This window comes from Drosophila willistoni, assembly GCF_018902025.1.
Source record: "Drosophila willistoni isolate 14030-0811.24 chromosome 2R unlocalized genomic scaffold, UCI_dwil_1.1 Seg200, whole genome shotgun sequence".
NCBI classification, from domain to species: domain Eukaryota; kingdom Metazoa; phylum Arthropoda; class Insecta; order Diptera; family Drosophilidae; genus Drosophila; species Drosophila willistoni.
In genome coordinates, this window is record NW_025814051.1 from 6,274,827 (window position 1) to 6,346,915 (window position 72,089).

The 72,089-nt window shown below is 33.0% G+C and overlaps 3 protein-coding genes and 2 long non-coding RNA genes across 9 annotated transcripts; 3 read left to right on the forward strand and 2 right to left on the reverse strand.

The window, feature by feature from the left end:
* The first annotated feature begins 8,395 nt into the window (after positions 1-8,395).
* LOC124460373 lies at positions 8,396-11,908 on the forward strand. 4 transcript variants are annotated; one of them, XR_006954298.1, is made up of 4 exons: positions 8,396-8,673; positions 8,738-8,870; positions 11,131-11,391; positions 11,453-11,908. XR_006954298.1 is itself a non-coding variant. In XM_047010998.1 (4 exons), exons 2-4 carry the CDS (start codon positions 8,581-8,583, stop codon positions 9,671-9,673), a joined length of 669 nt encoding a protein of 222 aa, XP_046866954.1. In that variant the 5' UTR covers positions 8,396-8,453; positions 8,540-8,580; the 3' UTR covers positions 9,674-9,813. The 4 variants fall into 4 exon arrangements, 3 of the variants coding, with proteins under 3 accessions (XP_046866954.1, XP_046866955.1, XP_046866953.1); XM_047010998.1 differs by lacking the exons at positions 11,131-11,391; positions 11,453-11,908 and adding an exon at positions 9,231-9,813 and having other exon boundaries at positions 8,396-8,453; positions 8,540-8,673; XM_047010999.1 differs by lacking the exon at positions 11,131-11,391 and having other exon boundaries at positions 11,453-11,905.
* Positions 11,909-22,678: 10,770 nt separating this feature from the next.
* On the reverse strand, positions 22,679-24,549 carry LOC6643623 (protein escargot). The gene has a single exon (XM_002066333.3). It carries the CDS (start codon positions 24,390-24,392, stop codon positions 22,908-22,910), a length of 1,485 nt encoding a protein of 494 aa, XP_002066369.1. The 5' UTR covers positions 24,393-24,549; the 3' UTR covers positions 22,679-22,907.
* Positions 24,550-27,629: 3,080 nt separating this feature from the next.
* LOC124460372 lies at positions 27,630-40,121 on the reverse strand. The gene is made up of 4 exons (XR_006954297.1): positions 40,020-40,121; positions 39,521-39,653; positions 33,354-33,673; positions 27,630-28,186 (listed from the first exon to the last, which is right to left on the reverse strand). It is a non-coding gene; the product is annotated as an uncharacterized LOC124460372 (long non-coding RNA).
* Positions 39,066-40,152, forward strand: LOC124460371. Of its 2 annotated transcripts, none has more exons than XR_006954295.1 (3): positions 39,066-39,254; positions 39,330-40,026; positions 40,093-40,152. It is a non-coding gene; the product is annotated as an uncharacterized LOC124460371 (long non-coding RNA). The 2 variants fall into 2 exon arrangements; XR_006954296.1 differs by having other exon boundaries at positions 39,772-40,026.
* A 6,748-nt stretch (positions 40,153-46,900) lies between these two features.
* On the forward strand, positions 46,901-47,950 carry LOC6643624. Its single transcript, XM_047011004.1, has 2 exons — positions 46,901-47,101; positions 47,160-47,950. The coding sequence occupies exon 2, from the start codon at positions 47,163-47,165 to the stop codon at positions 47,901-47,903; it is 741 nt and encodes a 246-aa protein (XP_046866960.1). The 5' UTR covers positions 46,901-47,101; positions 47,160-47,162; the 3' UTR covers positions 47,904-47,950.
* Positions 47,951-72,089: the final 24,139 nt, after the last annotated feature.

A 72,089-nucleotide genomic window follows, 5' to 3' on the forward strand; every position in this document is an offset into this window, starting at 1 on the left:
TCCGATTTTCTGCAACTAAAGAGAATTTTGAAAAGAAAAAATGCGAAATACAATAGAAAACGATTAAAGTCGTTTGTCAAAATTCTACAGAACCTTTCCTAAACATAAAATCAAAGATGGTTTTTACATACTTAAAATAAAATTGAAAACTGTTGACATTAGTAATAAAGACTAGGTCAAAAATTTGGTCAACCAACTCAGATATAGAATTCAAAATCGGTACAAAACGTTAAAAAAAACATAAAAGCTTAAAGGAAGACCAAACTTTGAAAAAACCTAAAATCAAATTGCACCCACTCTATAAAATTAAAACTTTTTTAAAGAGGTTTAGAGCAACCTTTAAATACACTAGTCTTAGAATAATTTAAACAGTCGATTCTTTCCATCCCTTTTTAATTTTAAGTCACTGTTTGGTCAATTTTTTGCCATAGTCCTTTTAACTGAAACACACAACGGTAACATGGCGTGTTTGTTTATTGCGCATGCCCAACCGACAATCGTCGCACTGGCATCGAAGCCAACTCCTCCATCACCATCTGCTTCAGCTTCTGCCCGTCTCCCCCCCGATCTTCTTTTTCTTTGACTTTACCATATTTGCTGCTTCACTTTAGCCCACTTAGAGGCGGCGGCAGCTTCAGTAATATGGCAGTCAGATCGCCAAGTCAGGATCTAACGTTAGGCCCTCTGTTGGCCCTGCGCGCTTCTTGGCTCTCTCACGCGATAGTTATCCTAATGGTTTGACTTTCGTTTGAGGTTTACTTCTGAGCTTTGTTGTGTATGTGAGTGTGTGTGTATGTGGTTGTTTTTACTGGCCACATCTATCAGAGAGGTTGTGCATTTTTTTTTTCTATCTGTTTTCTTTCTTTTTTTTTTGTTTTAAGTGAGATGTTGGTAATAAAGCTGCAATTTGTTAACTTTCCAGCTAGGCCGAACAGGCTGGGGTAGGCCAGAGCAGACCTGGCAGGCAGTCAGCTCATTTAGCTACCTCATTGGCGGCTCTTGTTCACTCGTTGGCGGTTGTTGATCGTGATTGTTGTGGGAAAGATTCCAATTCATTTCCTTTACCCAACCCCCAGCGCCCCTTTACAGCTCTATCTCTTTCTAGTTTAGCTCATCATTAAATGCATTCTATGTACTCCATTTAGTAGCCATTGTTCTAGTCTTTTCCCACTCCCCACCCACACACACACACACTCCCATGTGGGAAAAGTCTGCAAACATTAACACCCAAAAATGAACATTTTGAATTCTAAAATGTTTTCTCTGTCTCTCCCGATTATGACATAAACTGCACGTTTTGCTTAGCTGATCTTTCCTTGCTTCCTTTTTTTTTTTTTGTTTTTGTGATATATCTTTTGGGGCAAGCAATTGACACTTTACACAACATCTTACAAGCCCATATAAACGTGACCTAGACAAGAGAACTAAAAAAAGCGAATCCCATTTGCCATTTGCATAAGCAAGTGTTACAAAAGAAACGAAGCAAAATATACACTAGCAAATAGATACATAATTCACTTAGTGTGTACTTAGTTACTAAATTTCTTTCTATCCTTACCTATTTTTCAATTTTTTATTATTTTAACTCCTCTGTAAAAGTCTCCTCCTTTTGCTCTCTTTTGTTCTGGCTGTCAAACCTCTTTACATATTCATGTATCCCAACGAAAACCTTACGAAACAAAACCTTATCATAAAATTCAGTCTAAAGATGCGTTATGCAAGTTAAAATCTCCCCCCTCCCACTAGAGAGGAGCAAGCGAGCCAGCAAGTTTAAGGACACAGACACGATCTGCAACAAAAAAAAAAAAAAAAAAACAAAAATTCTTTATTCGCAATGCGCAACAACAATAAAAATATGAAGCGCTACCAAAAAGTCGTGTAAAGTCAATGTTAATGTTAATGCCTATGCCTGGAATATGCTATGGAGTTGCTGCTGCCCCTGCTGTTGATGTTGATGCCAATGTGCCTATTGTTCCTACTTCCCGTCGTCTTTGCCATCTCATCGTTGTTGTTGTTTTAGCTGTATTCATGGCCAAACTAAAGACTCCTACGGACTCACTCACACACACACACACACTATAAAACCGATGAAACCCAAACCCCAAACGCAAAGTCAAAGAAAAACTCCAAAACCAAGACCAAGACCACAAAGATTCCAGAAAATTATTGGCTCTGCGTGCGGAGAAAGTGCACGTTTTGCTTGTTAAAAAGCACGAATTGTAAATGAAAACAACCTGTTAATCTAAATATCTCACTCGATTGTTGTAGTTGCCGGTAGTTTTTGGAGGAGTGCAACGGCAGCAACAACAACTATTATTATATATAGTCTAGTCGTGTGCATATAACTATTCGTACATACAAGCTAACTAGCTGTGTTGCCAACAAACAAATGGCACAAATGTCGAATCTTATTAAAATATCATAACCAGGTCACAGAAACTACAAGAGATTTGGGATCGATCACAATTTGGGAAGGGGGTGAAGGTGTAAAACAAAGGGCGGACAATATTGTGGTAGAGTCATTTGTCTCTTTATAATCTATGGTTTATGTACTCTAAATGAGCTTAATTGGTAAGTCAAGCTATTCAGTCATCTGAAATGTATGCTACACGCAACAAAAGGGCTGAAATTTTTGTTGGGGGCATTCAATATCGAATATTTTATAAATGGATAACGGTGTCAGAAATATCAAATAATAAAAGGAGACCGGGTTTCTATGGGGAAACTCCGAGTGATTCTGTCTAAGTTAACGGCAAAGTAGAACAAAAAACAGGATAACAGATTTTCTACAAATTTTCATACATTTTCCACAAACTAAAAGGTTGAGTTTATTCCAAGTGATATGAAAAGCATAATTGATTTTATCAACAGAAAATTCAAAACAATCACGTGATATTTACGAGCTCTGATATTTTCCATTAACCCCCTGTTAACCTGTAAATATATTAATAAAGGTTTTAAGTTTTAATTATAAACATAAAATACAATATTTTAATAACTAATTTTGGCTATAGCCAAAACAGAAGACCCCTTAACCGATTCATACATCAAGATTGTCTGATAGTAAGTAAGATTGCTTTAATCCAAAGAGAATAAGACTGTTATTTCTAATCGAAAGACTGTAGCTTCCGAATAAAATATTAAAAAATAAGAAATATCAGCACTACATTATCTTCTGAATTAGAATATTCACATAGACCAAGCTCACAGAGTCTTATTGAACCTGTTGTAAATGAAATATAAAAACCAAAATTTATCATAAAATTGAAGACTCATTCCAATAAACTTATTCATTCTTTAAAACAGTAAAGTCATGAAATGCTTCTTTCGAGCTAATTTATTAAGAATTGAGAGCAAGACAGATGAAACTGATATTTTTCTTTCAGCTATCAAATGACTCACTTGAATAACAAAACTTGCTCTACATATTTTCCATATGAAAGCGACAAATACTCAATATGTGGTTGTTGGCTGCTACCGCAGCACCAGCACCAGCGACTCGGTCAAATCTGCTCCAACTCCTCATCGTTCATAACTCCCCCCCAAACTCCTCTTCAGCCCCATCACCTCCTTTTGGGAGCTGCTGTTCCACAATTATTACTGCCATGTCATAGTTGGAAAGTGAAGTGCCAAGACGGCTCGTTCGGTCAGTGGATTGTCCAATTATGTTTAACTCTTTACGGTGGCAATTCAACACACACACTCACACACATAGACACACACACACCTATCCTCTATCCAACTATATCCACATACACACAATATCGAAATCTCTCTAATGAAGTTTGAAGATCGTCGTCGAAGCGCTACTGTCCAGGGCGCGTAATTTACCTTCTAAAGATTGCGGGTGATTGCCAAGATCTATGGCTCGAGACAAAGAGATTGAGAGGCAAAAAAACAACTACACACTACACTAGTAGAGGAGAAAATTCCGAAAAAACAAAACGAGAAAAAAATAATATCCATTTGCCGGCAGAGCCCTCTCAAGTGCCTGAAGCAATTTCATATATACATATCGAGTGCACTTCACACAATTCAACAATTTCGTTTTTATTTTGTTTTGAAATTGAAAGAGAATCTCTCAATAAGCAGGGCAACAGCAGGTTGAATTTGGAGCAAGCCAAGAAATATAAATATCGCAAGAAAATAACGTAAAGACAGACAAGACAATTAATCATAGAAAATTGCAGAATAATTGTAGAATATTTTGTCTTACTTTCAAATATTTAAATGAACATTACTTGTGGACTACAGCTAGTGAAAAAAACATAATTGAGAACTTGTGATATTAATTAGTATTAATATTTGAAAGAAAGATTAAAGAAATGAATACTAGACCCTTGGTTAACAAACAAAGTTCCGGTTAATGACCAACAAAAAAGGTAGAAACCTTTATTGCACGTAAAATTTCTGTCTGTTTTAATCAACGAAACCGGAAAAATGCCGAATATACCTTATAGAAATGTCTAGTGTTCGTTAACCGAGGGTCCACTGTACTCAGGATTAAATATTATGTTTTTAATGTTAATGAGAATAATTCCATTCATTAATTCATTTCATTACATGCTTTTTTCCTTCGAATATACATTCTATTTAGTAAAATTTTCTTATGTTCCATTGTCGTTGATGGAAATACTAAAAGTAAAAATATTATTAACTGAAAATAAGTGTTAGGTGTATCGGCTTAACTATTAATAATAGAAATTGCAATAAACTTTATAAAAAAAGAGGTACATAACTACAAAGTCATTTGTTGCATTCATTTTATGATGGACATTATGAAGGTCAAATTTGCATAGGCCAATAAATTATCAACGATTACTTAAATTTTTTGTTGTTGTTTTTGGGACTCTTTTCTGCTGGTACTTTCAAAAATGTCCAAGAAAATTATACTCAATCGTATGCAAAAAGATTTATGGCTTGATTATTTGCTTATGATTTGGGAGGAAAAAAAAAAAAAAAAAAAAAAACCTCCAGCTTGAAACAAACTTAAGAAAATAAAAAACGTAACTTTAATTGGAACTTATCAAGGAGGCAAAAGGAATTGAAACCAATAGCAGCATTTGTCCAAGCTTTCTTTTATGGCCGCCTTTTGTCTCGAGCTTTGTTTTATCTCTATTTATTTTTATTTATTTTGTTTTTTTCGCTCTCTCGTTTTGCTGAATTTATCACCCACTCAAAACGGCCCAAGAAAAACTGTTGAGTTGGAGGAGTCCATGTACCTGCCATAGACAAAGCAATAATTCAATAAATCTATTGCCAATGCATTTTATTGGCAATATGATGATGAGGCCTACGGATCGAAGGTTTCGTATGATGATGTGAGTGGATGCAGACCATGCAAGAGGCGGATGAAGAGCGGCAAGAACCAGCCCAACTTGACTTGAACTTCAACTTCAAACTTGAACAACTTCAACTTCACTTTGGACTTCAAGAAGTCCATCAAGAGGAGTCAGTCGTCGATGCTCTGTGGTTAGTTTAATAATTCTTTCTGCTCTTTTTTCCTCTATATACCCTGTAACCTCATTGATACCAGGGGGTGTATTAGGTGTAGGAAAAGTCTCTATGATCAACACCAACAGAAAAGTCATTCGAAGTGATTTGTAAGAAAGAAATTAAACTTAATAACCAAAAAGGATATTAGGGTCTTATTTCTTTCTAGCCAAGGACAAATCGGATGTGTTATAGAGTATCTCAAAGTCGATAATGTTTATGTTGATAGATTCATACTGATTTTTATTTCGATCGAAAGAAGAAGGCGAAGGTGGAGGTGGAGAATGCAAATTTGTTGCCCACTCGACTACCCCTTTTTTTTTTGTTCCTCCTCCTGATGAAATATTATTCATGGCTTTGGCAACTTGTTTCTAAAAAAAAAAAAAAGAAAAAACTAAAAAAAAAAATCTGCATATGAAAAATTATTATTGTAATCCATTTGAAGAGGAGAATGCTTCTTCTTCGCCTTCATTCTTCTCCTTCACTTCGGCATTACGGCACGTCAGAAAATTATGCAGCATTTTGTTTTTACTAGTCGAGGCCCCCAAAAGAAAGGCGTCAAGAGATTTATGTTTCAAGTTTCTTTCTTTTGGAAGGTTTGCCTCCAAAGTCCTAGCCTGATTTTTTTTTTCGTTTTGTATGTTGTCCGTTGGCGTTTCCCATAACTTACTATTCCATCTCTCGTTCACTCTCTATCCCCGTCTCTGTCGCTCTATCTTTATGTCTGTCTATCTGTCTGGTGCGGCGTCGGCGGTCTTTTGGGTGTTGAAATCATTTGTAGTGCAAATTTCTGTAGCCCATTCTCTCAATTCTTGTGATATATGTGGCAAGTGAGAAAATATATTTTGATCAAATAGCCAAAGTTTTCAAAAAGAAAGAACAAGAGATGAGATGAGAGCGAGAGAGAGAGAGAAAGAAAGATTGAGATTAATGGGTTTACAGCTCACTAGAAAGGTTCTTTCACAAATCGGTTAGCACAAAATGCCTAAAATATTAATAAATTGGTTAAATATATGAGTCTAAGAGATTGAAGAGATGAATTATATTTACAGGTTATGTCGTTTTGGGAGACAAAGTGGAGACTTTTGTTAAGCTTGTAAAGATCGGACAGATATCGTGAAATTTTTTTTTTTTTGACTGTTTGGTAAATCGTTAATTTTTTCGAATATTTTGAAACAATAAAATAAAAAAGTTTTGAAACATGCAAAACATTGACAAAATAATTATCAAATAATATAATTTTCACGTTTGTTTAATTTTTTAAACTTTATTTTAACAAAATAAGGCGGCAAGTTTTCAATATATATTTCTGAACATATCCAAAGTTTTCTCTCCAGAAAACAAAATTAAATAATTGAAATTACCAAATTTTTTTGTACAAAAACTTAACGATATCCAATTCAGTGTGATGACATTTGAAAACACTAAACTACCAAATGCCGAAACTTTCATTTATCCAGAGACATACAGCAAACTCTCCACACTTCTTGTAATATAAACATACTTAGCCCCGAATTGAAAATTTAACCCACTGTCATAACTCAATAAATCATTTAGCCATCAACAGCTTTAGCCATCCAACTCTAACACCTACCCAACCCAAAAAAAAAAAAAAAAAAAAAAAAAAACAACAAAAACAAGAAACAAAGGGGTGAACAAAAAATAAAGTTATATAACATTGACTTCAGGTGAAATTTTTTTTATTATTCGCAAACCATTGCAGAGACATTCAACTATATGAGAGGAGGCAGAAGCACAGCCCGCATCCTCTAGCCTAAGCCGGCGCCACAAACCGCAAGTAGAGAGATGAAGAAGAAGAAGAAAAATAGGCACTTGAAGGTCTTCCAAAAACTCTACAACTTTTTTCTCTTCTTTTTTGCTTGGCCTGAGCTAATGATGCGACACATTTGCTAATTTCTATTTGAAGCCCACTTGCTGGTTGAGATGGCTTAAATGATCATCATTATAATGCTGATGATGATGATGATAGAGACGATCATGATGACGGAGTCAAAGTCGAAGTAGATTAACCACAGAAGAAAAGAAAAATAGGTAGGAGGCAAAAAAAAAGAAAACAGGTCTCGAAATACCACCCGAAGCTTTCTTTTGAAATTAAACCATGTTGAAATTAATTAAATGAGGAGAAAAGTGTAGAAATAACTTTAAGCCTTCATTTCTATATATGTATGTATATCGTTTTCTGAACTGTCCATCAAGTCAATCAGTGCGAATGCTTCGAGTCATTTGCCATAAAGAAACAAACCTCTAGTTTGTATACCCTTATATAAGGGGTATTTTTGCATAATCTCACAATTTTTAATACACAAAATAATAGTAAAAACAATGATTTGAAATAAAACAAGAAGTTTTCTGATCCTTCATGATAAAAAGTTTAATTAAGGTTTAGCTTAGTGCAATTTAAAGTACATGCCTGCTAGAATAATATTCAGTGTTAAACTGAAGACTAGTTGGAGATTAATCAATAATTATTTTATATACGATTAAGCACAAAATGTATTATCAGTTTAATGTACAAGACTTAGGTCCAAACCAATCTTAATTTTTAAACTTTAAAGTAAGTTTTACTATATGCGACATAATAATTTTTGTTAAAAAAAAAACATTATCTAATATTACCCCGAATAATAATACTAATCAGAAATAAGTAAAGATTTTGAAACAAAATAAATACCTTTTTAGTAAGAGTATTTGGAAAAAGAAAAAAAACTAAACAATTCAAATACAAACACCGATCACTTTATTTTCTATGTCTGATTTATGATTTGCATAAAAAATTCGTTTGCCAATTCTGCGTTTATTTTCTTTTGTATATAACTTTTACCTTTTGTTTGACTTTCAAGTCTCTTTTTTTTTGACACTTTGAACTTTTCACCCCATCGAATGAAATGTGTTGTCGACATTTCTCTAGTGGGCTTTAATAAAGTTGTCTTTTTTTTTTGGTGAGCAGTTTGTATTCTGTTTAAAATGCTTTTCGATACTTTTCTATATCGTTTCGAATTACGCACTGGCTGCATTATCCTGGCAGTTTTGCATTTGCTCTCAAGTCTTGGTGCTTTGGAAAATGTCATGCATTTGACAGCAATATATTTCGTTGTGGTTCTTACTGAAAGAGTATGCGAAATTGGTATGAGCATACTTTTGATTTCTGCCGCCATTAGAGTAAGTTAAATAGATATATAATGAATATTGTTTTTGTTAGTTAACTCTTCTGTTTTCTATTTAGAGCAATCGATATCTTTTAAAAATTTGGATGCTTTGCCTTTCGCCAGTTTATCTATTTAATGTGTCTTATGGATGTTACGAAAGTCTAATCAAATATGATACACTTTTAGGTTTTATCCTACTTATTGCAATATGTAAGTAAAAGAGCTTGTTATCAAGAAATTTAATTATTAGATATGTGGTGACATATTTTTTTTGCGTACAAACTTTAATGGTAGTTTATAATTTTTGAAAGTTTGTATAAATTTTCATCTTAGTTGAATATTGTACCATAATGGTAATAGAAGATTTATGATTTGGTAGAGTATTTTAATATATTTTTATTGAAAAGATTATTAAATTGGTAGCAGAAAATTTTCTGATCTTAAATCTTAAAAATTTCATAAAATTTTAATTGGTTGCCAAAAGACGAAGAAATTCACAAGCAAGGTTAAACTGTGATTTAAAAAATTAGTTTCACATTTATTTATTGCATTGTATTTTCTCCTAAAAAGATGTGCAAACAATTTCCTTAATGGTTGCCTATTCGTTTTATACTGAATTGGGTTTCATTGAGAACCATCTAAGAGAACTTGCCGATTTGAGAGCACTAAGATCAGCTCCTGATCCAGAACGCCGTGAAAAAAGCTTTGAGGATATGGAATTGAGTGCCTTGGAATCATTTGACAAGAAAGCGGTACGAACAACTTTACCACCTAGTTTATCATTCCTAGGATACCAACGAGATACTGAGCTTATAAAAACCAATACAGCGGAATTTGAAACAGTATCAAGTCGACCGAATATTGGCCGTAGAGCACATTTTGATTCAACTAGTTTAATATACGCAGATGATGAAGAAACTGATTTTAGTCTAAATAATATTCAATTGGATTCGTCTGTTATTATAACAGATCCAACAGATCAACAGCGAGAGACCGATGATAGTGAAATGTAAATTCCACTAGAACATTCCTTCTTAAAATCATCCAAATCGAAACGTGATTTTATTAAATGAAAATGGGAATATTTGTTGTAATTTTAAAATACACTCTTCCTCCCTCTACTACTTAACTCTTTAACCGGTAGCTTATAAACTAAAGAAACCTGAGATCAAAAGTCTCGATTGTCTGTGTGCTCTTTTTTCTCTATCTATCTACAAAACCATAAGGTAGGTAATCGGATAGGCGAAAGTCAAGACAAGTCAAGTCTCTCTTCATTTTCATATTTGTTATAATTTCTTTTCAATCTAACCGCATAAAATCCACTTGGGAGTCAGTTTGATTATGACAAGTTTTACTACGAACGAAGTGTATGGAAAGCCGCCTAGCGGGGTATCTTCTAGTGCTCCAATTGACTTTGGCTCGCGCTCAACTGTCGTTTCTTACTTATGATGATCGAGTGGTGCAAATAGAATTCTTTTTTTTTTTTTCTTTATGCTTAACAAAATGCATAAACAAAACCCAAACTCAATTTCAAGTCAAGCGAGAAAAGAAATTATGTTGAAATCTTTGCCCCCGAAAAGAGTAAAGTAAAAGAAAAAAAAATCCATTTCATTATTATCATTGTTTATTGTTCTGAATTGATGGCAATGTAAATATTGAAATTTTAAACATAAAGAACAGTGGTATAAAAGTAAACAAAATGTTAGAAATCGCAAAATTCTGGATTTTGCTACTTTTAGCTTTTAAAAGACTTAAAAATCGTAAATTTGTTTCATAAAAGTTTTATTTTCTAAAAATGGAGAAAATTTATTTACCATATCTGAATTAAATGATATCTGAATTTATACTGTTTTGGGTTATGGTTAATTTTACCCCGAAATAGTGAATCATTCAAAGGGGTAAGCAATTTTTATAAATCTTTAAACTGACAAATGCTTAAAATGCCATCCTTGAAATCTTATTTAAGCTGGCAAAGTATATTTTTTGATTGGACACCCGAATATATATTTCAGATCCGTCTATCAGTTTTATCATAAAAGAAGCACAATTAAAGCAACATCATTCAGATTTAAATTATATCTTTAAGATCTCTTGACAATAATAAAGCAAATTGCAATTACAAACGTCAAGGATTGCATTTATGATCTACCTAAAGCATTTTTTATTGACCGATTTAAAGTAAACAGAATAAAACTTTTCGTACTCGTAAAATCAAAAAGAAAATAATAGAAAATATTTTGTAAAATCAAGAAGAAAATCAAAAAAAAAATATTTAAAAAATTTTAACTGTAGGTTTGGAATTTATAAAGATAAATCATATTTTTAAACTAAATAAATTGTCCATAAAATGTCAAAACAACTGACCAAAGTTAGTTTAAGACAAACGCAAAAAAAAGATAGCTTTACAGTAAACAAAACCTTAACTATGATCGATCTGGAAACCAATTTGTTTTTTGTTTTGTTTTTTTAGGGACTAGGACCAGGGACAGTTTTGGATCAGAAGTTTATTAAATAATTAAAGCCAAGCCCAATCACTAATTATTGGTATAAAACTTTCACAAATTTATGAAACATAGCCACTGTAATACGTGAACGCCCTCTTTTCCTCTAACAACAAAAACAACAAGAATAGGTAACATATTTTCATAGCATTTGAATAACAGTAGACACCCGCAAACCCCCTTCCTTCTAGCATCTCACACACAAAACAAAACAAATCCAAACGATTGAGGTAAATGAGTTAAAAATTGAAGCCAGAGACAATTAAGCTTAAGGAGCATTTCATATTTCAGATGGCAAAGAAAGTTCAACGGGAATGCCGCCGAAGCCGCCGCCTCCACCGCCAACATTCGTAAGCCAGATATGCTGCGGCCCAGGGGCTGACTTACGGCCAACAAGCGATATTGAAGACCAAGACGATGATGAAGATGAAGGCAAAGACTTGTGGTCTGAAGGCACTTAGACTATTGGACCTTGAAGAGACCACAGCAACAAAAACAACAAAAAGTATAAAAAAAGAAGTAGTAGTAGAAACCAACAACTACAACAACAGCAATATCAGAGCCAACAACTTCCAGTGATTCATAGACGGCGGCAGACACAGAGTATTTGAATTGCAAAAGACCAAAATCGGTTTGATTTTGTTGTTGCTGGATTTTTTTGTATCATTTTTTTCATTTTTTGACATTTACGGATCATAACAATATACGCAACCATTTTTGGCTGGCCAAAATGCCTCTAGGGTATCAATTTGGACATGTAAAAATATTTTAAGTGGCTTCTTAAAATTCTCACATTCTCCTATACCCCCCACCACCATCGACATCCAGCCACTATTACTCCCCCACTTCCAAAAACCAAGGTGCGTTCTATTAATCATAAAAATGAAGGGGACACCAAAATCCTGTTATGAAAATTAACATAAAAATAAACATCTGAAACTGTGTTGGGAGAGATTTTCCTCTCTTTTGCATATCCTGTATTCAGCTGCTATCTCCCATACCAGAAACAAAAAAAAAACGGTTTCACTTCCGATTTCTCATGACCTTACTCCTCGTCAAATAACAAGAGTTCATTCCTTCAATCTCCAGATATTGATGATGTCTGCTTGTCAGCATCCTACTAGGTGATTTTATGCAAGGGCACAATGGAAAACAGGTTCTTTTTCCTGCTTCTTGTTTTTTTCTTCTAAGGGTTGGGGGAGTAATTCGATCTGTCGTTTGCCAGCTTTGCCCTCCACATTAGGTAAGAAAATAGAGCGCATTTGAATGAAAATTGTTTCTTTTATATGATGAGTTCAGTGCACCTTTTGGTCTTCCTGGGAATGTGTGGCAGCAAATGCGGGGGAGCGCTGCAATCTGGGAATTTTGTTTTTTTACATATCTTGACGAAACGCCCTGTCAAGAGGGGTCAAGATTTGTAGAGAGGTGATAAAAAATGAAGGAAATTGATCGGATGTTAAAATAAAAACTAAGCAACAAAGTATTGGGGTTTCACTTAATTTTTACTCAAACATTTACAACTAATTCCTGCTTAGTTCCTGTCTAGCTCCCCCGCTTAGTTTTAATGATAATGCAAAGGGAAATAAATTTGTTAGAACAAAGTTTAGTTAGAGTTTTAGTACATTGGTGTTTAATCAAATAGTTTTAAGTAAAATAGTTAAATATATTATTTGATGTACAGCTGTGTTCACGAAAATAGCAGTGCGGTAGATGCTAACAAAGATTCAAAAATTTTTCATATATTCCTTTTTATACATTAATTTTTTTGACTTTGGTTTTGTATGTAGGCATAGGAAAACCGAAAAAATTTCCTTAATTTTACTAATTTCTAAGTTGTTTTTCACATTTTTGAGCCTAACCTTACAAATTTGGCTGTTCACAAAAATAGCAGTGTTTCGTTTAGTTGCGGAAAAAAACAAATTAAAAGTTTACAAATCTGTCAATAGTAAGTGTAATTAATTAGATAATTATGGTGTAGTATTATTTGCGTCAACTAACGCTAACAATTTCATGGTAGTCGAAAAAGGAACGCATTGCTATGCTGATAACACGGAATGGATCCAAAACCTTTAAAATCAAGGTAAAACTTTTAAAAAATTTCAAAATTTTAGTTGGATGTTCTGCAAAGATGTTCTCTGCTGCCCTAGACTACCAAAAATAACCAAAAAACTTTGCGTAAAACGTGCAAAAACGGCTTCAGATGACTGACACTTTGTTATATAAAGCAGATTCAATCAGTTTGCATCGTCTAATTTCGTCAAACATGATCTAAACATGCCGGTAAGGAGTGTTACTTGTCGGTGTACACTCCTAGAACAAGAGCTAATATCGCGAAGTCGAAGGAATGTCCCACTCTTGACTTTGAAGCCTGTAAATCACGTTTGTATTTTGAAAAAACTCCATATGAATCTTCATATTGCAAAGTACCGCAATATTTTCGGGCCAGGCGTCCTTAAAGTAGTCCTGTTTGGTGGTGCAGGGTCTAAACAGTATGTACGTCGCCCAGTATATACGGAATACCACCCAAACGACACGCTAAAACGGTTAAGCAATCCGGCATGATTTGGACTTGTTTCTCATATAAAGGACTTGGTCCAATACATAAGATTCATGAAAATATGAATCGAAATATCTACGTGGACATCATAAGGAAGGTTAAGCTCTCCTATATCATATGGAATCTGCCCATAAAATGGACATATCACCGGTCTAACGACCCAAAACCTAGGATCAAAGTCAAAAAATTTGTTTTCAATTCGAAGGAATCGATGTTATGCCAGGGCCAGCTCAGTCGTCGGATTGGTAAATAAATATGTATGGGGTAACATTCAGAGAAGCGTCACAAAGAAAAAACCGACCAATAAAGCTTAGCATTGGGAAGTTATCCATGAAAAATGGCTACAGATCCCAGTTCAGCATTGCTGGAGTCGGGGCGGCGTAGGTGACAACCGGCTATTGCCAATAATTGGTTCAGGACTAAGTATTAAGTCCTAAGAACCAAAAGTAACCTGAATTTAAAGTTTCAAATAATTTAGAAGCGGTAGATTTTAATTCTTAGTTGTCACTGCTATTTTAATGAACAGCTCAAAATGCCCTTCCTTCAGTATCTTGCTCGTTTCTAAAAGTGGGGGACTCTTTTTTCATTCCAAAATAGTACTAATATTATTATATATAAATATAGATTATGAATTTATAAAAGATTGGTGCATTTATGGTCTTTTTAATATGATTTATCAACTTTAAAGTCAAAGCTTAGGGGCACTGCTGTTTTCGTGAACACAGCTGTATATAAATTTTGAAATAAATCAAATAAAAATCAATTTTAATTTACAAGAAAAAGTAAAATAATATTTGTTTTTTAAGCCTTATTCGAAAGCAGCTTTTGAAAAACGTTTTCTTTTAAAAAAAATTCCAGAAATCTTTGCAAATATTTTCCCAAACTAGTTAACTAATCGTTAATTCTTTGCAGCACCCAAGAGACGAAAGGGTAAAACTCCGTTTTTACGATTTTCGAATCTGTGGCATTCTGTTGCATTTTAATTGTTCTTTGAAATAACTAACCAAGTTTAGGCATAATCTCAACAAATTGATCGGAAAGCAAACAAATACAGCTAGGTAGGTAGGCAACGCACCCAGCATCCAAAAAGAAAAGAGAGAGCTACTGGACTTGGAGCTCCAAGTCGTCGTCGTCGTCGTCGGTGTATCTTGGAGACCAAACCAAGTGCATTTCACACAAAACGTGCAAATAATAACACCATCTACGCTAATGATCTCTACCATGAATGTTTGTGGTGACTCGCCTCCTTCACGCACACCCCCACACACACACACACACACACTCAGTTAGAGACGCGAAAACAATAAAACGCGTTAACTGCTGTTTGCCGCTGTTGTTTGCGTTGCGCACACAATTGTTTTTGGCCAAAACCTCTGTGTGGCACCTACAGACGAACGAACGAACGAACGGACGAACGACGACGACGACAAAACGCTACTTTGACTAAACTCAAACAGAGCTACTAACTAATTGGCCGACCAACTCTACTACTACTGCTTTACTACCACTTGTCTCTCTTTCTTATTTCTTTCTCTCTCTCTCTCTCTCTCTCTCCATGTGAAGATGATGATGATGACGATGATATCGCTTTGTCTTTTCCAACTCACGCACTCAACTAGCCAACTGACCAACCAACCAACCAAAACTAACCAAAACGAGCACTTGCAAGTTTTTTTTGCATCATTACGACTACAAAAATTGTCATGAAAATCATTAAGGAAATAAAAGTTAATCAAAAATTTTAATAATTCCGTGCATTGTTCATTTGTTCATTTGGTTATATCTATGACAAAGGATAAATATTTGGAAAATGCAACCCATTTAACTATGTAATTTTGAAGAGTTTCCGTTATTAGTTACATGGAGTAAATCAAGTTAAGAAACCCTGCATTACAAAATATTTATAATAACCTGTCTCTTAAGAGAAATAAAAGGGTAAACATTTCAAAATTAGCAAACAAGTTATAAATTTATATCGATTTAAAGCTTTTTGTTTCATTAAGCGAATTTAATTCGTTTTCTTCAGTTCAAAATATAACAATTCTTTAACTACCTTAATAAAGATGAACTATACTCACGAAAAAAAGCATTGTAAATAGGATTTTAAAGTTAACCAATCATAATTAACACTTCAAGGCACATCTTTATTTTGTTTATAAAACCAATATTTATGGTTAGCTAAATTAACAATACTTTAAATATAAAAATTTTAGCTTTTCGTAAGTACAGATAAAAAACAAATATATAAAATTGATCTACAAATAGTAGTATTTATTTCCATTGGATTGGATAAGTGCATAAAAAAAAGCACACAAATACAGTCGAGTCTCGATAATTCGTAACCCAATTGTATCTGAATATTTCGTAAGAAACTGCTGGTCCCTTCAAAAAACTTTGTCCGAATCGAAAACCTTTGTAATTTTAAAAAAATTCTGTTCTCTTCGACTGTAGTAATCAAAGGTAGATTTAATTATAAATATAACAAATTTTATGTTAAGTATCTTGGAAACCTTAAGTAGTAAGTACTGAAAGGTACTGATAGCGGATAAATAGATGTGAAAAAGAATTTTAAGAGACCACTCAGATTCATTACAATGAGGATTGACTTTATTTATGTTTATGTTTATGTAAAGAGAAACTACAGTAGTTAAAGTTTCTTTGTAGATTTTGTTGATTAAACAAGTGTCAAAAAACGTTTAACAGGGACTTTACATGGTCGAATAGATCTTTAATTTTTTAACAATAAGCACTGAAATCGATTACATTTGGTTGGTCCTTTTATTTTCTTAAAATTTGTTTTTTAGTTTATCAGTCAAAAGATAAAAGAGACTAGGCCAAAGAGATAGACAACTGTCGAAATATATTAAACAAAATGTATTCACTTTATGAAATTTTCTATTCAAAAGTGAATGCCTAACGCCTCTAGAAACAAGGAAGTCTAACAGGTTTCAATTGCGTTGACCATGTGATAAGTAAACCATTTTCGATTGGCAACCATTATTTTGAATTAAATGCGTAGGCATTTGTCTACTACTGCGTATTAAATAGTTGCACCTTCTCCCCATTTGAATACTAAAAACCCTATATCTCTATATATATACATATAGACGAGTATATACATATACACTCGTATGCCTGTATACCGATCGTTTTAGTACGTCGCCGGCGATCGCGCAAAAAAGCACACTTCGTCGTGACAAACAAAATGCTCACGTTTATCAGCAGACAAAAGATCTCCATTTTTACGCTAAATTTCATTCGTCGTCGCTCGTCTTTTTTTTTACCTTTGGTCGCTCTTTTAGCCAAAAGCTTGTATACTCTATATTGTGGGTACATTTACACAAATCAGCTGATTGCCGAGACCCAAAATCAAGGATCGTTGATTATGTTTTAGACTAAAAGTTAAATAAAAATTGTATCTATTTGGCATATTATTAACATATTTTAAGTATTCCAAAGACTAAAAATATCAGTTTAGTTTGAAGTAATTAGAATGACTCCTTTTTAATTCTTAAGGGTATATAATTATCGTTCTTTCCCAATTTAAGCTAAACCCTATAGACTCTTTTACTTTGGCTTCTACTCTGGATCCAATGATCAGTTTTTCTGGGGTGCCCCTTTTCGGTGTGTTGGAAAGTTTTTCATTTTGGCTCGTTAAATTTCAAATTCAAAAAAAAGAGGCAGGTAAATTTTTTTTCTTTTTTCGAAACAAAAGGTTGAGGGTAGCGCTGCCAAGAGAGGGAGGCAAAGTTGTTGTTGTTGTTTTTTTTATTTTACTTTGCTGCTTATCTTTTTGCATATTCATAAAGCTTTGGAAACTACTTACCATTTTGTTGCGTTGTCGTCTGACTTTTTGTTAACTGCTGCTTTTTTATATTGGCCAGGATTTAGTTTTTCCTTTTAGTTTTCGTCAGGTTTTTTATTTGTTTTCTTTTATGTAGTTTATCAGCCAAAAGGTGGAAGAGACCAGACCAGACAGATAGCAGACACAGACAGACCTCCAGACCTGCCAGCTGCAGTTGCGCAAAAAACGTCAACTCAAAAGCAAAAGCAACAACAATAAGAAGAAATATTGTGATATTTGTTTATTGTTAACGAATTGAACTGGGATAGGTCGTAATGGAATTGGGGTACATAGGTTTTACCATCAAATTGATTAACAATAACATTTACTTCAGGTATTTATTAAATCAAGTGTATATTAAGAAAAATTCTTATATTTAATTGACTACTCTGAGCTTGTGTTTCACTTGTCGTACTCAATCAATATTTCTGTACGTCGACAATGATTCTAGGATATTAGAAATTAGAATATTAAAAACTCTTTTAATAGACTTACATTTAAATTTACAACATTTATGTAAAAACTGTGAAAATTATATAGTTTGAGAATGAAAGGATTCGCATAGTTTTAAATAAGTATTACAAACAGAAATGAAACTTCGTTTACAGACATGTTCTGGGAATTATTATAAAACCGAAACGGAAAATTCCAAAACGGATTCTTTACAATCCCTGAACTTCCAACCAATATACTCTAGATGGAGTGTCAAAAGTGATATTGATGAAGCAACTAAGAAATTGAAGTTTTCTGACCGGATCTTATCGTTTTCAGAAGTCATAACTTTTACCTCTTGGCCATTGCCCTTAAAAGAAAAAAAAAATACAAAAACAAAAAGAAACACAACGATCAAGCGCGAAATTTGGCACACAAAAAAAGTAGACGCCAAAGGGGGGAAAAGCAAAAGGGGGTCAAGCCACCAAAACTTTTTTTTTTGGTTTTTCGTTGTCCAATTTTTTCTTGCTGTTGTTGTTTTCTTTTTCGAATGTTCAACCGACCACAAAAGGCCCTAAATGCTCGTCTATATTGTTACAATTTAAGACGCTTATTAGAAATCGTTTGCAAATTGTTTAGCAAGAAAGCAGCGAGCACGATTGCTAGTAAAGGCTAAGAAGGAGGGCTAAGTGGGTGCTACGGGGTGATAGAGTAAGTAACTTGAGCTCTAAAGCCCAGCCACGAACTGCGTGCATATTAATTTTTTATTTTTTTTTTTTTTTATATCTGTATGTATATATTTTTGTTGATCGCTCGACTGGGATCTCTGTGTTGTATTATAAAGAGCAGAGCGCACACGTGAGCCCAAAAAGACTTGACTTGACTCTAGAGTTGAGACGAGACTTGTTGCTGCTGCTGCTGTAGCTAGTTTTGGGTGACTGTGCCTGCTGCTCGCCTGTCTGATGCCTGCCTGATGATCTAATTTGGCAACAATTGTCGTAGTCGTCGATCGTTGATCGCCGCCGTTTGTCGTCGTACAGAGGCTTAGTGTGTTAAAAAAAAAAGGGGAACAGGAAGTCCCCATGTATGGAAATTGATATTTAAGTTAGTTTGACTTCTTTACTAGATAATCTGACAAAGTTCGTCTTAAAATTTTATGATGAAAATTTATAATTTGTTTTACTCCTGAATAAAATATTTATTCCTTCATTGGTGGAATCCTGTTGCTCTTGGATTCAAACCCCGACTTAGGTGGCGATTTCTCCAATGAAGTAAAACGTGAAAAGTAGTGCCGTTGAGGATCAATGAAGCAATGCCTTAAAGGTAGTTCCATCGAGGATAATGGAAAGGATTATGGATTAACAAATCATTTATTGTAAAAAAGATATCGTAAAAGAAAATTTAGAAGATATTTTTATGTTTTACAAGTTTTATCTCAGAGAAAAAGAATGTTTAACTTCTAACAATGTTAATTTAGCTTTAATTTAAAATTTGTAGGTAAATTTGATTAAAAGCATTAGTTATCTAGTAATGTCTACGTAAAGAAATTAAAAAAGGATTTAAATTTATTTTCAATAGTTTCAGAAAAATAAGTGCATTTTTTTTCTCAAAGTGTTTCCCGGAAAATAACTTAACATAGTTCGGGAAAAAGTTTTAGCACATGGAAGCGATAGGCTGAACCAACTTTATTTATTACTAATCCCTGAATATCCTATGGAAACTACAAGACTTTTGAATTAAATATGAATCCCTTATATCGCGTATTCAAACTAAGCCCTTGTTCTTCTGCACACATGTGCTTTCTGGTTATGCAAATACATACATATATACACAAGCATTTTCGCCCAAGACTTTTTGCCCATAGTTACATACATACATGTGTTTTGGAGAAGGTAGAAAAAGTAGGAGGAGGATTTCTCTCAATAGACGACAACAACGACTACGCCTGGCGCGACGATCAATTGATCTCGATAATGAGTTTCATTTCGTTTCGTTCGAAGGCAGAACGCACCCATATTTCTATGTGAGATATGTATGCAAACTTAACCATTTTTTTGATGATGATTTTCCACTCTTTTTCCGCATCAGTAAGTCGATCACCTATAACTTTTCTTTAGCTGGTGATCGATCCGCTTTTTGTTCATTAAAAAATAGGTTTAATGTTTAAGAAGACTACACTCTTAGGCGGGGATCTCTATTGAAGCGTGTGTGTGTGTTAGCTGTTTTGCTTTGCTTTTGGGTTCAGTTTGGTTTTTGATTTAGTGACTGCCATTTTGTGGGCCCCACATTGTACGCTTGAGTACGTTGTACGTGCTTAGAAATTTCAATATAATTTATGATCAGAAAAACGACGATTTCTTTCTCTGTCTCCCTCTCTCTCTCAATCTCAATATCTAACGTTTGAGGCAAAAAAATGTCGCGATTGGCTGATTGACTTTGTTGGTGCTTTGATTTTTGGGGGGCTTTTGACTTGAAGTTTTTCCTCTTCTGTTGGTCGTTCAAAACGATTTGTTTATTTATTTCATCGGGCAAAACAAAAACACTAAAAAAAAAGTGGAGCCTGACCCAAAAATCATATGTGAAGTGCTCCTACTCTCGTTTGTATGTATGTATGTATGTAGAAGACGATCGAATTCCATTGAAGAACTTGTTGTGTAAATTGGCAATGCCAAGAGGGGCAAGGGAGGAGATGTCTAATAGCAATCACTTTAAATTTGAGAAAAATAAACAATTGAAAATCCATTATAAATTATTACCAAACTAAGTCAACAAAACCTTAACACCAAAAACACAAATGTTATACAATGAATTGTAAACACCCTTTAAAAATATGTTTTAAAAGAACAAAGAACCAAGTTCCTTTCAAATTTATTTGCAATTAGAAATTGTTCCAAAATCACATAAGACATAAATTACTGTGTCCAATTAGACTAGGCACATGAAAATCTTATCAGTCTTAATTCATTGTAATTTTTTGGTCATGGCATCTGACATAAGTCAACTTTAACTTTAATTATTGAAAAATTAAACATATCCAGCTCCAAGAAATCACATGAACATACTAAATTTTTCGTCAGTTTCTAACAGTGGATTAACATTAACATTTACATTAAACATTTACATAACATTAAAACTTAATCTAATATTCTAATAACAAATGTATTTGTTCTAAAGCTTTAAGATTATACGCCTTCGCATAAAGTTTCATAAATTTACTTAATATTTAATATAACCAAGTTGACAAATTTTAAACAAAATGATTGGACACGTTCAACAGATTCATGGTTAATGATAGATAAGTACATATATGATTTTAGTGTATGTAGAATAAACGTAAAATGATTTTATTTCCGAATCTTTTTGCATCAGGAAATGAAGTTGAAATGTGTTATGACAAAAAAACATTTGCAACGATTAAATTGGACAAAATTATTTTGGAAAGAAAATCGAGTGAAAATATTAATTTCTAGAAATTTATTTGGAATCAGAAAAAACGAAACAGCTCGTAATTAAAAAGAAAAAAGCAATATGTTTACAGACATTTTGTTTATATTAATTTAAAAAACTTTTTAAGCAAACCGAAATTTATGAACTAAAATTTGTATTATCTCAATACATTTTTAATAAAAATAATTTGCAAAAAAGTTTACACATCTTTTTATTTTTTAGTTTTATCTGTATCTGCTATCTTTTTATCAAAGTCAAAATTTGTCTCATTAAACGACTATATACAAGTATAGTATATTATTTTTTGATCCAGAAAAGTCCCTTTGTATCTAGTTTCTCTATGTACTTTCTACTTAGAAACTTTAGATCCTTTGTCTTTGAGCCTTACAAGAAAATCGAACAGGCATTTCCAGTCTTTTTAATAAATTTCTTGATCCACACAAATCCTTTAGTAACCAGTTTATCGTCCTTCCACTTAGATTTGTTCCATAAAGTTTTACAGTCTACTCTTTGAATTTAAAGATATTTTTTATTTTTCCCAAATTCATTTTACATTCCCAACTGAAACTCAAAAAAAAAAAACCAAACCCAAAAATAATTCAAAGTTGTTGATTTTTTTATATAAAATAAAATGTATTTCTTTCATTGTTCTCTCTTGTTGTTTTTTCTGTTGTTTTTTCATTTTCTTTTTGTAATAAATAGCTTAAAATTATAAAACATTTTCTCATATAAAAATATATATATTTTATATGCTTTTTGTTTCTGATTCTTTTGAATACATTTTTAATGTATGCAAAATGATTAAAGTTAAGGTTTTTTTTTTGTTTGTTTTTTGTTTCTATGTTTAGCTTTATGTACTAAGTATATAGTCTATAAACTAAAAAATACTATTGTAAATATATATTTTGATATATATGTAGTTTTTTGTATAAAAGAGATAAAAGTTTTCATTTGTTCATTTAAGGATTGTCTTAATTCCGTGTATAGATATTTATAGTTATGTACAGGAAAATGAGAAAAATACTTTAAAAAGTTTCAACTTAGGATGCGATTTCATTCAAACTAAAGTTGTTGGCTCTTGTTTGTTTTGTTTTTTTTTCAAAGGGGATTCAAAATAATTAATATGAAAAAAGTTAAACTCATAAGATGAAATGATGAATCAAATTCAAGATGAAAATAATGACTAGAAAATAATAATAGAGAAAAAAGGAAATTAAAATAAAAATTCAAAATTTTTAAAATATAAAAAATAAATTGTTTCCCCTTTGTGTTTTTCTATAGAATTAAGTTTAGTTTTTGTTTGTTCTTTGTGGCACTGGGCTCTTGTGGGAGGAGTCGAGACGAGATGTAGTCTTAAACGAGCTAGGAACTAATTTTTGGTGGAACATGGCTTTCATTTTTTTTGTTTTTTTCTTTTTTATAACAATAGTTTTTTTTCTGGTATTTTTTTTTTCTTTTTGTTGAACTTAAGGCTCGTTGTAGCTCGTTGTGGAAGTGCCTCCGGGACATCCACCCTCCGAGTGTTTGGTGAGCAAAGACATACGTGAAAATGTCTTGGCACAATTGTTGCAGGAATATTTCTTGATATCCGAATGTGTCTGTAGATGAGCTCGCAGATTCGAACGATCGGCAAAGGCACGATGACAATGCTGACAACTGAAGGGCTTCTCACCCGTATGGGTTCTAATGTGACCCTGCAGTAGCCAGGGACGCGAGAAAGCCTTGCCACACATTTGACATTTGCACGGCAATGTGTGTGTCCGTATATGCATTTTGAGGGCACCGAGGGATACATAAGTTTTCTCACAATCCTTGCAACTGAAGGACTTTTTCACCTGATTCCCTTCAGCAGCTGGACAATGGAATTGCTGATGTTTTGTCAGACCCGAGAATGTTGAATATGATTTCTGGCAATCCGGGCATTGATAGCGAGGCGGCTGTTGTTGTGTCTTATCCTTTTTCGATGAAGGACTTGTCGTCAAAGTGGATGCTGGAGCTGGCGATGATGATGATGAAGCCTCTTTGGGTGAAGAAATCAATGCACTTGCGGCTCCTGTTGGTTTCGTCAGAGATTTCAATGACAAATCTTCGGGCACTGATGAGCAATTCGATTCCGGAGTCATAGAACGCATTGAGTAATATGAATTTTCCGAATAAGCAGGTGAGATAGGTGCATGATGATGATGATGATGCGAATGCGGATGATAGGCGGCATATCCTGTAGATGTTTGCGCCACAGTTTGTGGTGCTGGTGGTGGAAATGATGTACTATAAGGCACGTAACGATGTTGCTGCTGCTGGCGCACTCCAATGGGTCTGTGTATGATTTCTGAACGCATGGGCGGTGATACCGAGCTGGCGCGACCATGCAAATAATGATGGGGCGGCGGTGATAATGAACCCATCGAGTCTGATGGAGAACTTGGCGAAATTAATTGTTCAGCATGATGTTGATGATGATGATGGGCTACTGCAGCGGCTGCTGCCAAATGTGGCTGATTGATGGTACGATAGAATTCCGCCGTATATGGAGACATATGAAAATTCCATGGATACGTGGGTGTTGGATGCACTACGGAAACGGCTGCTGCTGCAGCGGCTACAGCGGCCGCTGCTGCCAAGGCAGCTGCTTGCGTTTGATTTGTTTCCACAACATCGACATCATCCACTTGCACATCATCTTCACTGTCGGCATCGTCGTCGGTTGTGTGATCAACATCGACACCTTCATCCTCCACATTGATCAACTCCTCCGTAGAGATTTCAACAATTTCGGTTTTTTTATTTTTCAGGCACAAGTTTTCAGGCTCAACAGTTGTGATTTCAGTTTCTTTTCCTCCTGTTGTCGTCATTGTTGTTGGCGGCGCCTCAAACTGATATGTCACAGGCCTTTTCTTTAAAGGACACTTGCTGTAGTTTTTTTCCACCAACATTTCTTCTACAGAATGCATTTTGTTTTTATTTTATCTTTTTTTCTCGTAAATTAACGTACAAATTTTGGTAATGTTTTTTTTTTTTGTTTTCTACACTTCTTAGTTGTAACTCCACATAACAAGCGACGTTTCTCGATTTTTAGCTAGGCAATAGTGTGTGAGCGTTAGCAAAGGCGGCGTAGAACTGAGCAAAAAATTTGAAGGTGGCGCCTTTTTATAAGCAACAAGCCTGCAGCGCAGGCAGGAACACGTTTGTTCTCTTTAGCTGAGCGCTCTCTCTCTCTCTCTATCTGTGTGTGTTGCTGTGCATGCTCTCTTGCTGGCAGCAGGTATACAATCGCGTGCGTGCATGCTTGTTTGTGTGTGTGAGTGGATGTGTTTTTCGGTGAGCTCGTCGGCTGCGCTGATAAAACCGTTTTATTTTTGTCTCAACCAATCGTAAACGCTCAGCTGAGCTAACCTGTTTCTTCTTGTTTATATACTGAAACAACAAAACTCACGTGCCCGACTACGTACACTTGCACCAATCGTTGACGTCGAAAACTCCACAAGATGCCGTTATAATTGCAATGGTATGTATGTGTGTATTTTTATTCTCTGCGTTATTTTGCTCTCTTTTGAGGGTTGCGTCTCTTTCAATTCAATTGAATGTGCGCGGTAAATTTCTCTTTCTTAGGGATTCTTATGCGTCGTTGGCTCCAACTACCTGGAGGAGCTTCACCTTCAACACCTATTGAACCCTTTTTTTCTCAGGGATTAGTGCCTGTTGGGCATTTTATGAAGTGCAAGTTGAAAATGTTAGGTGACCTGTACATGTGACTTACGCATAAAAAGGTTACTCTGCAGGTAGAACACGTGTGTAAATTCGCAAAACAATTTGCAACAAAACAGGTAGTAATTGACATTAATGAACGCAAATAGTTAAATGAGGAGTGACGCCGCCGCGCCTTCATTAGGACGAAGACTTTGTTGTAAACTGTTGATGAATAAGGTGCAAGACTATTAACCTGAATTTGTAGGGAACTTCCACGAATCAGAGCAGTTTAAACGCAATGTTTGATTATAAAATATAATAATTTGTTGTTGATAAATACAACATTGGTATACTTTTCTAAGCGAAAAAACTTTGATGCACTTGAAAACTTCAAAATACATACAGTTGCGGACAAAACTTTAAATAGACAAAGTTTTTCCGGTAATAGCAGCTATTAAAAAAAAGTAAAACTCTGACTTCATTTCCTTGCGTTTTTAATTTATTAAAACTAAGGATTGCTTCGTATGTAGACTTTTGTCAAGCTACTTTTTACGTTTTTGGCCAATAACTTCCGTAGTTATACTTTTTAAAAAATTTTTTCCCGAATAGTTTAAACTATTTGTCCTCTATATTACTGGAAATACGCAAAAACTTGGTGGTATGTACAGTCCACGACTGTAAGACGTTTAAAAATTTCCAAAAAAAACTCGTTGTTATGAACATTTTTGCTTTTTCCTTTAGAGCCAGAAGAATTAGATAAATCCAAGTCAATTTATTGGGAATATTGAAAGAGAAGGAAAAATGTACATATTGATACACAGTGTTTTAAATAATACTAAGCTCTTAATTATTAAATTATGAATTGTGCCACGAAAAAAATGAAATTTTTTCATATGCAAATTTACTAATATTCGCCCAAAAAAAGGTGTAAAAACAGTTATAATATCAGTTTCAAGTAATCCAATTTTCAAGCAATAAGTTACTTTTTGAATTAGTTTTGTCAATGAAGCTGAGCAAATTTCGGTTATTTTTTATAACAAAAGCGACTTGTTCAAACTTGCCAAAAAAAACAGCATCACATGTATTTCTTTGGTAATAAAGAGAACAAATCTTTTTTATGTTGAATTCATAGAATCAAAGTTAAGACGAAAATCATACAGATTAACGCGACGAAGAGATAAATTTAAGCAAGAGTAAAAAATCTGTTATATACTCTCTTTCGGTCTCATGTGTACGAAGAGAGAGAGAGAGAGCAATTCTTGCTCTTGATATGTTTCATTCCACTTCGTTTCAGCTCACCAATGTTAGCCAACTCTCTTGTTTCTCTTCTCTTATTTTTACTCCGTTGAAAATTACTTAAGCAAAACTCCCTCATCTCTTTCACGCCACCAGCAGCCAACCCTCAAGCCTATTGATTGACTTTAACCCTGTCTTCAAGATATTTTTAGAAACCCAAAAACAAAGGTGTTGATGAAAAGGACTCTCAAGTGGTAAATAAGTGCAGCAGATGTAACATCAACAAAAAATAAATAGAAAGTGTTATACATATCTTTTGACTTGACAGATCATTAAACAGAAAACCACCACCCAACAAGCCATATAAATCAGTGGAAAAGTACTTTGACTACTATTATACGGGTGGAGGGGTATATACAGGACGACCAACCTGTGCCAATTTTTCCTAGAAACTTCGGACCGCCCACATAACCATTTAACTTAATTAGTATTCCTTATCGACATTCGCTAAGCATTTTCAGCCAAAAAGAAGATCAAGACCTAGCAGGCAGGCAGGCACAGGAGGAAGATCGAAAAACCGCCAGCATAAATTAATAGATAAACATGCAAAACTTCTTGTTTGGAGTACGAAAGATCGTCCATCCGTCCCAAAACGACCACAAGAAAGACCACGTACTGTGTGTGTGTGGCTTAGATTGCCTTTAGGTTTTTCCTTCTGTGGTGTCTCTTCTGGGTTGTGTTTGCTTATCTTATCTAGGCTCCTCTTGGACAATGTGCGATGTCTTTTCTAATGCCCCCTGACCATCGCAACTTGTGTGTGGATGATGTTGACGTTGTTTTTTCGTTCGATAAAGCACACTCTTTTTCTCAGTTAACCAAGATTTAATGATCTTGTTAACTAATTTTTTGTTCTTTTCCCCATTCCTTACCATTTCTTGGTTCTTGGTTTCTTTCATTCTGGTTTATTTGGGTTAGGCCACCCACTGGTAATTGAAATTGGTATAAGTAATAGAAATGTTTAAGACTCACCCAGGCATATATATTTCATCTTCAATGAGTATAGAAAAGCTGTTAAATCCTTAAATGGGGAAAGTTGCGAATTAATTATTTGTAGCATACCTGAAAAACTAAGACCATTGGGATCGACACACACATAAATTTAATTTGAAATCGTTATCGAATGTTATTAGACGCGTTTAGACACTAGTTGATGATATAATGATCTTAAAAAAAACATTTAAAGGAGTTAAGGACCCGATATATCGTTTTTCGGAGAACTTTGTCATAAACATTTAACCAAATTAAAACTATTAAGGGACTACTACTCAGCCTATGTACTGAAATGAATGAAATATTTGATAAATTAATCAATAATTCCACTGTACTGTGTTTAAACTACATACATACATATATTAGACAACTTATCAATTTGAAATATTATAACAACTAAGAGAGTTTAATACTGAAAAAAGGGCCCCCACTGCAGTTTCGAACCGATAGAAATTACATTGCCCAAATGAAAATGCCTTTGAATTTAACGCCCTTTTGATAATTCATCTTTGTTGATCAGTTTTCAGAAAACTGTCCAATCGACAGTATAGAACAGACGGACTTGCAGGGTATTTTCAAAAGATTAATATTACTAGTCCCTTAAAGCACTCGATTTCTAACGCGCACTGATCCTAACCGAACCGATAACAAAAATATTTATCGACACTTATAAACCCCACTTAACTCTCGATTTAAAACACGTTTTAACGAACCGATTAACTTTTGAAACTTTTGATTTTGTCATTTCTTATTGTTATTGATAGAAGAGGATCTGAAATAGAGAAAAATAGGCATTAAGTATAGTTTGGTATTATTTTAAAATGATTTTATAAAAATTAAGTTTATTGAAAAATATTTTGATGGACCACTTTATTAAATATACGAAACTTTATAAATTTATAAGACACTAAGATGTCAAAAAAATGGAGCAGTAAAATATTTATCAGATCTTTTAATCTTATAAGTATTTCTAATTAAACTGTCACGAATCCTAGCAATACAGTCTCAACTTAGTATTTTGGCGCTTGAGGCAAATCGTCAACTATTTACCAACAATTTCTTTCATTTAGATAACAAGAATTTTATGCTTATCGGTCAAAGATCTAAAAACAAAACTTTTCGTTGCTCCTTACTTTGTAGTTTTGGCGTGAATCTTGTTTTTGGCCTACCACCTAATCCTCTATGTACAATATACTTTCCAATTAAATCATGATACTGCAATATTTTGTGGAATTTCTAGGTTTCATTAGTCTAGCAGGATTCGAAAGCCTATAAGTTTGACTTATACCTATATTAACTTATGATTATTTTTCGATGCATTCATTTAGCCTAAAATTCAAGTTGTCCATAAATATTTTTGCCAACAATGCTGCACTCTTTAAGTACTTTAAGTTAATAACTGATATATTATAATTTCACTTCTTAATATTCGAAAAACAAAAAACGGAGAAATTTTAATTCTAAATATTGTTGACGAGCCACTCAACATCATAATTTTACGGCAGCAAAGATATTAATAACAACTGTATCTTGTGGCGGGATCCCTTCTACTGTGTGTGTGTGTATTTGTTGTGCCTCCTTTGGTGGCATTACCGACAAAAATTTATATGCAACAATTTGGCTTGTCATGTTTCATGTTGTGTTTATTTTTTCCTCCTCTTGAGGAAGTATTATGGAATTTTTCTTGCTGGCACTGATCAATAAAAAAAAAGCACAAAACTTTCATTTGCTAAAAATCGCCACGGGACATGCCACAACAACCCACACGCACTTTCATCGGCTCGCTTCTTTGCCACCACAACAACCTTCCTCTATATACACACACACACATATGTATACATATATATACAACTATCCCGGATAAGTCAGACATACAGAATGAAGTCAATAAAAATGTTGGATTGTAATTTTCACTGTGCAATTATTGTCTCAGCTTTCAAATGCGGTAGGGCCCATGGTCCATGGATCCTGGTGCTTCCAGAGCCAATGGGCCCTGAAACTGAGTCTCTCTCTCTCTGTCGCCCTCAAAAGTAATTTTCAATTTTTACAACCAAAAACATAAAAAAAAATGCACAACAATATCTCTTCTTTAGGTCCACTTGTTGTTGGCTCCTCGCGTCTCTCATCTTTTGGCTTTCGTCGCTTAAGCTGCGTGTCCTTAAACCAAACGCAAGTTTTTCATGCCCAGACAAATCTCATTAAAAGGCGTCGCATCTCCGACTTGAGGTGGAGGAGTCACATCGTGCCCATTTTTTTCTTCTTTTTTTTTTTTGTTTTTTTTTCTTGTGGTTTGACCCTTTTATTTTTTTGCTCTCTTTCTCTCTCTCTGCCTGTCGCTGTCTTGATCTGTGTTGCATTTAAAATGTCGTTAATAATTTGTTGCTCCAGACACAATCCTGAAAAGTTTCTACCCCCTCCAAACCTCCGACAGTTCCCTGGTAGTATGTATGTTTGTCGTAAAAAAGTTTTATGATTTTACTTCAAATAGGACAACCTAAACCAAAAAACAGCCAAAACACAACCAGGGAATCAGGCTAACTTATGTGCTCTCCTATATTGTATACCCTTTATGATGCTAAAGTCTCATATGATTAACTCTGCTTACTAAACTGCCTAAGCGGACTATAACATAATTTTTTAGCTCATTTGTATTGCATTTGAAACCTTAAACTAAGGATATTTGATAATATTGTGGAGTTATAATCGAAAAACAACAACAGTATGAATTATGTCTAGAGAAAAATCCCAAGCTAAACCCGATATTTTACAGGACCTAGCGAAGTAGTTAGAAATGTTTTCACTAGGTTCTCTCTCACTAAACGAAGTGCGGTTCATTAGACAATTGTAAAACTTAGGCCCTTAAAAGAGGAAGGATCAATCTTTTTTGACTAAATTAATGATCAAAGTAGCAGCATCAAATATTTATTATAAACTATTACTTTGTTCTCCACTCAGGCCTAGTGTTAAAGAATTTGTATATTGTAAACAATTAATAGACAGTTTGTAGTTCCTCAATTTTGTTTTTTTCCTATTTCTATTCTAAAATTAAATTATTCGACGTTTCTTTATTTTGTTTTAAAAATGCATTATTCAATTAGTGATAAAATATAATATCAAAATTTCAAAATGATCTTGAAGTTGTCAAAATATCGCTTTTAATATTACATTTTGTTTGATTTTCTATTTTGCAAAGAATTGCTCGACAAATATATTCTAAAAGACAATATTTCTGATACAAAACTTATTTCAATTCAAAAAGGAAGTCAATGATATTCCATTAATATAAATAAAAAAATTTAATTTTAAACCTAGTAATTTTACATAACAGTTCAGTGGGTCTAACGGTCTACCAGGTAAATGCATAGCAAATATGTGGACTAAATAAATATACCCTCTTTTGGAAAGAGTATTCCACAAACAAGGAACACAAAAAATTGTGGTTAAATGTGAACAAAAACAAAATACTCACATATATGTAGGTATATATTGCTCGTGTTTTCAAAATTTCACTTACTGAGCACCTATGTATATATGTATGTTCATATGTTCCTCTTCTTCCCCTAGCATGAATACCAATTTCCCCCCTGCTCACTGGTCTGTGCTACCAATTGAGAATCCTCTTTAGGCGCATGCGCGCAGATGTTTCCTTTAATGCATTTGAATAAATAAACTACAACAAACATTTGACAAGCGAAACAACTCGGCGGCTTTAGCGTTAAATAATTGAAAAAAAAATGTTTGAAAAGATTTTCGAAACAGAAAGAAAGAAGCGTGCGCCAGCAGTCCGGTGTGCTGTTCCTTGTGTTGTCTATAAATCATCTAAAGGACCTACAGGATAATGCATTCACTCACACTCTCAATGGAAAGGGCGAAATGTGTTGAGCACTAATTTGAATCGCTGCTGCTGCTGCTGCTTCTTCTGGCATCTGCCAAGTGTGTTTGAAGTTTTCGCTTGAATGCAATAAGAGTAGACGAGAGAGAGAGAGTGATGAAAAGAGGAGTCTCCTGCTTGGCACCTGGCCGTGATTTGTGTTTTTGTCTTGTTGTGGGCCAACTACTTAGAAACGGCAAACAGGTTGGTGTGCCATGCTGGGCCACCGACCCAATAAACCAAGAGCCAAAATAAAAGAAAGAAAAAACCAGCCCTATAAAAACCCAAGTGACCAAAAACATGACAAAAACCCAACTAAGTGCTAAAAAAACCTATAATATTTAAAGTAAGAATGTGTGTTTTTTTGTTGTATTTTGGTCAAATGAAATTGATGATACCCTTTAGAAAGAACTAGTCTAGATCCAACTTCCCAACTTCTTTACGTTTCATTATAATAGTCTTTTAAGAGATGAAGTCTTAGAATCTATTTGAGGATATTTAATCTGAAAGGATTTTGGTTGTTAGCCTAGAAGATTTATATTTGAAATTTAACATAAATTATTCAAACCTAAAATATAATTGGCCCCGTATGGTACGGTTTAGCGGTTTAATGATTGACCTGAGAGTTCAAAAACTTTTGCAAAAATTAAAGATTAAGAAAGAATTCCCATAGAAGTCTCTTAACTTTCTAAAATTCGGGTCAGTCTCCAAATATATAAAGAAACATGATATCCTTTTCTGTACTAATATTATATAGAGAAAAAGTCAGTCTCAAATCTTGTAAACATCTTATGATTGAATTCAGGATCAAAACTATTGAGATCGATTGAACTTTGTTCCAATTTAAAGCGGTTCAGAGAAATTCTTTTGAAGTTTGAAATTTGATTCACATGAATATAGACCCATTAAAAACCTCATATCCTTTTGGAAAGATATTCTTTACACTCCAAAGAATAATTCAAGTTAAAAAAATCGAACAAATGTCCTTAAACAAGAATACACCCATAAATTGCTTAAAACTGACAAAAGTGGATCAACAAAGAATTAAAAATAATGTTTATTTCAGTACTCCTAATAAGATAAGATGCTTTTTTGAAGTTACAACATTTAAATATTGTTAATTTATTGTTTTTACCCTAATGTTGTCTGTTTTTTATATTTCAATATTAAGTAAATTTTTAAAATTTCCTAAATTTAAAAATCAAATCAAATTCAAAATTAAGTTTGTGGGACTGCATTAAGGATAAAACAAACTTCATCATAGAATTAAACCAGGTAAACAGCTTGTTACCAATACTTTTTAAATATCATAACTATAATCTAGAGTAAACAAAAAGTAATGCTATGAAGAAATAGATTTACATTGCTTCAATTGACAAAAAATAAATGCAAACTAAGCCGTACACACAAGATTTAAGCCATATTATTGTGTAAAAACCTTTTGGTGCCCTTTTGATTGGAGGCAACTATTGCATAAATACATTTGAATACCTTTGAGTACAAAGATCTAGAACAGATAGCTCATATTGAGGTCTAAACGACCTTTTAGTACCTTATAGTTATATACGACACAACAAAAAAAAGTAACATTTTCGACCTGCCTCCGCCTCCCTCTTCCTTTTTTTTTTTGTTGTTCAACACACAAATCAGATCAACCGTTTTTTTGTGTTGTCTTTTTTTTTGCCGTTTGCATGAACTCACATGAACCTGCGCCAAGTGTACCGTTGTGTTGCTGTCTCTCCACAAGCAGCAGCAGCAACAACAACAACAGCAAAGTTGCAACATCCCAGCTAGCTGGTGGCACGAGCTTAATGTTGTCGTTATACATTTTACAGGTTGATATATAAGTATATACTATACTATATAGTAAGTATAACCCAAAATGCTATGTGGAGACAACACACGAGCTAAAAAGCTGGTCGAACCAGGAACGGGGCTGGGCCATGCACGAGCTATTAAGTTGCGCCTTCTTCGCCTTCACCTCCTCATACTCCTACTCCAACTCCAACTCCAACTCATACTCCAGCCACCTCCTATCATCATTTTGCATATGATATTTTTAGCTTACCCGCCTCCTCCCTTGTGCTCTTCCTGTTCGTGTGGGTCAGCAGCGTGGGGCGCATGCTCAGTCTTTCAGTCTACCAGGTTATCGTCCGTTTTATGGTGGCATCGCGCATCATGTTTATATAGAATTCTTCTCGTTTTCTGTTTTTTTTCTCTTTGGTCTGTATGTAATAATTTTCGCCGGCAACGTGTCTGGTACAGCAGCAGCAGCAACATCATCATCATTATCATCATCGAACTCTTATTATTATGTTGCGGCGGCTTCCTTCGGTTGATGTTGTTAATGTTGTTATAATATGCGGCTACTTGTTGAGCTGCAAACAACTTAAAACAGAAAAAAACATGAGACACGAGAAGAATTTATTCAAAGGGTTTTTGTTTAAGATATCATAAACTAAAAGTAAATATTATTAGATTATATCCTACAGAAAACCACCGAAATGTATTATAAATCTGATATTCAGTTTTTAAAAGTTGAATTGCATCAGATTAGCAAAATGACAATTGTTTATTAATGAAAACTTGAATTATTTAGTTTTGGAATTAATGTAGTTGAAATAGACCAATAGAAAAAATAGAATTTTATATATATTTTTCATAATCTTATGATCAACCAATTTGATAATTAACTTTATGTTTGGTTTTTAAAAATCTTTAGAGATTTTGAGCAAGAAAGAAGAACATTTAGGCAATTGTTTTTTCCTAAAAGATCCAGAAAGCTTTCATTTGCTCCGAGGAGTTTGACATTGATAGAGATTGGTTATATAGTTTTCCATTCCAACGAAGTTTTTTCAAGGGTCGAGCAGTTTCTTTGAAAATATTGAGGTTTTCGATATACTTTAAGAATAAAGCAAATTCACCGCTTGTTAGTTAGTTATTAAACAAATAAAAATGGTATAAAATGGTACAACAAAATTGCACAATAGTTAGTTCTACTGAAGAAAGTTTTTCTTCTCCCCAGAAGCTTGACATTTGATAGAAGTGGCTTTAAAAATACTTATTGAATTAAAGCCATTTGAGAATAATTTCATAAAATTTCTTCAATTGTGAGATATGAGGCTAATGACAACATAGAGAGGAACACAAACTAAAGATTAAATATTGGGACATAACTTGACAATTTTCCATTAACGAGTTTACAGCATTTGTGGACCTCCCACATGACCATAAAAATGCTTATCCGAAATTTCATTTCAGCTTTAGCAATTTCCTCAATAGACACACACACACATAAGTATATAAAGAGACATAGACACCTACTATATACATACGAAGAAACCCATCAAATTGATGGACATGATTAGAGAGAGAGAATTTCATTAATCGAGAAATGAAAGACAAGAAAACGGACGAAAGAAAGTGCGACCTTTGGCGCCTTTAGAAGAAACACAGATGAAAAATAAAAACAGGCAGATGCATTTGCAACGCATCATCATATTGCTATGGATTGGATTTGTCTGATAATTGATGAGCTTTTAGCATTTTAACCAAAATAACACCAACACACAACTTTAAGTTGGTGTTCTGGCCATAAAATGATTAATCATTTGGCAGGTGGTTGGTAGTACTCGACCCAAAATGAAAGGGTTTAATCATCTCACACACACAGACAGTCTCTTTCACTCTCTGTCTCTTAAGAACTAAATGAAAATCAACTTTAACAAGAAACTATTTAACTTAATTTCAACACTGTCAAGTGGCGGAACCCAAACAATAACCGAAAAAAAGGATCGGTTGATCATAAAGCAAGCAAGAAACAGGAGAGAAATGAAAAGGATTACCGACGTCAGTTTATTTTGGCCTGACTGGGACACACCCACACACACACACGCACACGCACACACACACACGCGCGCATACATACATAGCCGCAGCAAAAAGGTGTTTAGGCGTGGCACTGACCAAATCGGTTTTGAGTGTAGGCGCTGACCCATTATGTAATTTGACGAAAACCCAAAAAAGAGTTTTTAATGATGGGTTAAATGTCTCTCCTCAGACATTGCAGCTTGAACTCATTTCATTTCATTTTTTGTTTTTTCTCCTTTTCAAATGTATTTCAACTTTTTTCTTTTGATTTTGTTTATCAAGATTTATGACAATTAATAATAGGTATAAAGCATCCCAAAATCAAGACAACTTCCGTTCCCAAATCAATTAAAAACTGATGCAGAGAGAGAGTCAAACAAAAATTATGACAAACTCTTGAGCTATAAGCCAGATTTATGTTTCTAGAGGACCACCTTGATCAAGGTTCACTCCCAATGATGATGTAATCAATCCCTTCCACCTCACAAGCTGAAATAGTAAGAATTCCACCTTGCCAAAAAAAAAGAAGGAAAAGGAAAACAAGAATCCATTGAGCCTTATATATCCAGCTGCTTGGCATCCTCCATTTCAACTTTGTGTTTGTGTCAGCTGTCCCTGAGCTGGCTGGCTCTTTTGTTTGTTAAATTTTTCTAATTTATTTTGCGAATAATAGATGAAAATCTGGAGATAGGGGCCGCATAGACAGGTCTACGTTTTTCGCCTGACTTTTGTTGAAAACGATGAAAAGGAAGATGTCCATCACCTGTCCTCTCTGTTCTAGGCTCTTGTCGTAGGGGTAGGTCTAAGATTATTCTCTATTCCCGTTCTTTTTCTATTCAATTGTTTTTTTTTTTTTGCCAATATCTTTTTTCTTTTTGAGGATGTGAGGTGAATCCTGATGATAAGATCAGTTTGACCTGCTGCCACTTTAACCTGAGGCATGGATTTTGGCATGCGCCCACAACGGGTCAAAGCGAGATAGAAAGAAGGACTCACAATAAGTGGATGAAATGGTATCAGGTTGAGAAAGAGTTAAAGAGAAGAAATTCATCTACAACGTTTTTAGATTTAGAAAGACTCTGGTCAATATTTTACGTTTTCGTTTACCCAGTTTTTTTGGCTTATTAGTTTGTAGATAAATATGTATATGATTCAATTTATTTTGCAATGCTAATACCTTATAGTTTGTAAAAAAACGATTTTAGTGAATAATATTATTCATTCATAATATGATTACCAAATACCATTAAGTAATTATGTTATAAACATACATCATTTTACTTAAATTATTACTAAAGTAACTGAAAAATGATATGAATGAGAAACAAACACTTAAGTAATATAATAATTCACTGTATATATAAATTTGACTTAATAACCTACATTACTTAAGTAATTGTTTTCAATCATGACAATTCCACGACTAAAACAGAATTTAATTGACAATTCAACCTTAATTCGAAACCTATTAATTATTGTTGATTCAAGAAGTTTCTAAAATAAAAACATTTATAAATATATAGAATACAAATTGTTTGCGTAATTTTACAGAATATACTTCGCATGTTTAATGTCATTAAAAGGAGAACTCCTACAAATCATATAAATATTATAGATATGAAATAACCATAATTTTTTAGACCAATTTATTGCTTTATGAAGAACTTGGTTGATCTATTTATTCTTATTAATTGTTGAAATAATTTATAATTTATTGTAATTGTTTAAGCGACCTTTGTGTTGTAGTAATTGGTTTTTATCGGGCTTCAGATCAATTGAATTGAACCAAAATAAAAAACACAGTCAATTGACCTGAAGCCTAATGAAAACCAATCAATTTATAATTTTTAAGATATATGTATGTTACATTAATTATCAGAAAATAAAATACCTTTTTAAGTCACCATTTATGATAATTCGGGTAAAATAATCTAATATAATAATTCTTTTTAACTATTGCACTTTATTGTGACTAATTATAAACGAAAAGGAATTATATTCTATCAAGTCATGTAAATCAATGATCAATCTTATTTATTGTACCTTCTGACAGATTGTAAGCCGAAAGATAAAACATACAATTTAGTCAAAACCATTTAAATATTGTTACTTATAGATAAAGCTCCACCAACAACAAAAATATTATAAATAAATGCTTTCTAAAATAATTTCTTTAAAAATAATGCTTTCGAATACTCTAGTAATTTAAATTTGCAAACTCTTCTTGGTTTATTTACAAAAGAAATTGATGTGTCAGCTTGAACTCAAAGGCTCAACAAATTGTGTGACTGATATGAAACGAATTTCTTTTCGCCAGCTGTGTATTGGCCTTCAGCCAGATGTCCCGTCTCTGAACTCAGTTTAACTCAATTCAATTCAACCGATCGCATAGGCGTGCTCCGGGTTAAGACTAATACGCACCACCTACTGCTGCTACTGGGCAAATAACAATGGAGTGAAACAATAGAGAGACGATGCTACGCTTTATGCTCTATAAGAACTACGCAAAAATCATCTTTGTATTGTACAACAGGAAAGGCGCTTGCTGAGTGCAAGTGCGGATGTTGAGAACCAACACAATTTGAACAATGCTAAACCGAATTGAATTGTGTTTGATCTGATGTCTGTCTCAAGCTGTGTGACGACGACTTTTACAGGTGTGGTCTTATACCTGAAAGACAAAAAAACAAAAAACTCAACCCGTATGGTTGAAGAAAATTTTGTTATGGCTCTATCTGTGAGCACATCTTATCATTTAGCACCTGCTTAAGTGACCAAAGAACTAACCAACCAAATAGCCAACCATTCGATAATATTAACTAAACAAATAAACCCATTTTTTTGTGATGTGGTAAATATGCTCATGTCATAGAAAATCACGATCAACAGCGATCAGAAGCAGCAGCACCAGCAGCCTATAAAATAAATACTCAAACTATTTTAGATTAGTGCATCGACTATTAAATGCCCTGGAAGTAAATTAGAATGACTATTGAAAGTATTTACTTGAATTGGACAGACAGTAGAAATTAGACACAAGAAATTTAGCCCACAATTAGACGTCCGTAGACAGACTTAACTACGGAAACACACATCCTGATCTATTTATTAAGGGCTTAGTAGAGACTTAATCAAACTTTTATACTACACTTTGGTGATTCATTAGTGAGAGATAGTTTCATAATGAAACTTTCATTGATAATGGGGGGAAAGTCTTAAAACTGACTTCTTGTATTTTTCATTTCTTAAATTAAATTTGAAATATTAAAAGTTTTCATTTACTTGTTGATGGCATACACTTTTCATTATTTACCTACAGGGTATAGAAATTTCAGCTGATTGTGCGTGTCTAAACGACATATCATTTATTTTTTTATCTCCCTCTCTCTATTACTTGTTTAAATAGCCTTTTGTTTGGCAAAATGCTTAACAAGTGTCTATTTTTGTGGTTATTCGGTTTTTTTTTTTATTATTTGATTGGTGGTTTTCTAACCCTTGAGAAAATGCTTAAATATACAAATAGAGATAAGGGTAAATATTTATATCTTCATAGACATAACGTATATATGCAATAGATAAGGTTCGTTTGCTCTCTAGTTGAGATAACTAATGGGATCGTTATCCTTTCAAAGATTCAGGAATATTTAATGAGCTTTGTATTTGTTGAGATCTTCACATTGGACCTATTTACCTGATTCTGAACAATTTCTTATCTACATTTTCTCAGGGGTTTTTATCACAATTTTTTTACCAAAAAGAAAATTGGGTATTCTTTTAGACTAAGCTGAACTAAGCTAAGCTGAAGTCAAAGCATGAGACATATCCTAGAGTTCCAGTTAGCTTCAAGAAATGCTTCATTTATTTTGTCGTAGTAGGTGTTTTTAAAACCCTGTCTTATCAAATGTTCAGAGCTAGTAAAAAACTGATATAAAACTTTGAAAATATAGTCAGTCAAAAAAACTATTGTAATCAAATCTTAAGGAGATAAAAATATATTGGGAAAACGCAAAAAGGAATTAAACCTTGTATTTTTATTGATTAACCTCAAGCCCGCTAACAAAAAGGTTCCATTAATCAAAAAGAAAGAACATAAACCATTGTAAGCTATGAAAAACTTGCAATCAATCAAATCAACAATATTAATATCTTAATTTTACATTTCAACCGAGTCCAGCCAATTAGCCAATTAGAGACTTTGAGAAATTAAGTAACCTGGTCTATTTTCAAGTTTCTAAAATTTGTGCACTGTTAATACATAATCTATAAAGTTCCATGCATTGAAATTCATTTCCCACCATCTAGATTTAGAAACATCTTCATTATCAGTATACAGACCATAAATACAACGATTATGTGGCAAGTTACCTGTAACTGCATCATGTTTCTCTTTGCCCGCCATTTGCCTCTTCGTCTATGGTTTTGCGTTTCTTTCAGAGCATTTTTCTATTGTACGCAAATCTGGACCAAATTTATGCAAATTGAAATTCCTTGGCAACACCTGGAAATACATGAACAGACAGAGCGATCAGAACAGAACCGAATTGTTTTCAATGTTTTGTTATTTCTCTTCTTTTTTTTTTGTTTTGTCTCTCATTCCAATGATGAATGTGCCTAAGGCTCAAGATCATGGCCAGACAACTTGGCGGCGGCGCACACCAAAAATTGTAGCAAGAAAAAAAAAAGAAGAAAAAGAAACACATTTTACATGAGAGACACAAGGCAAGGTGTCAATTCTGGGAAATCTGAGGGCCACAAACAATGCCAAAAACCGCACAGCGGGGAGGCACCAGCAGCAGGAGATGCAAGCAAAAAAAAAAATAAGAAAAAATATCCATATGTTAATATGGGGACAACCTGTACATACCCTTTTAGTAAGCAGGTTTATACCCTTTTAATGCAATATTTAAAAAAAATATTTTTTGATTTTAAAAACTTAGATTAAACTAAATTGGAAACAAATTAAAAACACATTATAGCTTTCACATATCACTGAATACTGATGATGGACTGTCAAATTTCTATTGCCCAGTACAAAATTCAAGGCCAACTATGCTTGATTGCTATACACATTTTTTACTTCATTGATTTATCGGAAATTGGTTTATCAACTACATAATATGAACTTAACTGTCAAATTTGATAAATCTTAATGAATACAGAGACGGCCCTTTACAAGGATACTTAACAAATTTCACAGATAAAATTAATAACTTCACCATGTTGAACTGCAAGTGAGGAGAAATTGCACAATTTTATTGATGGATCATTAAAAATCCTTGTAGGGAGCGTATTTCTTAAAGGTAAACCTTTTCAAAAACATTCAAATTTAAAAAGTTTAATAAAAAATGTTCAAAAGCTAGAATTTTCTTATAAAACTATTCATAATTCACTGCCCTCAAGGTTTATAAAAAGGATTTTTAATAAATTTTGTATATAAAATTCAAAATTTAACGATGTTTATGTGCATTTTGTTCTGGAAGCAGCAGAAATCTTTTAATTTCTATAATATTTTATCCTTTAAAAGTGAACTTTTTCATAAACATCCAAGTTTAGAAAAAATAATAAAAATAATAGTTCCAAAAAATAATAGTGTAAAATAGAAGGCTGCAGCTAAAGAACTGAAGAAGCTAAAAGATTAAGAAATTGCGTTGTATAAAACAAATATGTAAATATTCAAATATATATTTAATTTTGAATAACTATAAAAATAAATTTTTTTGTAGACGATTCAGACGGCTTTGTCGCGTCCTCTTTATATGATTCCTACTGAAGGAATTTGACTTTGGACTTCAATTCCGAAAACTTATATGTTCTTATCATCGTCAATAAAAATTATTTATACATATGTGGACATGGAATATATATAATGTATATATGGATTAAAATGTTTCTTAACATTTAGCGAGAAGGCACTATGACTGATGCTCTCTTGGATTTGAAGAGCTTGCTACTTGTGTTTAACTCTCTACAATTACTTTAAACTAGGACTATCTATTATAAAGTGCAAGAATATATATAAAAAGGTATACCAAATCAGATGTTTTGGCATCTCTATATAAAGGTTCCTTCTCTCCAGCCATTAACTAAGCAGCTCGATTATCCAGAAGTGATTTATTTCCTTCCTATCGCTGGGTAAGCCTCTAAACAATAATGTCTTCTCATTTGCTTGTAACATGCATTTTGACGATAACAATATAACTTTTTAGTATTATTCCCATAGGGTATGCAAATGCATAAAAACAGGGCGAAAATTGTTATGGAGTCTCGTTTGGAGCCTTTTTTTTGGTGACAATGACACTGGCCTAACGATGCCCAGACGTGGAACAACATTATTGTCATCTAAAAGAAGAAGAAAACCAATATGCTAAAAGAAAAGTAAACTAGACCAGTGGGCTGTGGGAGCGTATCCTCCAACTGCTTTACCTGCATGTCTGTCCCTCTCTCTCTCTCCCTATTTCTTCAGCAGACATTGTTGTTCCAATTTACTTGATTTTCCTCTTGGCCCACTCTTACATTTAAAGTTGATTTTCTTGTGTAAAATGACATCAATAGTTGCTCAGTTGCCTTTTAGTTAATATATTAGGTTAAACACTTGTGGTTTTATTTTTCAGATTATTATACCTAAATGATTTGACAGTTTTTGTCACTTTAGGGAAAAATCAGTGTTGGGTAACCATGAAAGTTTATGAACAGGAGTAAAAGCTGTTATCGAAACTAAAAGCCAATATTTTTAAACAGTGCTCGATAAGTTTACGAAAGCCATTATTTTTAAATTTATGTTTAAGTTTTGAATGGTGAATACAGTTATAAAAATTGCAACATAAATATTACCTAACAAAAGGCATTAATATTAGTATTAGGGATTTTTAAAACAAAGAAAATGCATTCAAATGCAATTCCAAGATTTTCACACATTTATTTTTTTTAGAAAAACTGAAATCTTTACACTTTTTTTTTAGGAAACACTTGTTGCTTTAGTTTTGAACCGAAAAGAATGAACAATTCTATTGAACGAAATTCAATGGATTCCAATTCCAAGAACGGAAATGCTCAGACTTGGGCTGTTAAAATATTAAAGAAAAAAATGTATCTTGTCATTGTATCTGTTAGGTTTTGTATCTTTTTTTTGCGCAAAGCGTGTCAACCTACTTCCGTTTTGGCTTTGGTGAGCCCAACAACCAAAATTGCAGGTGTTTTCAAAATAGACCTTATTGTTGGTATTAAAAAAGTAATTGAAACATTGCAAGAGGATTTCAATTTTAAGCCCAAACAAGAAAAGATATAAAATTCAGTAGCTAACATTTTCTTCGATATCAAAACTCATATAATCATGAAAACGTTTTTAATGCATGCCCCCTCAAAGATTGATCATCAAGTTAGGGCCAAAGCCCAGGAGCTAACTCATCCATTTCTTTTGATGCATTTTGTTGTTGTCGTTGTTGTTGTTATTGTCATTGCACCACACCCACAATTGATGCTTCCGTTTTGTAGCTTTCTGCAAGGTGTGTGGCAAACAGCAAACAAAACAGTAGCCTGCCACTGCAACAACTGAGTAAAAGGCACAACAATTGCCAATTTCATTTACTGCCTGGCTACTGCTGCCAATGTTGTTGTTGTTATTGTTGCTGCTGCTGCTGCGCCCCGAAAACGCAACAACTTCAAGCTGCAATTGCAACTGCAACTGCATCTCCATTCATTTCATTTCCACACAGGTACGCAAAAAGCCACCAAAGTAGAGAAGGAAAAGCCGCTAAATTTTTGATGTTTGACAAACAGTGGAAAAATGTTTTGGTAAAACTAAGTGAAAAATTGTTAAGCGGTTACTTATAATAACATATTTTAGTCAAACTAGTATTTCTTTTATAAGGGACTGCCTTTTGATAAAACATAAAATGTTAACCTCTTTTTTTCAAGTTTTTTTGGCTTTATTATTATATGATAAGTGAATATAAAGAAATAAAATTGTTGGCAGAGAAAAATGAAATTGCCTTTTCTATCATACATTGTTATGTAAACTGTTAAACTGTTGTTTAAGATTGAATTTTTCTTATTATTAACTCGAACGACTTTGAAATTGGCTCTTAAGAAGTATTAATAATGAATGGAATTATTGTTAAATAGTGTGTAAGTTTTATTTTGTTCAAAAAACCATATAATTTAATCTATTGATCTATTTTGAAATAGAAATTTTCGTTTTAACTGCTTAAAAGACCTTTAGATTGCCCTTTAAAAAGTATAAATACTTTTTGGGATTAATCCTAATATGTTTCTAGGTCTTTGCTTAGTTTAAAAAACAATATAAAATAATCTCTGGTCTATTTAGAAAATAAGATTACCTTAGAAAAGTATTAATACTAATGGAAAAATTTTTCTTTACTTGTTTCTAAGTTTTTATTTTGTTAAAAAAACTATATAAACTAATCTCTTGAAATACAGTCTGCTTTTGAAATTGAAATTTGAATGTTTTTGCCATCGATATCCACTGTCGATAGAGTGAAATAAAGGTAAACATAAAATAAAAAAGGAAGAAAAAAAAATAAACTTTCTACAACTGCCACAGCATGTCGCATGATCTCCTCTATGAATGGCAGCAGGAACGCGCTATGGAGATGCAGGAGACCCATAGTGAAGGCGGAGCAGAAGGCAAGACAGTTTGAGGCTTTGGCTTTTTTTTTTTTTTTTTGGACTTGTGGGGTGCTACATCATCGTCAAAACCGTCGACTAGCGACTTCGATTTCCTGTGTGGTGCTTGAGCAGGCGCGCGCCCGCTCCTTAGTATGGCGAGGTAGAGGGAATTTGATGTCTACCAGGTCACTTGCTTGGGCAGAATTCGTAATTGCTCTGCAAAAAGGAAAAAATTTCCATATGATAATATTTATTCGCTGGAATATGTGCAGCGACGACGACGACTACGACGACGTATCTCTGGGTATAGACGCCTAAGCTTCTCCTCGACGCAACACTTTTTTTTCTGTATTTTTTGTTGCTCTTGTCTATTTGACACTGCGCAGGCGGTTGGGATGAGGATGCTCGATCTGACTCCGACTGCTGTATGTGAGTATGTGTGTGGGTGGTCGGTCGCTTTAGCTAGTAAATTTTATTTCCATTTTTCAACTAACTGACTTTGCAGATCTCCCTCTCTCTCTCTATGGATTCCCCACTTCATCATCCTCTGCCAAGTGCTTTATCGATGTTTGAGTTTTATTATCAACTTGGCATTTTAGTTGACGTGCTGGCTTTAGTTTATGGACAATAGATATTGAAACCAAAGGGGCAAAAACAGAATCAACATTGTTCAAGTCAATTGAATTTTATTTAATACATATACCTACATACATATATATTGAGCAATATTAACTAGCACAACTTTATGACATTTTTGTATAAGAGATCAGTAACTGTATATCGTTTTTAATGATTTTTTTGAGAACTAATTAAATTAAAAAACTTTACATTTTACTTAATTCAACCCCAATTTGGTCACTTCAAAATAATGCTTCTATTTTTAGAGATTAAGTAAAGCTTAAGTCAAGTAAGGGTAATAATAATAACTGTTATTTTGAAAAATGAGTCGTTTTTAGTCATTATTAATGCAATATATGTAAATCCTTTGCAAGTTTCTGTTTTCTTTGATTAATCTGATTCCAATCTGATCAGTTTATTAATCGTACAATAATTTTGTCAATTTAAAAGCTAACGAAAATAGTTGAGCCACATCAGTTTTACAACACTGTAGCAGCTGCAGCTGCTCAGACAGTGTTGCAAAGAGTTTGCCTGCAGCTAGAGGAAAAAAAATTATGATTACATACATATGTATGTATGTACATATGTATATTTTTATGAAATTTCTCAATAACTGTAATGTTTGGTAAATTACAAGTGGAAAAGGTAAAACCACAAAGCAGCTTGCACTTTGTCTTAATGCAAACCACCCGCAGCCGCCCCTATATATTTGATATAACTAAAAAATTGCAGTAATTAGGTCACCTTCATCTATCTATCTCCCTCCCTCACGTAGTCCTCACGCCGTTTACCTGAAAATATAATTTTCCTGCCTCGCCGCTTGAGCACGCGTAATGAACCTGTTCGGGAGCCATGAAGGAGGTGAAGAAGAAGACGCCCGTCGCCGTTGACGTCGTGTCGCACCTTGTGACTAGAATTTCTAATGTCATATAAATTTCTTTCTCTCTTTCCAAACAGGTCAAAATATAAGACACACGCGTCTACGTGAGGACAAGGAGACGAGACTCAAGCACCCTCATATCGACATGCTAGGCTGGTCATGATCTCTCGCTCTGTCCGGTCGGTCGGTCAGGTCGAAAGTGGTGAAGTTTGTGTTGGTGGTGGTGCGGGTCAGACTGGCGACTGTCGCGAGCCGCCTACCCCTGCCATGATCACTGGGCATTCCATCATGTTGCTGCTTCAGCATAATTAGTCTTCAGTCTCGTGCCAGCAGCAACAGCAACTTGTCCACATTCCTTTGCACTTTGCATATTTTATCCTGGTGTCCACTGGAGAGGAACAAGTGCTTTTTATGTTTGGGTGATGTGGTCAGGTTAGGCCCACTCGACCGGTAAGGATCCTTCATTATGCAGGCGAACTATAACCAAGCATATGGTGCCCACAAGCTGCATGGCTCGTGGCAACACCTGGTTAACTTAAATGAAAATTCCATTTTACTACAAAAATATAACAATATTTTTTCATAATTATATAAGGGAATTTTATGTTTAATCTTTGAATTAAGTGTAATTTGGAATGAACAGTTTTGGATTTACCATAGGCGCATGTACATCTTCTAAAAGAAATATAGATCAACCGATTCGTTTAATGTCGCATTTGGTAGTTAACTTTCATTTTGTTAAAGTTATTCTAATTCGATTTACCATATCCGTTCCTTTGTTTATTGTTATGGTGGAAGTATATCCACAAGAAATATTCCTAGTTTCACCCGCATTTTTGATAATTTAAAATTGAAAATATGACAAAAATGTCAGCATTCATTATCCTGCCAAGGGCGGCCTACTCGGCAATTACGGCTGAGTAAAGAAAGAAAGCATTTACACATTCTCTAAGGGTTTGCTATCGGCGTTTTTAAATCGTCTTTAGCTTAGTTTATTTTGATTGTAATGAAAACTAAGGCTTGTCCAAGTTAAAATTTTGAATCAACTAGAGCTATAAGTTTTGCCCTTTATTAAAATAAAAATATGTTTTTATCAAGGGTTCTTTTACTTTGAATGCTTACTAATGTTACGATTGATACTGGAGAATCGCCCATATCGAATCCCAATATAATTTTTGTTTATTGGACATTTAAGAATAATAACACCTTTAAAAATATAGTCTTAATAGAGTAATACTCAATTTTTAAAAAAGTTTTTCCATTCCCAAATTTATCTCTTGTTAATCAAAGAACTAATATATAAGTCAAACACTAGAGAACATGTACACATTGGTTGTTTAGTTTAGTTTTAAAAAATTTATAATCAATCTACCTATTTTCCAGTCGGTATTTTTCAATTTATTAATCGTTCGTTAAAATTTTGCAAAACTAAGACAAACTTCTTGTCAATTTTACAATTTAATTTTTTTTTAATTTACTTATTTTGCTTCGACTGTATATTGAATATCTATATTATTCGAAAAATGATCCAAAACCATTTAAAACAATGGGTGTCACATCAATTATAAAAATTAGTTTCGTGTCTTAGATAATGTTGGTACAATGTTTTACTTTTAATATAATGTGACAGCTTTTTTTGTTTCTGTAAATTTACTAGTTCTATGTATAACTGAGTAGCAAATCTCTAAAATGTCAGACAGATTTGTCAGTGTTAAATTATCGATTTTCGGTTTCTCTATAAGTACCTAATCAATTTTTATTTCAAACTAAGCAAGCGTGCCATAAGGAGTCAATTAATCAATGTGTTTTATAACTTAAAAGCAGTAAGAAAATTAAAAATTATTTTAATGAAAATTTAATAATAATTTTTAATTATTACAGATAATGTCTGAGAAGAAAAAGTTGAATATGATTGTACAGCCGTATGCAGGAAAATTGATGATCATTCAGGATATTTTAGCTCCGCCAATACAAGAAGATGATCCAAATCAACAGCCGGGTTCCTATTTTAATTTCCCGAAATTAGTGGATACTTTTCGAACATTTTTAAAAGAGGCTGGATATAAAACAGATAGAGGAGATTATAATCAACTGATTGACGGTATTCTTTGTGCTTTGGAAACATACATGAAGCATATACTCCAAGTGATAATTAAAAATTGTGAGTTTCGTGTTAATTTTCATCTAATTAACGATAAGCGTTGCAAGTTCAATCACATACTGCGTGACAAGGTGAATTATCTAAATGAGATGAAAAGAGGAGCTTCTGATGAGCGTTACTCTCGTAAGATGTGTCGTCGTCGTGCCAAGGTTCGTCAAAGTGATCCAGGATTTCGTCGCTATCAAAATGAGAAACGCTTGGCATGCATTAATTATACTGCCATGCTGGCATTGGGTGTACACAAACGTGTTGGCACCGTACTATTTGATCCATTTAGTGCACCTTATCCTCGTAATGGTCGCACATATTTCGGGGCATCGAATCAGAATCATTATAAAAGACTTCCAACTGTTTTGCATCAAAAGTATATTAAAGTCCAGGATGTTTTGCAACTATTGGAGCAGGATCCACGCTTCAAGTATTCAATGTTGCTGTATGAGGCCTATATGAGATATCCAAAATAATGAGATTCAGAAAATATAGCAGAAACTTGATAGATATTCACTTCAAATCCTTTTATTTGATAAATTCTTTGTCCTTTCAGTAGTTAGCTCTGCACGTGTGTGCACCTCCAATTCATTGTGAGATTTCAATTGCAGCAAATGGTTTTTTTTGAGTTTTGTTTGCAGGTTCAATGAACTTCCTTTTTTCATTCGTCACTAAACGATATCCCGAAGGAAACAGGTGGTGCTCGTTGTGTCCTTATTGTTCTGCAATGCACTTGGCATATTCATATTCAATGGGGAGCCTAACAAAATCTCGAATCAATGAAATTTCCAGATGCACTTTGAACTTTTGTAAAAAAAACTCCAGACGTCTACGACCAAGACGACGACGACGACAAAGCAAAGTACTTAAAGGAAACAGGAAGCATATGCGCATGAGCGTCGCCGACAACAACTGTCGGCATCGTCAGGGGCCTCAACAAAAATACACAAAAAGAACCCAAAGAAAATGGGGAATGCATGATTTTATCGTTTGGATCTCATTACGTTTTTAAATAGTGGCAATAAAATCAAAGCGCACGCGGATACAACACACTTCTAGCAAATTGAACTTCAATTGAAGCCGTTCGACCACGTACCGCCATGGCACATGCGTGAGGATCGTGTTAAGGAGTTGGAGACAGTCAGAAGCAGACGACCGAACAATAAGGAGTGGGAGTTGTAGAATTAGCATTATTTTCCATGTAATTGTTGACCCCTTTTCCTCTTCTTGATTAGCTCGGTAATTATGTATGTATGTAATCAAGGGTTTCCTTTATGTAATTTACATAAAAGTTAGACTAGAAATCCATTTGAATATGGGACGTACAGGTTAAATCAAGAGTAAATTTGTGTAAAAGAAACATGTTACTGAATCTTCGTATTTTAAAAGCAACTATTTTAAGTTGGATGCACTTTATTACAAAAATTGTGCTGTTTTTTGAAGTGGCATGAGGCCTTAATGAAAGATTGTTTTGACTTATTTTGACTCCAAATTTTTTGGAACTAAAAGTTAAAAAAACAGAGTTTTTAAGGCTAACAAAGTAATACTAAGAGTTTTGTATGTGCTTAACTAACGCACTAACAAACTAAATCCATATAGGAAGACTCTGTTTATCTATAAAAATATGAGTTATTTAAAAATATGTAGAAAATAATAATTTTTTAGTCAGAAACTTGATACTATATTTTTTAATGATTTCAATCAACTTTATAGGGACACCTTCTGAAAACCTTTCTATAAGAAGGACTTTGGAAAAGTTAAGAGTTTATTGTTAACAATAAAATTGGATTTAATATTTTACTAAAAACAGTCAAAAAAGATCAATCTCTTCATATGTACGACATCATACAAAAAAAAAGTTTTTTCAATTGTTATTCTAATAGCATTTATAGAATTCCTTTAACTTTAACAAAAAGTATTTCAAAAATGTATTTCAAGAATTTAGTACATTAGGTTACAAATGGTAGCCATCATATATATAGGCATCTGCCTTTTCAACTATTGAAATATATTCAAAGGATAACCTCGAAATAGTTGTACTACAACACAGAAAAATAGATAGCAAGTTAGATAAGTAGTTAATGTCTAAACAAATTTCGAGTACTGGGCCACACCTGTCGAATCACCCCTATGTATGTATGTATGTACCTTGCATGGAATAGATACATTTGGGTGTTCATACATGTATCCCTTTTTTTGTTCAGCTCAAGGACTTTCCAGCCAGCTGCTTGTTCGTTGGGCCTAAATGCTGTCAGGCGTAAACTTTGACAGGTACAGGAAAAGTTTTCAACCTCTCGCAACCCCTAAAAAAAAAATTGAGGATAGAGGATAGTAGAGAACCACTTGAAGTATATCACTTTTCCGCCCGGCGGAACTTGGTATATTATGGCAAGGTGTATTTGTACAGCAAAGGGAGGACAGGCACACACACATACATATGTATGTGGATACATACCAGCACATGGTATCAACGGATACCAGAACAAAAATATACATATTACGTTCCGTTAGGGATAACAAAGAGTTGCTTTTGTTTGTTATATGGAAAATGTTGCACCTTTTGCTTTTTGCATATGTATGTATCTCAGGAGGGGGAACAATATTGGAGTGATATCTTCTTCAGGGTCTTCTTTATAAAGACTCTGTTAGCAGCTGTGCCAATACTTATAATACGAATCATATGTAGCACCTTTTGTATGTTTGCTCTTAACCTCAATGCTAACGACGCTGGTGAAGTTGAAATTGGTTGGGATTTACATACAGACTTAACTATTTGTTTAATGATAATGAAAAACTAGAGGGCTGCATCAAGTCGATGATTGGGGTGTAGGTTTTATACCCTATATTGTGTATAAGGTTTAGTCTAGAGATTGTTTTCTTACACAACTATTTTCATTAGGAAGTAGTTAATGGGTGTAGGGTTAAGCTGGTGACCCGACGCGCAAAAAATTAATCAAATTTAGAGAAAGTTTTATTAGATCACAAATTTTTGAAATTATCCGTTAAACAATTCAATGCTAATGAAGTTATGAAACATAATCATTTGGAATATAAATGCCTATTTTTATCTCAATGAAGTTCTTCAAAATTCTGTTAATATAGTCGGTAGATCCTTGGAAATACTTCAGCTTAGTTCAGAGATAGTATGCCTAGAAATGATTGAAAATATCAATGGACTGGCCTGATACAATGATACTTCTGCTTAAATTTGATATACCCTTTTTGGCTAGGGTGTACTAAGAACTAACCATTTTATTTGCAAATAATTGACACGTTAAGTCTTCATTTTTTTTGTGATTCTAATATGTATAGTTAAATGAAGTTATTTATATATTTATATACATAACTGTTGATTAAATGGGGCCACGTTTTTGGAGCATGTGACGCATTTGGTCCCGAAATATTACGCAGTTCAGTTTGAAAAATCAATTTACTGATAATACTAAAAAGTTGCGTTTGGATCGATCCCTAAAGTAACTAATCGGAAGGAAAATTCAAGACACTTTTGGTTGAGAAAAGAGATTTGCAAGCAAAAAGGTTTTATTATAAATTCTTTGTATGAGGATTAAAAAAAAATCGGTCTATAAAGACGAGTAACTTTAATGGAGTCTACATTTTTCTTTTATTGCTTCGATATAAACTTTTGGAGGATCTTAATATTTTGATATATAATTTTTTTTTCATATACTTTTGTTAACTGTTAAAATTCACTCGAATTTTGTTGATTAAGCAAAGGTTTTTCTACTTGGTCATCTTTTGTTTGGCCCATTTTTATGGCAATGGCAACGGAGCTCCGTTTCTAATCCCCAACATATGCCATTTTGCTTCATCCGAAACTGAAACCAAACCCAAGACAAAGAAGCCATAAAACTATAGACATACATTCAACACACATGGACCAAGTTGGGCGATTTGTGCCGCAGCAGCAGCTCCAAAAGAAAATCCCATGAAGACAATTTATGACTTTATTAACTACAACAAAAAACGCAAATAGCAAGCAACGGGCCAGGCTAAAAACACACTCACACACACACACACAAAACACAAAAGTGTTAAGACTCGCGACTAGGCGATGAAGTTGTGTAAATGAAATTAATCTTCAATAGACACTGGGCAATATAATCGCTGAGCATGGAGTTTAGAGCGTGGAACAGGAGGAGCACCATCCCATTAGTCATTAAACAATTTTCCACTGAACCAGCCGCCGTCTTTCCACCAAACGCTGATGATGGTAGCAACTGATTGTGCTGCAGTTGCCGTTGCCTCTGCTGTTGTTGTTGCTGTTGCTGTTGCACCACTCTTGGCTGCTGCGTATTTTGTCAGGTGTCATAAAAACCAAATTTATGACGCATGCGCAGCATCAGCAGCAGCCGTTCAGTTTTCGTTTTTTGTTACAGATTTTTCTTAGTTTTGGTTTTTTTTTTTTTCGTTTTTACCCCATTTTATTATTTAATTTTCCTCTAAATGCGTAAATGATATAAATCACATCGGGACATGCGTGCGTGAGTTAAGGTGACAGCACTTTAGGGCACGAATACTGAGCAGGTTGTTGGAATTTTAATTAAATGGAACATCTCAAAATTAAAAAAATATGTATAGGCAGAGAAGAGGAATCGACAAAGAAATTAGAGCGTTGTAAGTGTGTAAAATAGTATTTAATATGTAGAGATATCCCCCAAACAAAATTTCTAATTTTAAATCTTCATAATTTTTTTACGATTTATTTTTGATCAACTAGATAAAAGAGCTTATCTTTAATATAAATGTGTAAAATATATTAGTCAAATATATTAAAATCAGGTTCCATATATGCTGTATTTCCAAATTATTACATTTAAATCTAGCTTTTTTTTTCTTTAAACAGAGTTTAGATTTATTTGAAGTCTGTGCAGCTAAGTTTGATATATTTTGATGGTAAAAAAAATGGAAAAAAAACTTTTAGTTGCGTAGTCAAATATATAATATAACGAAAACTAGAAGTCACTCTAAATGTTTATATTTGTTGATATTAATCTTTAACTTTAAACTAAATAAAAGCTACTAGAAATTAACAAATTTTCACTTTTTCCACTAAACCATCTAATAAACATTCTTTATCAAATTTGACCAAATGATGGACTCTTGCTCACCCTGGTGACAAATTTGAAACCTCCTATTTGGGAGTCACAGTCCATTATGTGCTAAAGAAAATTGAGCTACAATCTTAAAAAACTTAACTAATACATCTTTTATTTTAGTTTTAATGTTATTTGTTATTTTGAACCATACATTTTTTTTATTTTTGGAGTATATAGGTTAACAAGTTCAAAATTGGAGTGTTTCGAACTTGAGTGTGATGATTAAACGTTGAGTAATTTTTCTGTAATGAGGGCTTATTGCTTATATTGCATATTTTTTGTCAGGGAGAATAAAAATAACAAACAGCATTTAAAAGATTTTTTTTAATAAAAATCATCTTGAATCTATTTTAAGTACTCTTGTTGACTAAAAAATTGTTATTTTCTAACTTGTTTTAAATACGACTTGAAAATGAATTGTGCATGAATTAAAATATGGCTTTAATATGAGTCGAGCACGATATTGAATATGAGTTTAGTATATTAGAAATTATTGTAAAACAAATCGTGCGTAAGCAATCGATAAAACTTGTCATTTATGATTAAAAAAATGACTCAAGAAAGGTGTTGAAACTGTTTAAAAGAAGTTATAATAAGTAACTCATTAAGAGGAGTGAAAGCTGTCTTTTGCGATTACAAAGCGAGCCTATCTATGACCACTAAATCAGAAAAAGGATTCCAAAAAGATTCCTTGCCATGATGTTTTGAAAAATTCTAGATGGGTTGTTCCTTATCAAAATTTTTCTAAACATTTTATGAAATTCCTTTGAAGAAATGTAATTGTAGTGGCTAAAAATTGTCTATAGAAGAAGCCTTGAAATTGCTTTTACACATGAAGGTGAAAATTTTAACAAAATCCTTGGCCAAATGCTGTCAAAATGCTATTTGAATCTTGTACCAGTTTTGAAGTGTCTTTTGGTTGAAGTTAAAAAAATAATTATGACGCTTACAATCGATCGCATTTTATTTTTAGGCTCAAACTACTTAAGAAATTATTAAGTATTTTATTTGCTAAATATTTTGTGCTGAATAATTAGTGAAAACGTTTCACTTTTATGTACAGAAACTCTTTCTTTCATTTACCATTTACTCCAGTTTTCTCACAATTTATGTTTAGTATTATTTTTTTTGTTGTTTTGTTATTTGTAAGATTCACACAAATAATAAGAACAATAAAATTCATCGTTTTACATTTTTTTTTTGTTTCGGCTTCTTTTACATTTTCGATCACGAGTCTTAAAATGCGTGGGAATCGTCGAGCAATTTGTTGTTTTTACTGATTTTGCGTGCAAAAATTGAGGTCTCTCCTTTTCATTTTTGTTTTGATGGAATAAAAATAAGCCAAGCGAAAAGTGAAGAAAAGAAGAAAAAAAAAAACACAGCAGCAACAAAAACAACAACAACTGAAAAACTAATCGCACCAAATATTAAAAAACTATGACAATAAAACAAAAAACCAAAAAAAAAATGAACGGCAACAATTGGGCAACTGTAATAAATTATCGAAAAACACGAACCCCAAAATAAGACCCGGTTTGTGGTCTATTAAAAATATAAAACAAAACACCATAAAAAATATATTTTGGCAACTTAATGTATTAAGGGAATGAAACGACTTTGCAGTACCCTATATAAGATGACATTTTTGTTACACAATTTAATGGGATATTAAAGGAACTGAAATGTTTTAAGAACTTTAATTTTAAGTTCTCTGTTTATAGAACTAAGTTGCCTTTAATTAATTAAAGTTCAGAGTCAGTTGATATAATTTAATTCATGGAAACTAGCAATTGTTTTAATTATGTAATTAGAAAATTAAGAATATTTTAATCGTTTGGAAGTTACCGAATTTGGTTTTATAAAAACAGTTTTATCATAATTAAAATTTGTAAAACATTTCCTTTTTTGTTACTTAAATTTATGTTTGATCCAAGGACATGCTAGATCAGACAGATAAAATGTCTATCTAATTTTCAAGATCAGAAATTCGATATGCTTTCTTTTTTTTATATGTATACAGGGTATAACAAGGCGATTTGTGCAAAAATTGGAAGAGAAAAAGATTAGCATCGAAACGAATTTTTGCCAAGTGGCAAGAAGGAATAGGAGTTGAAGAAGAGGATGAGGAGGAGGAGAAGCTGGTGAAGTTGTAGAAGAGGTAGCAAAACAGGTTCGTTCACACGCTTGGACCACCGCAGGAAGTGTGTGTGCAAAAGGAGAAATTATTCACTAAGTGTGCAAGTGTGTGTGTGTGTGTGCGAGCAACAAGTGAATGACAGGATAATCGTCCTGTGTACCTGTTTACCTGCTTTCTGGGTAGACGCTTTTGTGAGTTTTCGTCTGATTTTGCTTTTGGCATGTGAACACAAAACTCGCCTAAAAATCTCTTAATGTTTGCATTCTTATGCCGCTGCTGTCGTCTCGTTTGATGCGTGATCTTTGTTGTTGATTATGGTGAAGAAACACACAAAAAAAACACATTGAATACAAGTGAACCATATACACGTACATACATATAGATTTCAGAGGCGTAAGTGCAACTTTACTTCGAGAAGGGGGGAAATCTTGTGTTCTTGATGAGTCAATCTATAAATCTTGAGAAAATTCTTAGTTTTAGTTGTACAATTTTTGTGTAGATAAACAGGATAATGATACGATATACCTGGGATATTTATTTTGTGTCAACAATATTGTACATAAATAAAAGCCTTAGCTTTCAGAGAAAGTTATAAATAGAAAAAAAGCATATATTGATGTGAATTTTGAATAGTCTTACATCTGTGAAAACCTTAAGACCAAAAAACTTTAGATTAATCTTATATCGAAAGCTAGTGGAACTGTCAAATATCTTTAAAAAATTCTGTATAAAATATTTAACTTTATTTCATTGTTACAAATTCAAATGAGTTTTGAACAATGAAGACAAACGCTTTAGTACTCTGGAGTATTTAGATTTGCTTTTAATATTGCTATGCATTTGAAGCGAAAGCTACAATTTTGACACATACTAAAACGTTTTGTCGCATAATCATAGTATTATATATTCTTATATCGTTTAAACTTGTATCTATACAAAATATTAAATAGTTTTAGGAATCCGAAGTCTTTAAATCCTCAGTTAAGGTCATCAACAAAGGACTATAATCTTAAGAACATTCTAAAGTTTTTTTATTTGTAGTTTATGTTTCAAAACTTTAAACTCTCTTTTCAATTTCAGTGTATACTTTTACTTTATATACGCTAATTTTTAAAAATAATTGCAAATCTTATTTACTTAGAACGGAAATGGCATTTAGAGAGATATTTTGTATTTTGTTGACTAAGTATTCAACTTAAAAAGTCTCCTTGAATCCCTTTTTGACCACACCTCTGCTGGGTCATATAATTTCCCATGGTCTCATCGGCAGGTTCTTCTTGTCCCTTTTTCATTCAGTGGCAATTTTTCTGTTGAGTGTGAAATTTTTTTCGGTTGTCTTCTTGTTTGGTTGTCGTTTTGTTTTTTTTTTTTGCTTTATTTTCTTCATGGAAATTGCCTATGCAGAGGCTGTGGCATTTTTGTGGGAACAAGTGCAACAGCAGCCGCAGTCCAAGAATTTTGGCAAATTACGTGCCTGGTTTTTTTTTTTGTCTCAATGCAGGAAGAACACCCGCAGGCAAGAGCGTGTGAATTTGAGAAGGAATCTCTTCTGGATGATTCAGAATATGGAGAACAAAAACACACGTTAGAAATTTGTTATGTTGACCCCTTAACTGGGTTTTCACTTGTTTTCTTGTTAACATAAGTCGTCTAATTTTTTGATGAATTTTCGTTATTAATTATAAGAAAATATAGTTGTTAGTGCTTATAAAAAATCGTAAGGTTGATATTTTAAACTATATTAATAATATTTATTAGAAAATTTCCAGCAAACTTTTTAATATTTATTTATCAAGTGGAAATTTTCCATTTCGTTTGACTGTTAATCAGATAAGACAGGCAATTTGGAAATTTTAAATCAAAATTCATCAATTGGATCAACTAAAATAAGAAAAATTTATTAAAATTAATCTAAATGTCATGTCAATGAAGATTTGCTCACTTAAAATGATTTATTTTTATGTACAATTACTTCTGAAAATAGGCATAATTTTGATTTGCATTTTTTTTGTTTTGTTTTGAAGCAATTCCATCTACTTTCTCTGCCAAGTCGTTTCCTATTAAAGTCCAATGCTCACTTGCCAAACTGACAAGCAACAGCAGCAACAAGCTGAGCCACAACAACAACAGCAACAACAACACCTCAACCTTTCCCACTCGAATGACATGCAAAGCAGTTGACATTACATTTAAACAAAACAAAAAGAAAGAAAAAAAAAAAATGAAATTGCTTAAATTGTTGACCATAAATCAATGCCACAGACAACGAGGAGGAGATTCAGATCCAACAAAAATCCAAAAAAAAAGCGCAAATAAATGCTGTTCGCTCGATTTCACTGACAAACAACCAACTTCACCTGTTCGACATGAGAAGAAAGAGAAAAAAAATAAAGACAAAACACACAAAAAACAACCGAAAAGACAATGCTCCAACTTGGTGACAGGCCAGTGAAGATGGAGATGATGATGATGATGATGACAATAATAACGATGTAGATCATAATGTGGTTTAAGATGATAATGACGATGGGGACAATGATTATGGCGGCGATGGTTGGTGGTCATGGAGAGACTCAATTGCTGTGGCACTTGTCACACGATGACAACAGCAACCAAGTGAGTATATCATTTCGATGACATGACAAAAATAGGAATTCATATAGGAAAATTTTTGTAAATATCGACTTCGATATATCCTATAAGATTTAGTTACAACTTTAAGAGGATCTAACTAATTGGCGTTTTAGCTTATTCGATTTACTGTATTCTCCTATTATTTTAATCGTGGTCTAATTACAATTGAGTACTTTTATATATTACTATTGAGTCTTTTCCCTATGGTTTTATTTACAAGCATTGTTTGCTGTTAAATTTTCAAATATTTTTATGCTTTTAAGGTTGTGTTGAAGTTGAGAAGTGCGAGTCATATAGATATGTTTTTGAAAAAGACCTCCTATATTACAAATATGTACAGCAGATAATGGTTATACATCTTACGGAATGATTTGTATGAAACGATCATGATAACTTAAAAAAATTATGATGCAATTCGATTCGCAAGATCCGAAATAGAATAAAATCATCGAGTTTTGGTCATGTCTTTTTTTCGACTATCATAGTGTTATCTTTGAATATATTTAACCTGTTTACTTTCGATACTTTTAAAGAGCAAACTTTATAAGTAAGTAAAATTAATAAAAGCAAACGTCAAAAAGTGCTTTGCGTTATAATACATACATATGTAAAATTACTTGGGAAGTTTTTTATATTTAGGAAATTAATTTTACTTGAGAAATTTCATATGTAAAACCTCAGATTCTGTACAAGACTGAAGAAACTTTTTGAACTATCAATTCCCCGGTTTTGTTAGTATTGAAATATATACCTAATGGTTATACATATTTCTGCATAAAATTGAATGATTGATTCTATTGTGTGACATAGATAATCAGAATTGATCTTTAGGTAAGTATTCCTATTTCGATCATCGAATTGATTACGATATCTATCGATTTAATCTACGGCCACTTTTTCCATCAAATCAAAAATTGTATTCCTACATTCAAAGATGTTAATACTATTTTACTATAGGTATATGTGTGAAAATTTCCTAAGTGAGCCAGTTGAACAGTTTTCAAAGATTTGAACTTGGACCAAAGTTAAAGCTACTTTGAAGACTTTTTACTTCTTAATCGCTGCTTTTATAAAGAATTTTTTTTAGCCTGACCGTTTATTAGGCAATTATCTACAAATAGTTTTTTTTGTATAAGCCGCGTAATTTCAAAAGATATTTACAAACAATCAAATATTTCTGTGTTTTGGATGTGAATAGGTATATAGACTCTGAAAAAAATAAAAAAAATAAATATGCTGATTTCAGCGCAATGCATGTTATTCTTTAAAATTTTTTTTATTTATTTTGTTTTTTTTACACATTTTTTTTCAATAATTTTGTTGTTTTTATTTATTTGTTTTTTTTTTTTTTTGGTTGGCTTTCAAAGTGGTTGCAGACGTGCAGACACAATAAGCCCTAAATGACATGCCAGTGGTGCGTCTGCTCCATTTATGAGATCAGATCATCATCTCTTTTCTTCTGCCTGTCCACGTTTTGCTGATTTAATCGCACCGGACTCACGCCTTAATTGTGCAGAATCCACTAATTAAAAGGAACCGCAACAAAAAATACCAAAAAAAAAAGAGAGAAAAGAAAGAAAAATAAAAAATATACTGCAACAATAAACTGAAATAAAATTAAATTTCATTTCAGCATGTTTCACAAATTTGCTGACAGGCGCAAAACGAAAGACTTAAGCCACAAACTTGACTCACACTTGACCCCCTAAAAGTAAGAGAGACGAAAAAAAGTAAAAAAAAAAAAAATAAATAAAAACCGAATTTGGACAATGAATGTTAACGGATTTTAATCGCTTTCCCAGACAGAAAACAATTTCAATCTTTTTTCGATTTCTTAGTTTTTGTTTTTTTTTTGCACCACACACGGCGTAAAGTATAGATTTTTTTTATCGTTATCTTTTTGTCTGGCTTTCTTTTAGGTTTTTTTTTTTAGTTACTTGTTGTCCCTTGAACAATAGATTTAGATACCATTCCATTTCAAATGGCTCAATATCATTCATTCACTTTGCTTCGTTTTGTGCGATTCACTTGCAGAACAATAGAAAATCATGGAATCGTGTTTTTGTTTTTTTTTGCCCATTTCTATTGGACACCATTGAAATCTGAACGCCCACACAACAAGTGATTCCACATAACATCATTGTGTGTGTGTGTGAGAGAAAAAGCCAACTTAAAAAACAGGTAGCGCAAAAAAAGTATAACATAAACAATGAAAGTGATGCTGTAACTGTTGGGTGTGAATGTGTAGCAATCAATTGAATACAATCAAATTGTAGCAAATGAATAAAAATTTATAGTAGGTGTACTCAATAAATGATGTGAAACCTGTTTCAAAGTAAATGTTTAACATGGCTCAATGGCTTATCAATGGCATATGAGATTTGGATATATGTTAAAATTCTTTTTTGAGCAATATTTTGACACAAGATAAACATTGTAAGCCAAATAAAAACATTGAAACAAGTTCATTTGCCTCATCAAATGTGGCGCCATCTTATAAGTCAGGTCCCTTTTAAATAAATTCTTATAAAGATAGAGATTGCAACATTTTCTGAACTTGAACTGTTTCTTTACGTTCATTGTGATTTATCTCAAATCTGGTTCTCGTCACGTTTTCTCTGCCTTCTTTTGGTATGAATGAGAGGGATATCTCAGCTGGCATCTTGAGCAATTAATTTTAAACGCATACTGTAATATCTCATTTTTTTTTGTGGTTTGTCCAACCCAAAATTCATAGAAGCCGCATTATAAAATGTAAAATACAAACGAAACCAGTAGGCCTCATCATCTGATGCTTTTCCACTTGTTACTCCATTTACAAGTTCCTTGGAAATGATTGACATCAACAAAGACATATCATAAAAACCAAGTTTATTTGGAAATTTAGTTGTAAAATAAAAAAAAAAGTTGGCCCCAAGTGTGGCAGAAGTTGGTCCATAAAAAATAGAAGAAAAAAGCAACAAACAAACAAAATTAGACTACAATCGTTGACAAGTGCCTTTTGGTCAGTGACCAACTTACATTTCGGGTTTTTAAATTTATCTAGGCTTTAATTTTTTTTTTTTTTTTTCGGTTTGGACTTGCAGCGGAAGTCAAAAGCCGCATGCCAAGTCGCAGTCGCCTCAAGTGGAATACCAAGAAGTTTAGTTCAAAATTTGTCGCCATGACTGTGACTCTGACTTCAATACCAACTTCAATTTCCCAGTTTACGCCAGGTTTTGTGTGTGTGTGTTTTTTTTTCTTTGGTCGGTTCGTGCGTCGCCAACTCCTTGTCGTTTGGCTTTGCTTTTGCTTTTTGTGACTTTGGCGCGAGTTTGACTAATTAAAGCGCAGACTTTGGGCATTTTTAATTTGTACGCTTGTAAAATGAAATTAACGTTTTTTTGTGGTTTTTTTTTTCTGCCGCCATCACCACCGCCACCAAGTTCGTGCAGCTTGTTTCCTTTTGAACTTTGAAATGGTGCGTGTCGGTTTGGTTTTCTTTTTTCTTTTTTTTTTTTTTTTTGGTTGTGGCTCGTTGGTGAAGGCAATAGCTATACCTTATCTTATGATTGTTTGCAACTGACCTCTACAACACATTTAAACAAAAATTCAAATATATATAGCTCTCTATAGATTGTATAGTCATTTTAATTGTTCTGTTCATAGTTAGTACTTAAAAATTCTGTAACGATGGTATAAAATCTATAAATTTACTAATAAACTACTTTTTTTTTAGGATATGCATTTGCAATAAGTTCTCAAGGTGAGTATTTGCTTTATGGAAATATCTTAAACGATTTTTCAATCTGTTTTAGGAGTTATTTAAGAGTTGCAGGTGTTGGGTCATATGTGTTTTCGATTTTCCATTATTTTTTAAAGATAACATGGGAATATTGACCATTATATGCTAATCAAAGTAAAGCTACAAGCAATCAACTTTAGGTTGATTCAAAAATGCCTAGTTAATGGCTTTATTAAGAGGTGGATCTAGGGCTATAAAATAAAGGTAACGTTTCCCCTAAAATATACAAAAAACAGTTCAAGAATACTCTTTTTGAAAACCATAAAGAAGTTATGAAAACTTTTTAATGTTAAGCTATTTTTAATTTAAGACCATTTTTAAGTTGCAGATGAAGGAAATTTTTCCCCGTTTCACTGGCCTAAATCGGTGTATGGCTCCATCACATAAATTCACTGCAAACCAAAATTAAACAAAATTTACAAAATGTGTTCTCCGAGTTTTGTTAAATTTTTTTTTTTTGATTTAAAATTACAAATATACAAAATGGAGTAAGTGAAAATTCATAAATGTTTCTTCAAAAGGTAAAAACGGTTTGAAATATAAGTTTTAAATGGTTATTATTAATATCTTTGCCTGACGGCGAAGATCATTAAATTATATATAATATTTTTAATAATATTTCAATAAATTTGGGTTAGTTCCTTACATTTTAAATGTAATATTTTTTTAGTTAAAGAATCGAAGGTAGTCCTACAAGATCTAGTATTAATACTCTATCTAACATTGTTAATAAATAAATAAGCATTTTGAAATGGAATTTAAAAAAGAATTTAAAACTATGCAAGTTTCTTTGATGAAAGTTCCTTTAAAAATGGAAAAAAAGTAAAGCAAAAGATTGGATTGTTTGGTTATATGTCTATTTCACTAAAAAATTAACAGAGCCAAATGGTTTTTTCATATGTTTTATTTTGGGATAGGACTAGTAATACTACATAGTAAGTTTCACAAAAATAAGTTTTAACAATAATGCATTTTTCAGGCTGAAAATGTTGGTGAAAATTCGGTTTTAAAGAAATAGAATATAAACACTCTGACAAAGTCAGTTCATCCAAAACAAATTCAATAAATGCTTTTATTGCAAAAAATCTGTAATATAATGTGTTCATTTTAAATCCATGCATTGAGTTGTATTTAACTTAAGTATATAATAAAATGTTGTTTTTAAAAAAAAAAGAAAGCAAAACAAAAAAATTATTTGAAGGCTTCTAAATCCATTGTTTAAAAAATCTTTGATTGAGTTTTTTTTTAGCGGGATCTAACCCTCAAAATTAATTAAATAACTGAAAAAAAATTGTACCCGGTTCTTAATATACAAATTTTCAAGAGTATTTAGGACTTCGCCTAGGTTCATGTTGCTTTAGTTCCAATTCATTTCTTCTGCTAAACTTACATTGTTGTCGTTGACTCTTTTTTAGGTGCTTTTGTCTGCTTTATGACCAATTTGAACTGTTTTTTTTTTTTGTTTTGGCTGTTTTGGTCTTGGTTTTGGGTAATGTATGTCTTTTCCAAGAACGGTTCGAAATGGCTTGACCTCCTCATACACTTATATGCATCACACAAAAAACTTTAACATTTCACTTTCAGCTCAGCCAAAACGACGCCAAAAGGAAACGCAATGGAACGAATCGACAATGACAACAACAACAAAGACGACCACGACGACAACATCTTCATCTTCTTTGGAGGCAACATCAGTCCAAAAATGGTGGCCATTGTAAATTTTCCAATACTCAATAGCAATCGCAGGTGCAGAGCCTCAAAAACCCAATGAAAACCAGAAAAAAAGAAACAAATAAGTAGGAAAAAGAGGAAAAACACATGTTAACTAGACAAAAACCGAAATGTCAGAGGGGCTATAAATACCAATTGGAAACGAAATTGGAATTGCGTTTTACGCTACACATAATACAAATATGGACATATGTTTGTTTGTTTCGGTACAATCGGGTTAAGTTTTTTTTGTTGTTTTTCTTATATTTTTGGTAAGGTCTTTTTTTTTCGCAATCGAAATAAACTTTGAGGCGGAAGTCTAAACTTTTTTTTTTTTTGCATCTCATTTGAGACTTGAAAATTGAAATTGATGATGTAATTTTTGGGTTTTGCAAACAATAACTGAAAGCAATTAATGAGTAATTAATTCGCCGAGAGATATGTTGAGTTTCCCCACTTTTCGTAAGCCTCTTTTCAAAGTACTTTCACTCGTCTCAACTTGTTGCCCAGACAGACAATAGAAATGGCAGAAATAAAAGGTCTTAATACGGTTTGATGTATAAATAAGTTAATACTGAATAACGTTTCCCTTTTATATATATGTATGTATTTTGCAAGATACTTAAGCTTCACCTGCAAACAATTGTTAATTCAATAAAAATTACTAGATTCGTGTTGAAACTTAGAAATTAATACGATAAATGCAAACTGATAAATACGAACTCAATGGTTAACAGATATTGCTTATAATCTTAAGATTTATGGTAAATACAAAATCCACCTGAGAGTTAATTACTGACTAAATAGTCTTTAATTTGTTTAATATAACAAAACTCAAGTGCGTTTTAGACATATTAGATTGGACATTAGTAAAATTATTATTATCTTTTTATAGCCAAATAGCTTGATTTAATAGTCTCATTTCATTCCACTTGATATAAATCATTTGGGTCACCTGATTTGAAAATCCTATTAATATTCAAATTAGTTACCTTTTAATGAGTTGCATAGTTCAACTTGTATTTGCCAATTGTCTAAACCAAAATAGTTTCAGTTATTGCAAGTGATCATAAACTATGACAGATGGGATAAAGATTTAAAGTAGTTATTCGTTCTGTTTAAGTTTAGAATTATTTAGTGATTAACAACCCGATAAAGCTATAAATCTCTGGTTTCTACCCCATAATAGAAGTACTTGGATTTATTATTTATGCCGACAACTTAACTCATTTCAAGTTATAAGTACACCTTGCATTCGGAACATACTTTCGTGGTTAGCGATTCTAATTTTAAACGAGACTTGGGTTCAATATTCAGATGATTTCTAAGGTGATCAAATCTTTAAGTTGTAACCGTCGAATCCTCCAACATATTTTTCACGTCAGGCAATCCTGCTATTACAATCACAAATGAGCAAATATTATTGTATCATTAAGTTCTTTTTGGCTCCTTTGCCTTTTAAGGGGGGGGTTCTCTTGTGTTATAAAAAATTTGGATTTTTTTTATTGCCTTTTTGGATAGGTATATGTTTCAAGAATACTGTGTAAAAATTTCAAGTTGAAATCTGTAAAATTATAAAAGTTGTCGGCCGTTAAGTTCAGTGGTGTCAAGCGCTCTGTGCCGGAGCGCAAATTTTCAAACGTGTTTTTCTCAAAAGTACCTACATTTTTGGAGCTCATGGAAGTCCTACAGGGCGCAAAAATTAACCAATCGCTATGAAATTTTTTACACAGGATATTGTATTGGATAGGATATTGTTCAGCGCTGGTAGTAGAATTGCCCAAAAATATTGGAAATTGTTCATTTAAAAAATTATTTAGTAACGAAAAATAGGCCAAAAATAATTTTTTTTCAAAAAAAGCTCATAACTTTTTCAGTTTTTATCCTTTTTTCCCACCAGCGATGCGGAAAAATGTCTAGATTAAGAAAAAATTTTCATTTTCGGGTTCAGACTTCATTTGCGAACGGTAGGACTTCCATAAGGACAAAATGGGGATGCCATTGGAAAATTCCTCACCCCTCCCCCTTTTCACGGATAGCCGAAAAAAAAATGATTATGCATAGAATAAAGTTTTCCCAATAACTGTGGAAAATTTCATTCCTTGATCTATTATAATTTTCTCAAAACAAAATTCTAACTTAAAAGCGTCTTTTCGGCCCAACAAGGTAGAAACCCCCTTTAAGGTCTGCAAATTATAAAGAATTGCATGAAAGTCAAAACCTTTGGAAAAAATCGAATCCAATCGTGGAAGTCTGACGTTTAGGTTAAGAGAGGGAAGATAGCTAATTTACAATCGTGGAAAGAGAAGCGAGAACCAGGTGTACATATTTATTGTTTATATTTTATGTTTAGACTTTTGGAAATTTATTCACTTTTGGTTCAATTGTCTTAAGAAGTAATTAACTATATAGCAAACATTTGGTTCATAAGAATGTTTTACCACCATGGGCAGAAATAGGCAGAGATCATTTGGCATTAAGTATGGACTAACGCATAATTAATAGACTAAAGAATGAAACGTTGTCTAGTGTGTGGGAACACAGATTGATTTGTTTAGCATTAGGCCTTTGGAAAACTGTTAAAAACATACATTTCAAATTCAAATGAACAAATAACACTTGTTTGCAAATCAAAATAAGACACTGAGTTGAAAAGCTAGTTAAAATAAAAATAAGACATTGAGTGAAAAAGTTAGTTGTTATGTACATGATTCAAATATTCATACATATATCTTGCTTTTTGCGAAAATCTCAAAAACGGTGCATAAAAAAATTAAGAGATCTACTCTCTAGTTTTATTCAACGAGTTCTTTTTTAGATGATCTAAATTTGGCAAAGATCTAACTTTGCCAATTATGTTTAAAGAAGGAAATATTATAACCAATTTCAAAATAATATAAATTTTCGATGTAATTCACAGGTCAGCCATTTGAGTATTCGGATCTTACATAAATTAAAAGGACCAAAACAATAACATTGAAGCGAAAAATAATTAAAAGCTGATTTAGTTATCCACACGACACTTTCTGAAGCTGTAAAATTTGTCATACCTCTATGATTTATCTTAGAAAACTATGAATATGCGTTGCATTTAAACTCATTTATTATACATTTTGTGATACTAATTTAAAGTGACTTTCTCTTGCAGAGGAAAAGGAAACTAAACCCTTTGGTTAATAAATTTAAGTAATTTTAGCCGCTCATCTGCTTGTCTTGGGAGTTAATACTTATTTATCAGATCAGATCAGAAGCGTTCGCCCCCAGGGTGCCATTATAACACGTGTAACACCATAAATAATAAATGAAATGTACAAGCTACTTATAACTCTACATATGCTCGACATTTTCCCTCTAACCCCAATTATTATTAATAATAATTTATTCACAAAATGCTGAAATTTATTAACACCAAAAACAAAAAAAAAAACCACTGGAAATCCCCGAAAAACCGAAAAAGCAAAAGTGAAATGAAGATGATCAGCATGAGTTAGCTACCGATCCATAACTCAATCGAGAGGAGAGTGTGTGTCTATGAGTGTGTGTGTGTGTGTGGGGGGGAAAGAGAAGATTTAGTCTCAACACGTGAGCCTTTTTCTGTTCAGAGTGTATATTATTTATAAATAATAATTATTATTGTCTCTGGAGGGGAAAGTGAAAGAGAGGCATCTGCATCTGCCTCTGTCTCTCCACTGTCACGCGTTCAACTGTTGATTAGAGGTGACTCCGAGGCAGAGGATGAGGAGAAGGAGAAAATTATTATGTAGTGCTGGTGGTGGTGGTGGTGCAGCAGAGGGAAAGAAAATGAAGGCAACCACTAGACAATTGCAGACAGCCGGTGAACGCTTTCAAATTTGTTTCTCAGGATTGTCACCTTTCGCTGTGGCTTTGCCACTGATGAAGATGATGACGATGTTGGCTGAGATTCGATGAGACTGCAAGCAATCCATGGAGGGAAGTCTCAATTCCACTTGAGTTTGGGGCTTTATTCTTCTTATTTATGAAATAACCAATCGACACGGTGTGAAAGAAGCCTGGGAAAATGCTAATCAACTTGGAAATGCCTTCCAGAAACTAGTGAGTTTTCTTTTTCCTACTCAAAGTATTTAAATACAAATAAGAAATAGGTGAGGACTCTTGTCGGTTAATTGGAATTTCTTAGAGAGATAAGTTGGTCCTGTAGAACTATGGCAAATAGGTGTTGTATCCAATCAGATCAGCTGAAAATCCTGTACATAGTTCCAATTGGGCAACAGTCATATTATACGACCTTTTATGATCTTTCTTATAACACTTCTAATATGACTTTTTATAACATTCGATTCTCACACAAAATTCCACTTCAAATTATTTATAGCACATTTTGTTTATAGAATCGGAAGCTTTAGATAATTGCTATTATATTATTTTTGATTCTTAGGAAAAATTTCATAATAAATATATATCCGAGATCTTATCGATATTATTCGCTGTTCAACGTTGTACTTTCTTTGGCTTGAACTGATGATGCTTTTCTTTAATTTAATTAAAATAAAAAAAGATTTCCCTCACAGCTTGTGCATCTGGCCCTTTTTCTTTACTTTGGCACAAGTTTATTTTGATTTTTTGTTTTTTTAATTGCCTCACATGTTCTTCCACCCACACAGGAAGAAACCAAAAAAAATTAAAAACAATTTTCTCTAATTTAAAATTCAAGAGCGCCCAACCTGAAATTGGCAAGCAGATGGTTAGATTAATGTTAGGCTTTCTCATTTTTCTTTTGATTTTTCCAATTCCATGTGTCACAGAAAGGTGAAGGGCCCCGATCGAACAATCCTGTAAATATATATAAAAACTTCCGTTTACTGCGAGAGAATTTATCATCAATAGACTGGAAATGCAGAGAAAGTGCATCACGCAGGCAGAAACAACAACAACAAGATGATAAATTATTTTAGAAAAAGTCACGAGTGTCAGGGCGTAAGTCTCTCTAGGTCTGAGAGTAAGTGCTTCCAAGTGTGTGGTGAGTAACTGCCTCCAACTCCAAAAATACAAAAAAAAAAAAAAAAAACCAAAAACTCCAATTCCACTTTCAAAGTCATGTGGGCTTGATTAATGCACTTGCAGAGAGTCAATGCGGAGGTATCCCGTATGGGTCACGCCTTGTTTCTATGGCAGCCGCCCCAGACTCTAGATCCCAGATCCCAGCCCCAAGACCCAAAACCCAAAACCCACGGTGGCTGACTAGAGTCTAATAAAGTAATTTACCTCACTAAATAGTTGCCTCTAGGCAATTTTAACCAATTTTTAACAAGATGTTGTCCGTCTTGAAATTAGCATTTTAATTGAAATGTCACGCCGCCAACTGACAACTGCCAAGTGCCAAATAGTTTTGGTCTCCTTCTCTTAACGGCACGACACGCACTATTTCATATTTCGTTTCGGGTTTCGTTTCCTCCTATGCCCCCACCTTCGAAAAAAAATACCCATACTTCAGCTACAATGTATGTATATATACATAAAGATAAATAATATTTATGTTCGCATTGATGTTTTCATTTCAACTTGTAGACTTGCCATTTAATGTTGGTTTTCAGTGCTTTTGAGTTGATAAATGATAAAAAAAAACCATAACCAATGCGTTAAATCTTGAACAAGTTAGAAAGGATTTGTATTAGATTTGTATGTGCTAATTAATTTTCCAAATGATTGATCTCCACTAAAAATAAAAGAAACTATATTTGACTTGGCATAGTTATGATCTAAAAAAGGGTTATGCGGTTTTACACTAGAATTTTTTGTGTTAGGGTATGCAGATACCCTGTAATTGCATGTAATGTTGCAATTTAATTTCCAATTTGAAAATCTGATATCCAGTTAGTAGTCTTGACCATCAGAAGTTCATTTTATTATCAATAGAAATATTTTACGTACCTTATTTTTAATGCATTAAACTTTCATTTTGAAGTTTTCGACGAAGTTTTTATACCCTTTGTATCAATCTCTTCCTATCTACCGATTTCATAGGGAAAACAAATTCTTTGTTGCAACGTGCCTAACAGAAACTCATTAATATTCCTTATATGGTCAAATGAAAATGGCACATTCATGACTAGAAAAAAATCGATATTTTAATAAAATACAATTGAATCCAAAGTCTAAAGTTGCAGATTCACAGAGCTCATTTTTGCCAAATTTTTATAAAATTTTTGTGTACTATTTTTGACGATTTAGAAATGGTTAAAAACTAACATTCTTTAAACTTTTTAGATATTCCTGAGCCGTCACAAAAAATTTACAAAGTTTGGAAAATGAGCTCTGACAATCTGAAGTATTTATAAATTAACTTTATTATTTCACAATCTTATATGTTTTTATCTATCTCAATATCACATCCAATCTTTTCTGAAAACCCCCTCATCTGAAGACATAATAAAAGTGTATAAATTGAAAAAAAAACTGTTAAATGTATTTCAACTTAGAAAATTTCAAGTCGAAGGCCTTGTAGTAATTACTTTTATGTTTAGTTTACTTTTATTGTTTAGGCCTAGTATTATTATTTTATCTAACATTGTAAATATATATTCCACATTTCAATGTCATTTCAATTTAAAAATAAAATATTACTTAATTTTGAATATTTCTTAAAAGTCATCCCATAATTGAGTTGTAGTCGATTACAGTTCTAGTATTAGCTTAACAAATATTTACTTTAGTTAAGTTGTTTTCTGATTAGGTTACTTGCCGTACTACTAATCAACAGATAAATTCCACCTTATAATCATGGCAAAGAAAACTAAATCACTTCACAATCACCACACCCTGTAAAAATTGAATTCCAACACATAAACCACTAGCACCACCTTTAAAGCCAAGCCTTCGCTTAAAGCCGCTAGCTCGACAGCAGCCTGCCGCCTCATTAAGCCAAAGTCAGTCGATGGTTTAGTTTTGGTCCAGTCAAAAAGATCTTGGTAAAGATCTCTAGCATAGCCAAGTGTTTTCTGTGTTTGTTGTTACTTAACTAATTGCCGCGTAAATTTGCAACCATTTTTGGCCATAAGCTCATTAAATTTGCTTTTGTTATTAAACAAAGACGTAGACAGAGAAAGAGAGGGAAAGATCTAGAGGGAGGGAGACGGAGGAAAAGAGACTTAAATTGAAGGAAAACTAAACTTTAATTGCCATCAAATTGACATCACCCGCCTCGAAAACTTCACAAACTTCAGACTTCATGCGTATTAATTGCCTGGCCAACTTCATAATTTCATGTGGAAAAATGTGAATGGAACCAGGACCAGATTTATATATATGTATATATATATATGTATGTACATATATCTATTTACGAGTGTATATATCGATATTTTGTTGTTGCTGTAACTGTCCAATTGGTTTTTGGGGAGTTTTATTTATGGCTTAGCAAAAATTGATTGAAATGTGTTGTCTAAGAAATTGACAAGTTTTGGGTGAGATTTCAAGTAGTAGTTGTAGTTGGGGGAGGAGATGAAGCAGGATGAAGGCTATTTTGCAAAGTTTCGTTAGACCAATTAAGCATGAATCATATGGCTTGCGCAACTTTAACTGTACTTCCACACAATTACAGTTACAGGTTATTCCAAGTCCCCAAAAGGAGAGTGTAAGTACAAGAAAGAGGTGTCAACATGCTCGTAACTTGCAATCAACTTAAGATGGCAGTGAAAATGAAGCATTGACGCCTCGCACGTACCAAACTCAAAAAAAAAAAATGAAAGAGAAAAGAAACGTAAGCAGAGAATGCTGGCGGAGGAGTTGGAAGCCTTTGACCATGTGTCGTCCACGGAGCGGCAATCAGGTTTGTAACCAATTTTTTTTTCCTTGCCTTTTCTTTGCGGGCTTTTCTTTTACTGCCTTTACTTGCCAAAATTAGACACATTTTATTATTAAAATCCACTTGTGTTGAAATAAAACATGACTTTCTGTGTCCGCTTATAATGAAAATATATGGCAAGTTAATGCCAGAATTTATTTATCGGACAAATGCAAGCCATGACCAAGGCAAAGGCATATAAGCAAAGAAAGCATCATCAGCAGTGGGCACTGTGGGCCAAGACAGTCTACTCACTTGATTTTGAGAGTATGAAAAGTAAAACTAAGTGACTAGCATGCACCTATATACATATGTTAGTTGTGAGTATTTTTCCTAATATGTATTGTGTTTATAAGAAAATAAGTAGATATATTGTACTTGGGTTAACTTAAGTTGTTAATCAGCCGATCGGCATAGCCGAAGTTAGCTCCTTTTATATTTGTTTTGTATAATTTGAAGTATGAGATAAATTGCATAAACTTAGATTGTCAAAAAACTTTATAAAAGAAACTTTAAAAATCATATTTTATATGATTTGAAATCACAAAGTAAATTGAATGAACTTAAATCTTTAATTTAGCTAAAAACTGTGTGCAAGAAACCTTATGAATCATTTTTTGTGTCATTGTAAAGGCAAAACTGCTATTAGGGATATTCTTGTGAATAATTAAGTTGATATAACTTTTAAATTTGTAATCTTAATTTCAGTATGATTCCAAAAATGACCTATATTTTTTGTTAGCTCTTTCTTTGAGATATTGAATTAAACCTAACCAAACAAACCTTATTTTTCTAGCTTCGGATTATCTCAAAAATATATTATTATATCATTATATACTACAGGAATCATATTATTATTTAAAATATATATATTTTGTTATTCGAAAATTAATAAGCTATTTATTTATTTTTATTTTTGATCTTTTCTGTGTTTTTCTAGTTTTTAACCTGCGAAAATCGTAAAGTTACTTTCTGAGAATTCTTGAACTTAATTGTCCAACATGAGACCTTGATTATTAACCTTCTTTTTTCTTATATTCTTCTTGCTTAGTTTCGATTAAGAAATTGTTGTTAAATTTATTGAACATAGCTATTAAGAAAATAATAAAATAAGCATAAAGAACTGAGATTGAACAACATATAATTAAATGTTGAGTACCTCAGAGACTAAAAAATAAAAGCACCAGTTAATCTTTGGTTTACCTGTTGGCTAATAAGGAAGATATCAAATTGAAAATACACTTTTTATTGCATTTAGCCTTGGGTAAACAATTAACAACTTTTAAATTATTGGTTTTTCAATTTTTTATAAAGCATAATTAAACAAGTTGAACTAAGTGCATGTGAATTTAAGGGTCTATCAAATAAATTTGATAAATTAAATACTTATCATTGAGCCACTGTAACTTCTGAAGTATTCTGGTTCGATGTCGTAAAGGGCAACACCTCTGACTTGGC

What these genes read in the sequence shown, in the direction of transcription:
- LOC6643623 (XM_002066333.3), bottom strand. Translation starts at nt 24,392, where the DNA reads ATGCATTCTGTAGAAGAAATGTTGGTGGAAAAAAACTACAGCAAGTGT.
- LOC6643624 (XM_047011004.1), top strand. Translation starts at nt 47,163, where the DNA reads ATGTCTGAGAAGAAAAAGTTGAATATGATTGTACAGCCGTATGCAGGA.
- LOC124460373 (XM_047010997.1), top strand. Translation starts at nt 8,479, where the DNA reads ATGCTTTTCGATACTTTTCTATATCGTTTCGAATTACGCACTGGCTGC. An exon ending in TGATTTCTGCCGCCATTAGA is followed by an intron (nt 8,674 to 8,737) that starts GTAAGTTAAATA and finishes TTTTCTATTTAG; the next exon opens with AGCAATCGATATCTTTTAAA. An exon ending in TATCCTACTTATTGCAATAT is followed by an intron (nt 8,871 to 9,230) that starts GTAAGTAAAAGA and finishes TCTCCTAAAAAG; the next exon opens with ATGTGCAAACAATTTCCTTA.